The sequence below is a fragment of the Cannabis sativa genome, chromosome 3 (assembly GCF_029168945.1).
Source record: "Cannabis sativa cultivar Pink pepper isolate KNU-18-1 chromosome 3, ASM2916894v1, whole genome shotgun sequence".
Classification (NCBI taxonomy): Eukaryota; Viridiplantae; Streptophyta; class Magnoliopsida; order Rosales; family Cannabaceae; genus Cannabis; species Cannabis sativa.
The window spans coordinates 1,598,753-1,670,841 of record NC_083603.1 but is presented as its reverse complement, the minus strand read 5'-3'; the positions used below and the strand labels follow the sequence as shown (position 1 = coordinate 1,670,841).

General features: G+C 34.3%; 4 protein-coding genes, 1 non-coding gene and 1 pseudogene across 5 annotated transcripts; 4 read left to right on the top strand and 2 right to left on the bottom strand.

The window, feature by feature from the left end:
• Window positions 1-7,660: 7,660 nt before the first annotated feature.
• LOC115703458 (small nucleolar RNA R71) lies at window positions 7,661-7,767 on the bottom strand. The gene has a single exon (XR_004009220.2). It is a non-coding gene; the product is annotated as a small nucleolar RNA R71 (small nucleolar RNA).
• An 18,727-nt stretch (window positions 7,768-26,494) lies between these two features.
• LOC133035532 (uncharacterized) lies at window positions 26,495-28,636 on the top strand. The gene has a single exon (XM_061111374.1). It carries the CDS (start codon window positions 26,495-26,497, stop codon window positions 28,634-28,636), a length of 2,142 nt encoding a protein of 713 aa, XP_060967357.1.
• A 4,575-nt stretch (window positions 28,637-33,211) lies between these two features.
• LOC133035395 (putative disease resistance protein RGA4) lies at window positions 33,212-35,735 on the top strand. Its single transcript, XM_061111269.1, has 3 exons — window positions 33,212-34,745; window positions 34,843-35,245; window positions 35,442-35,735. Exons 1-2 carry the CDS (start codon window positions 33,311-33,313, stop codon window positions 35,220-35,222), a joined length of 1,815 nt encoding a protein of 604 aa, XP_060967252.1. The 5' UTR covers window positions 33,212-33,310; the 3' UTR covers window positions 35,223-35,245; window positions 35,442-35,735.
• Window positions 35,736-36,944: 1,209 nt separating this feature from the next.
• LOC133035567 (guanine nucleotide exchange factor SPIKE 1-like) lies at window positions 36,945-55,212 on the bottom strand (annotated as a pseudogene).
• Window positions 55,213-56,217: 1,005 nt separating this feature from the next.
• Window positions 56,218-58,716, top strand: LOC115708725 (uncharacterized). Its single transcript, XM_030636724.2, has 2 exons — window positions 56,218-56,277; window positions 56,366-58,716. The coding sequence occupies exon 2, from the start codon at window positions 56,384-56,386 to the stop codon at window positions 58,517-58,519; it is 2,136 nt and encodes a 711-aa protein (XP_030492584.2). The 5' UTR covers window positions 56,218-56,277; window positions 56,366-56,383; the 3' UTR covers window positions 58,520-58,716.
• An 8,972-nt stretch (window positions 58,717-67,688) lies between these two features.
• Window positions 67,689-70,910, top strand: LOC133035531 (putative disease resistance protein RGA4). Its single transcript, XM_061111373.1, has 2 exons — window positions 67,689-70,446; window positions 70,531-70,910. The coding sequence occupies exons 1-2, from the start codon at window positions 67,689-67,691 to the stop codon at window positions 70,908-70,910; spliced, it is 3,138 nt and encodes a 1,045-aa protein (XP_060967356.1).
• The last annotated feature ends 1,179 nt before the right edge of the window (window positions 70,911-72,089 follow it).

The window sequence follows — 72,089 nt, the reverse complement described above, 5'->3', positions numbered from 1 at the left end:
GTAAAGTCAACTGTACATGTACATGTACATGTATTATGTAGGGCTGAACATCGGGTGGGTTTATCGGGTTTCGGGTTCGCGGGTTTCGGGTTCACGGGTTTCGGGTTCAAAAAAATAAAACCGAACCCGAACCCGAATAGGGCACGGGTTGGCGAGTTGGCGGGTCACGGGTTGGCGGGTTTCGGGTGGCCGGATTGACCGGGTTGGCAGGTTGACCTGATCAACTCGATCAATTCTTTAAAAAAAATAATTTTTTATTCAAAACTAATAAAAATAAAATTTATATATATTATTAAAAAATTATTATATATTTTCAGAATATAAATTATTTAATATAATATATATAAAATTTTAATAAAAAATTATATATAAAATATATTTAATTTATATTATTTAAGAAAATAAATTTATAAAAAAATTAAAAAAAAAATTGAGAGTTTAAATTTTTAAAAAAGTTTAGGATTTTTTATTTTTCAATTAATAATTTAATATATATATAAATTGTAATAAAAAAATTAAAATATATATAACATATTTAAATTGCGGGTTGGCGGGTTCAACCCAAAACCCGGTATTCCTAAAAACTCAACCCGCGAACCCGCCCGAAGGGTACCGGGTTGAACCCGACCCGCCCGAATATTTTTTCAAAAAAAAAATTTGCGGGTTTACCGGTTCGGGTTCGGGTTGAACTCGCTTGAAATGTTCAGCCCTAGTATTATGTATATGTGTCTGGTGGTGTATATTATATTATAGCAACACTGAAAATGACTGTACATGTGTTTGTGCGTCTTATTAACATGTCCAATAATTGAAAATGACCGAATACCAACATTGATTGATACAATGACTAAAGTCACTTAGTTTGTTGGTTGTAAAGTTAGTTACAAGTTAGCTTAAGATCAAGCTCTTGATCAAACTCTTGTCTATATATACTCAGACTGTTGAACATCAGAATTGAGTTCTTCTTCTCCAATTCTTTCAATCTTTGTCTCCTTCTTTCTCTCTCTTTTTATCTTTTCTTGTCTTCTTTTCTTTTTAGCTTCAAATTTGTCACTTTAACATGGTATCAGAGTAGGACTTTCTGCCATTGATGGCTAATGTTGCTCTAGTGTCCGGCCATGGAATAGCACCAAACTCAAGGAACAATTCAAGTCACCTTTGAACAGATTGAAGAACTTCGATTCTTCAACAACAATCTTTGTGAAAACAACACATCATAACTGCAATTCATGAAAATCGATTGGGAGAAGACTTAACTATTAGAATATTTTATATATGGAAGTTATTTTCTAATTAAGTAAATGATTTTCTATTTAAGGAAATAAATAAATAATTGATTTTCTGATAAATAAATATTTTATATTCATTGAATCTGGACAAAATCAATTATGTAATATTCTATATATGGTCAGATTTCTATATTCATTACCTGATTTGATTTCCTGAATTAATTGTCAAAATATTCTAACAATTAATGTGGCGCAGATACTGATGGAGTATCTCACCTATAAATATAGGGTCTCGGTCCCCGAACTCCTCACTCATTCTGATTTCATTCAGCAAATTCCATCTAAAGAGAGTTGAGAGAGCGAGGAAGCCCGAACTCCAATACCGAAGCTATCGTAGGGATTGAAGCTCAAAGATCAATGGCTGGAGGTACATCGATCCTTTCATTGCATATATTATTGATATGATTAGAGTTTATTTTCCGCATTTCATATCATTTGTATATGCTACATTACATACACTATATATATAGTCTAACAGTTGGTATCAGAGCGGATTTATCTCTGCCTTGATTTTATTTGAGTTTCATATATATATACATACATATACTGTTCATATATATATATATATTTGTTATGTTCGGTTCGTATATATACATATACTCATATTCATATAATCTCAAATATATATATAAAATTCATACGTATACACATATACATATATACATTTATTCATAAATTTATATATATAATACGTTCATGTACAACGTACAGTATGTATATATATTTTTTATTTATTTTTTTTGTATATTTACGTATATGTATATATATTTATATATATATTGTATATTATATATATGTTTTATCACATAATAATAATCATAATATTCATTTTCATTTATTTATGTGATATATACATGCATATATATACGTGCATATATATATAATCACGATCGGTCCATTGTTCTGTTTTTTCCATTTTTCATTTTTTTCGGTGTTCATTTCGAATTCTAAATATATTACTATATTCGTATAGTATTATAGATCGATCTAAGCATTGAAAATCTATTGAAAAAACTTAAGGATGGAAATTTTTTTCGGTTAAAATTTTTTCGGACCCGATTAATTTCGTGATATTAAAGTATATATTTTTTCGTATTTTCGTGCATAAAATCTATGTGGATCTCTTTATTATTTGATTTAGAACATTTTAGATTTGAAAACACGCAATTTGGTCGTCGGAAACGCAATTTCCGATCGGGTTTGGGTCGGTTTCGACGGACCCGCGTGCAGAAAAACGGGTCAAATTCGACCCGGTTTGGCTGGAGAAGACGACGCAAACGACATGTCGTTTGTCAAAAACGACGTGTCGTTTGTCAAAAAACGACGTGTCGTTTGACAAAAACGACGTGTCGTTTGAAAGGCTTCATTTCAGCTGTCGTTTCGTCTTCTGAGGCAGCCTCTTGGTGAATGAAACGACGTGTCGTTTTTGTATGGTTTCTGCTCACTTCAGAATGTAAAAAACGACGTGTCGTTTTTGCCTTTTGCAAAAACGACATATCATTTGGCAAAGGTGGTTTTTTCAAAAAAAAAAAAAAGGGAAAAATTCCGAATTTTTTTTATAAATTTTTATTTATTTGGAATATTAATTATTTTCCTATTTTTTGTGTTAATTTAGTCAATAAATTGCATTTAGTTAATTTTCCATTTTTGTTTAATACATATATATATAGTATAAATTGAAAATGGAAATTTGTTTAAATTTGGTAATTTATTACATGATTTATTTAGGCATGTAAAAATTGTGCTAATTTGTGCATTTAATTATATATTACCAAATTTCTGCAATTTATTGTCTAAATTAATTTTGAAAAATCTGCCATTAATTTCATATTAAGGAATTTGCATTTAATTAATTATCATACATTAATTGTATTATTTTGTATTTATTTGACAAATTTATGTTTAATGCAATTAATTTGGATTTGTATGATTTAAATGCTATACATAAATTCCTTTTATAGTGCTAGATATATTTAGAAATATTCAAACATTAAGATAGGTTAAATATTTTATTTAGCAATTAAGTTTCATAAAATTTCATAAAATTATTCATAAAATATTCATAAAACTTTATAAAATGAATAAAATATGAATAAAACGTAAGTAGTTTTGTGGTTTGACATAAGAAAACATGAACCTGGGACAAATGCTCATATCTAGAACGGTTTTTAATGATCTTCGGACGACCACACTAGGAGCACTAATCTCAGTGATTGTCTATTATGTTAATAACGAAATTACTTTTAGGTAGAGCCCAATACCTAATGTCTAAAGTGAAAATATAATTTTTTATAATTAGGGAGTAGCCACAGCATCTTTAATTATATAAAATTATATATTAATTAAAATTCACCTTAATGGACAAAACTTGTAATTAATTATTTGGATATAATAATTTTACCCCACTGGGATTTTATTATATTTTTATAATTAATTAGGATAATATATTAAGTTAAATTCTCTTAATTTACCCCACAGGGAGTTATGAGGATTTGATTTAATAGTGTTATCACAAATTTTAATTAAAGATAGATTTCATTCCTCCATTAATCTAAATTAAATATTTCATTAAATCTATCATAAAGTTCATATAATTTTATTAGATTTAAAATTTAGCCCACATGCAATTTTAGATTTAATAAAATTTTCATCTTCATCATGTTTCTACATTGGTAAAACATGAATTCATTAAAGCCTCAATTCTTTTAACATCTAAATTTGTAATCCTATTCTTGCAGCTATTTCATCCACCTCTAAATATGCTGAAATCACTAGTGAAATCCCTGAGCTTAGGAGTGACAACTTCAAAATCTGGAAGGAGCGAGTTCTTCTCCACCTAGCTTGCACTGACATGGATTATGCAATAAGGAAAGATGAACCAGCTGCTATCACTGATACTAGCACTGCTGAGATTGCACTACGTGAAAAGTGGGAGCAATCTAATCGTCTTTGCATCATGTTCATTATGTCCAGAATTCCTATGGGAATGCGTGGATCGGTAGAGCCACCTGAGAAGGTGAAAGATTTTATCAAAGTGATGGATGAGCGATTTGACACTTCAGATAAATCTTTGTTCATCAACCTCATCCAAGAGTTCTCGTCCACAAAACTCACCGGTGTTAAAGGAGTTCGAGAACACATTTCTAAAATGAGGGACATCACTGCTCATTTGAAGAAACTCGACGTTATCATTCCTGATACCTTCCTGGTTCATTACATCCTTCACAATCTTCCTCCACAGTATGGGCCTTTCAAAATTTCCTACAACACACATAAAGAAAAATGGACTATCAATGAATTGATGACCATGTGTGTTCAAGAGGAAGCCAGGCTCCTACAGGAGCAAGGAGAAAGTGTTCACCTGACCACTCAACCTAAGAAACGCAAGCCATTCAAGAAGAACAAAGGGAAAAAGCCCATGGCTCCCAAGGCTGCCATAAAGAAAGATTCCATCAAATGTTTCTTTTGTAAACAAAAGAGACATACAAAAAAGGAGTGCAACCAGTTCAAGAAATGGATGGATGACAAAGGTAATCCAATTTCCTTAGTATGTTATGAATCTAATATGGCTAATGTTAATCTTAACACATGGTGGATTGATTCCGATTCAACAATTCACATAACAAATTCCTTGCAGGATATTCAAAATCTAAGGAAGCCAGTGGCAAGTGAGCAAAGCATCTTATCTGGAAACAAGATGGGCTCACATGTGGAAGCTATTGGAACATGCAATTTAGTTTTAAGTAATGGTTTTATTTTAAAGTTAGAAAAGACCTTTTATGTACCAAGTTTCTCTAGAAACTTGATTTCAGTTTCAAGACTTATACCCTTTGGTTTTTCCTTTACATTTTCAGACAAATATTTCAATTTATATTATAAATCTGAATGTGTTGGAAATGGTATTTTGTCTGATGGTCTTTACTGCCTTAATTTACAAAATAATACCACTAATAATGTTATGCATGTTCGCGTTGGCACTAAAAGATGTGTTATGAAAGAGGATTCCTGTACATTGTGGCACCGGAGATTGGGACATATCTCCATTGATAGAATTAAAAGGTTGGTAAAAGATGGGGTACTCAATACCTTAGATTTTACTGACTTTGATACTTGTGTGGATTGCATTAAGGGAAAGCAAACCTCCAAGTCTGTCAAAACTGGTGTCCATAGGAGTTCTGAAATATTAGAAATCATACATACTGATATATGTAGTCCAGATATGGAGTCACATGGTCAGAAATACTTCATCTCATTCATAGATGATTACTCACGCTACATGTATATCTACTTACTTCATAATAAAAGTGAAGCATTAGATGCCTTTAAGATATTTAAAGCTGAAGTAGAGAAACAATGCAACAAGCAAATTAAGATAGTGAGATCAGATAGAGGAGGTGAGTATTATGGTAGATACACAGAAGATGGATGTTAGGTTATAATTAACCTATGTTTCGGGTCTTTAAAATTACATTATCTCGTCTATTGGTGTCTTTTGGAGCAGTTTTACGCTTGATTTTCATTATCTCAGGTTTCCGGGATGTTAAAGTTCGAATTCAGTCAAATGGCGAAAAACTGGGACAAACTTGGAAAAAATTGGAAAAATCGGCTCCAGGCGCATCAGTAGTCGCGACCTCCAGAGAGCCAGGTCGCGACCCTTTTTCCTGGTCGCGACCCTGGTCGCGACTTCGAGAATTTGGCAGAAACTCGGTTTTTCGAGTTTTGCCTGTAGTCGCGACCAGCTTAAATGCTAGTCGCGACTAGGTACGGAAATCGCAGATTTGACCTAATTTTGATTTTTCTCTCAATTGGAGGCACACCACTCATCCCTATATAAGGAATACGACATTGAAGGTCAGAACTAAGCAAAAACAGACCTAATAGTGGAGGCAAGTGGAGAGGAAGCTATCTTGAAGACCCGGAGCGATACCACCTTCTAGTTTCTTTCTTTTACCCTTTTTATTCTTCTTTATGTTTGTTTTTATTTCTGAATTAATCATGGATGTTTTTAGAGTTATTATGAACTAAATTTCCCAATAAGGGAGGATGATGATTGTTGTTTAAGTTTATGCCTAGTTAATAAATAATTGTCATTCCTCCATCTTATGTGTGAATACTATCTTTATTTGTGTTTAATTCCATTTGCAAGCTTGATCACCTTTTACATGTTTAATGACCTCAATTCGAAATCTGAAAAGTGAGAATTGAGAATGCTAAAATTTGGATAGTCTAGGTTCTGATGTAAAACGAAAGTATTTACATAGCCTCAGTGACTAATAGATTATTGCTTAATGCTGATTTTATGTTGATTTAATTAAGAAGTTAATTAGAGAACATAAGATTTAGAACCTAAAAGATCTGAAAAGAGTTAGGTTAATTTATAATCTGTCATTCACATTGAGATAAGGATAGCAATTAGGTATTAACATAGGTAGCTTATCAACAGGATTCACCTCCCTAATCTCTCATCTTGATTAATCGTCGTCTATTTTCTCTTTAATTTTCTGAGTTATTTACTTTTAAATTGCAAACTTATTATTTTATCGAATAGAATCATAAGTATAGTTTAGTAGTACTTAATCCAATTCCATGTGGTTCGACCTCACTTGCGTGAGATACTACTTGATACGTACACTTGCGTAATAAACAGAATTTTCGTAACAAGTTTTTGGCGCCGTTGCCGGGGAATTGTTTAAAGATTAATATTACACAAAATTATACTAACTTCTATTTTGGTATATTTTCTCTTGCTGATTTTTCTAACCTTTTTCTTGCAATATTTTCGTTATCTATTTCAGGAATCATAAGTACTGTATGCGCCGTCAAGGACAAGCTGTGATATTACCAGTTGATCCCGAAATCGAGAAAACTTGTAGGAGAAACCAAAAGAACAAAAGGCAAGAGGGAGTTTCAGCAACTGTTGAAACTTCAGAAATCATGGCTGCCAATGCTGCAAACAATGGAGGCAATAACGGTAATAATGGTGGCGCAGTAGAAGATCAAGCTAATGGCCGTAGCTTGAGAGATTACATTCTCCCTACTCTGACGGGAGTGCAGTCGTGTATCAGGCCACCGGCAGTGGATGCAAATAACTTTGAGATCAAACCTGCCATACTTCAAATGGTGCGCCTTCTTCGGTTGGTGGCCTCCCTTCTGAAGATCCTAACCTGCATCTCTCTAACTTCATGGAACTTTGTGAAACTTTTAAAGTTAATGGAGTTAGTGATGATGCTATTCGACTGAGACTGTTCCCATTCTCTCTTAGAGAACGAGCCAAGAGTTGGCTAAACTCCTTGCCACCCAACTCTATTGCCACCTGGAATGATCTGGCAACGAAATTCTTGTCAAAGTTCTTTCCTCCAGCCAGGTCTGCAAAGCTGAGAGGAGAAATCAATAACTTTTGCCAACAAGATAATGAATCTCTCCATGAGGCTTGGGAGAGGTTTAAAGATCTGATCAGAAAGTGCCCTCATCATGGTATAGAGAAGTGGATGCTGGTCCACAACTTTTACAATGGGTTGGTAGGAAACACTAGAACTTTAATTGATGCAGCAGCTGGAGGAGCCTTTATGAGGAAGAGTGCTAATGAGGCCTATGATCTATTGGAGGAGATGGCTCTAAACAATCAGCAGTGGCCAACTGAAAGGAGTCAATCAAAGAAGGTAGCTGGTGTGTTAGAGGTTGATGCCATCACAAAGTTGACAGCACAGGTGGAGGCATTGACAAAGCTAATTGCAGGGCAAGCTAAACAAGCCCAAGTTGTTTGTGAGCTATGTTGAGGAAGTCATCATTTTTCAGAGTGTCAAGCTGATGTGGATGATTTGCCAATGGATGAAGCTAAAGCCATTGGAAATTATTCACAGAACAACAACAACAACTATGGGTTCAACCAGGGTAATAACCGAAGAAACAGTGGGTTCTATCAAAGAACGAAATCGAACCGAATCGGTAATCAACAGTTTAATCAAGAACAAACCTCGGTGGAAATTCTAGTTTGCAGACGGATTTATCGTCTTCAATTCATGACTGAAACTAGATCTTCAATCAAAGACCTGCAGACACAGATGGCCCAACTAGCAACTCAAGTAGCAACCCGTCCTCAAGGGAATTTGCCTAGCACAACTGAAGTAAACCCCAAGGAAAACTGCAAGGCAATTACCCTGAGAAGCGGTAAAAATTATGATGGTCCTGAAATGCCACAACTAGTGAATGGAGAAAAGGAGAATGAAGAGTAACAATGGACAAGCACCTGGTGCATTTGCGAAGTTTCTTGAAGAAAATGGGATAGTTGCCCATTACACCTTGCCCGGTACACCCGAGCAAAATGGTGTTGCAGAAAGAAGAAACCGAACATTAATGGACATGGTGCGGAGTATGCTTAGTAGCAACTCTAACCTTCCTAAATCCTTGTGGACTGAAGCATTAAAGACATCCGTGTACATATTAAACCGAGTTCCAACAAAGGCACTCCTTTTGAATTATGGAAAGGTTGGAAACCAAGTTTGAATCATGTACGCATTTGGGGATGTCCATCTGAAGTCAGAATACATAATCCACAAGAGAAGAAATTAGACCCAAGGACCATAAGCGGATTCTTTATAGGGTACGCTGAAAAGTCTAAAGGTTACAAGTTTTATTGTCCATCTCATAGCACAAGAATTGTTGAATCAAGGAATGCAAAATTTCTTGAGAATGCCTTGATCAGTGGGAGTGATCAATCAAAGGACTTAGGTCCTGAGAAAGATCCTTCAGAACCTTCCAGTTCAAAAGCAAGATTGATAATGGTTAACACTCCTGTAGTTCAAACGAATGTTGAACAACCATTACCAATCACTGAAGATCCACAAGTTGGTAATGATAATCCAGTAGATCAAGATGTTCAAGAGTTGCCTGCAACTGTTGAACAACCTGCTGAACCTGCTGAACCAGCTGCTGCTCCCCAAGAGCTTGTTGGTGAAGTCTTAAGAAGATCTACTAGACCTATCAAACCAAGGATTTACAAAGACTATGTTGTGTATTTATTAGAACCTGATATTGGAATTGGAAATGATCCAAAAACGTTTTTACAAGCTATGAACAGTAAAGAATCAAAATTGTGGTACAATGCTATGGATGATGAAATGAATTCTATGAGGTGCAACAGAGTCTGGGAACTTGTAAAGTTGCCTAATGGGGCGAGAGCCATTGGCTGTAAATGGGTCTATAAAACTAAGAAAGACTCATTAGGCAACACTGAGAGGTACAAAGCGAGACTTGTTGCTAAAGGATTCACTCAAGAGGAAGGAATTGACTATACAGAGACTTTTTCTCCGTTATCAAAGAAAGATTCCCTCAGAGTCATCTTGGCATTAGTTGCTCATTTTGATTTAGAGCTGGAGCAGATGGATGTAAAAACTGCTTTTCTGAATGGTGATCTAGAGGAGGAGGTATACATGAAACAACCAGAAGGATTCTCCTCTAGTGAAGGTCAGGATTTGGTATGCAAGCTCAAGAAGTCCATCTATGGATTAAAACAAGCATCCCGCCAATGGTATTTAAAATTTCATGATGTCATCTCTTCCTTTGGATTTGAAGAGAATGTCATGGATCAATGCATATACCTGAAGGAAAGTGGGAGTAAGATCTGTTTTCTTGTTTTATATGTGGACGATATTCTTCTTGCATCCAATGATAAAGGGTTGCTACGTGAAGTGAAACAATTTCTTTCAAAGAACTTTGAGATGAAAGACATGGGTGAAGCATCCTATGTCATAGGCATTAAGATTCATAGAGATAGATACCGAGGTATCTTAGGTTTATCTCAAGAAGCCTACATCAACAGAGTTTTAGAAAGATTTCATATGAAAGATTGTTCACCGAGCGTTGCTCCAATTGTGAAGGGTGATAAATTAAATTTGAGCCAGTGCCCAAAGAATGATTTTGAAAGAGAACAAATGAAGAACATTCCTTATGCTTCTGCTGTCGGAAGCCTAATGTATGCTCAGGTGTGCACAATACCCGACATTGCTTATTCTGTCGGAATGTTAGGAAGATTTCAGAGTAACTCGGGGATAGACCACTGGAAAGCTGCAAAGAAAGTAATGAGGTATCTTCAGGGTACTAAGGATTACAAACTGATGTTCAAACGAACTGACAATTTAGAAGTAGTTGGCTACTCAGACTCAGATTTCGCTGGTTGCACTGATTCACGTAAATCTACATCTGGTTACGTGTTTATGTTTGCTGGTGGAGCTGTGTCCTGGAGGAGTAACAAACAAACTTTGACTGCTACTTCTACTATGGAGGCTGAGTTCGTTTCTTGTTTTGAGGCTACATCACTTGGTGTATGGCTAAAGAGTTTCATTTCAGGCCTTAGAGTGGTTGATTCCATTGCAAGGCCGCTAAAGATGTTCTGTGACAATTCAGCTGCTGTTTTCATGGCTAAGAACAACAAAAGTGGAAGTCGAAGCAAGCACATCGACATTAAGTACTTAGCTATTAGAGAACGTGTTAAGGAAAATAAAGTGGTCATTCAACACATTAGCACTGAATTGATGATTGTTGATCCTATGACAAAAGGCTTGCCACCTCATAAATTCAAGGATCATGTAGAGAACATGGGACTTGGTTCCCTTATGTAATTTGTACAAATAAAGTTATTATTAATGAAACTCTTATTTTGATTTTTCTCATATTTATGCGCATCTTAATTTTACATTTGAGAAAAATTTCAGAGGACCTGAATAAACATAAGGTTTAGGGTTTATTCACTTAAGTACATTGCCACATAAAGTACATTGTTATATAATAAATGTATTGTAATACATGGAAGATAATACTCGATTCATAATGAGGACATGTCGCTATGATTCGTATGTTTATTATATAATGAGGAACGTTGGGTTTGAATATTTTAGTTTAAATGCTGACCAAGTGGGAGAATATTAGAATATTTTATATATGGAAGTTATTTTCTAATTAAGGAAATGATTTTCTATTTAAGGAAATAAATAAATAATTGATTTTCTGATAAATGAATATTTTATATTCATTGAATCTGGACAAAATTAATTATGTAATATTCTATATATGGTCAGATTTCTATATTCATTACCTGATTTGATTTCCTGAATTAATTGTCAAAATATTCTGACAATTAATGTGGCGCAGATACTGATAGAGTATCTCACCTATAAATATAGGGTCTCGGTCCCCGAGCTCCTCACTCATTCTGATTTCATTCAGTGTTAGGTTTTATGCCCTAAATAAAACTCCATTTCAATGTAATCTATTTCATTCAACATCAATAAAGAAACAGAAGTATTTTTCATTCATTTGTGTATGTTTTGGCTCACTTTATCAATTGCTTGTCTAATTGATTTATAAATTCATCTTAAACCCTTTTCACATACTTGATCATGTTTATTGTGCTGTCATCACATTGGAAAGTAAACATGACTATGTGAATAAAGTTTCCTAGATTTATCAGACACAGGGTTTTACTGATATGATAATCTACAACAAGAGTTTACTTGTATTTGGAGAAATACTATGTTCTTTCCAGAACATTGGTTAAAGTAAAGCTCAGGTTGGATGCATGGAGTATGCATTGGAAGGGACCGATATTGAACTTTGATTTAGGTTTAATTAAACTTACCGTAAAATCTATTCAAGTCAATATCGCCAAGTTGATCCTAGATCAAATGATCTTAATCCTGTTATGATTAGGCTCAATCTTGAAAGGCTATTCGTGTTCTTTGATTTGTTAGTTAAGCCTACTTTTAGGTTAGGGTGATACGTACATTTTGGGAACACTAGAAGTGCAATTGGAGTTGGGAGCGCTAGCATAAACATGGAATCTATAGCTTCTACCTGGCGAATAGTAAGCAAAGGATGATTTCCTTCGAGCTTGACCAAACGAAAATAAATGGTGGAGATCTCATTTCACATAAGCTGAAATATCATTTATACGGGGTCCAGTGTTTTAAGGATAAAATACATAGTAGGGTGTTACGGTAATCTAATCCCTTTACTGTGTAGATCATTCATATAGAGGATCATTGATCACATTAGGATTATAACAATGGATAACTAATGATGTGTCTATATGGTGGAACATATAGAGCATTCTATATACTGAGAGTGCAATTCTAAGTTCTATGCGTGGATTCAACGAAGAATTAATAAGTAAGTGAATTTTAGTGCTAAATTCTTGATCTACTTATTGGAAGCTCGGTTATATAGACCCATGGTCCCCCCACTAGTTGAGATAATATTGCTTGTAAGACTCATGTAATTGGTTTTGATTAATCAATTATAATTCACGAATTAGACTATGTCTATTTGTGAAATTTTCACTAAGTAAGGGCGAAATTGTAAAGAAAGAGTTAATAGGGACATATTTGTTAATTATGAAACTTTGTATGGTTCAATTAATAAATATGATAAATGACAATATTATTTAATAATTATTTATAGTTATTAAATAGTTAGATTTGGCATTTAAATGATTGAATTTGGAAATTGGTATTTTTGAGAAAATCAGATACAAAAGGTGTCAAAATTGCAAAATTGCAAAAATCAAGGCCCAGTCCAGCTAGCCAGGGCCGGCCACCTATTGTAGCCTTTTAAATTGATTTTTTCATTATTTTAATGCCATATAATTCAAATCTAACCCTAGTGGAATGCTATAAATAGATAGTGAAGGCTTCAGGAAAAACACACTTTCTGAATCAGAAAAACTTGAGCCTCCACTCTCTTCTCTAGCCGCCACTCTCTCTCTCTATTCTTCCTTCATATTTCGAACCTCTCTTAGTGATTAGAGTAGTGCCCACACACATCAAGCAATACCTCAATCATAGTGAGGAAGATCGTGAAGAAAGATCATCAGCAAAGGAGATTCAGCATCAAGGATTCAGAGAAGAAGATCCAGGTTCAGATCTTGATAATACTCTGCTACAGAAAGGAATCAAGGGTTAGAGATCTGAACGGAAGGAGTCATTATATTCCGCTGCACCCAATGTAAGGTTTCTTAAACTTTATATGTGTTTAATTTATCGTTTTAGAAAGTTCATATTTAGGATGTTAATAAACATACTTGTGAGTAGATCTAAGATCCTGGTAAAATAATATCCAACAACTTGCCTCAGAGCCATGGTAATTGATTTACTTGCAAGAAATTTGGACTTTAAAACGATTGTTTGTATGTTCTTTGGATGGTATCATGTTGTATTGAGTGTTATTTGATGATTGATTGATGTTTGTTAAATTTTCGTGAAAAATAATTGCGATTTTATCTCTGGGATTATTTTTATTGGATATTATGGAAAAAATTAAGCAAGTTAGCCTTTTACAGAAATTAATTTGGATTTTATTTGAATTAGTTATGATTTTTTGAAGTTTTTAAAAAATCGGGGCTGTGCTGATATTTTCCTGCGATCGCAGATCTGTCCGTACAGTTTCGAATTTTTTTGTTTTTCTTCAATTTTTCATGCTTTTTCATGGAATTAACTTCCAATTTTTTGTATAGTTTTGTATTTACTAGCAAAAACTACGTGCGAGGCACGTATACTAAATTTTATGCTAGTTTTTTTCTATGTCATTTGAAAGTGATACAATAAAAAATTAAAGAAAAAACATTATTAGTTATTAGGTGAGATTATTTGAATAAAGAACAATAAATAATCACATAAAAAATAAAAAATAATTATTTGAATAAAGAATTCAATATACACATTTATATATATGAATCTCATTAATCAAAAAGAATTATTAAATATATGAACAATAATTTGTCACGCTATATGTTTCCCAATAAAGAAATCCACCTCCTCATAGTCAAAAATAAACAATACATGTAATATAGATCTTTGTAATGAAGTACCTAAAAGAAACAAAACTTCAGTTAGCATAATCGGAAAAGGTTTAAGTGAACTAAATAATGACTAAGAAGATCTAAATTACAAAATGAAAATAACATGTCTATATGAGTATGATTCTATTGCTATATGAGCATAATTGATCTAAGAGAAAATAGATAAACTTATAAACATATAAATATACTTAATATTAATTTTGACAAAGAAACAATTCAATTATAAACAATTCTAAATATCAGCTTGACAATTTCAACACACTAATTACTCATTAAATAACCATAATGTATACATCATGATAACTTTATTTTATTTGATATCAAATGATAGAGATTATTGAGGTTTTCAGCCATGGAAAACACACTATGATCAAAAAGTAATGCTCATTAATTGTATATTTCAAAGAAACCCTAATTTCCATGAATGTCCCTAATAATATATAAACAATAAAGTTGTAAATTAAAAGAAAAAAAGTAGCAAAATTTCATTTAATATAAGAAATAGAACAAATTGAAGATTTATACAATACTGGAATTTGAATTTAGAAACCATTAGCGAAGGGGCGAAACTCGTTAGATCTCCTAGTTGAACACTACCAAAAAAAAAATTAAATGATGTGGAGGTTTTTTTATGTGTTTCTGTTTTGATATGTTCTTTTAAAACACCATAAATTGTAAAACAAGCCTAACAGTTGCTTAATGTTTCCTTAGCTTTAACGTAGCACCCACTTCTTAGATTGGCTTTTTTATCTTGTATATTTATGTATCTTTGAGATTTAACGGAAAAGGCTCTATTGCCTTGAGATTTAAACCACGTTTGATTTTCTTATTATTTACAGGGCCGACATGCTTTGGTCTATGATATAAATACAACAAATGAGACTTGGGAGTGGGTTGACCTTAAGGAGGTAACAATTGTGTTTTAAAATCTTGGTTCTTGAAGAATGTTTCAAGATACAAGTATGATGGGTTTTTTATATTATAGACGATTTGTTCCAAAACATAATAGAACTAACTAATTTAGGTTAATGATCTGGCTTCTGATACGTCCATATTAAAGATGATTGGGGGTGTGCGGTTCTGTAAATGCTATGAAATAATTTTGTAGTTAGTCTGTGAATATTGCAATGAAAGTGTTGGTTTGACCTGGCAATTTTGTGGTTACAACTTACAAGAATTCTTGATAAGGTTGTTGAATAGTAAACCAATATAAAACTTGTTTTACTCTGTTGAATAATATGAAAGATAATTCATTTTTTCACCATGTTTAAAAATAAATACAAATTTGATGAGCATATTACTTTTTTTTTTTTTAATTGAGAGTCTCAGAGTATCAAATTCCGGGTTGTTTTTTTTAATGTGTTGTGATTCTCGAATATTTAGCATCAAATATCAGTACAAATATTAATGGAATTTGTTTTATTATTATTTTATTATATATAAATAATATTTTATTATTTTATTAAATAAAAATTAAAAGTCATCCAAATATCAGTTCAAATATTAATGGGATTTGTTTTATTATTATTTTATTATATATAAATAATATTTTATTATTTTATTAAATAAAAAATAAAAGTCACCCATAAATTTCTCAAAAACCAAGAATTTTAGTTATATAGGCACACTTTATATAGAATAGATACTATTACTATTCCTAATTCAATTCTAATTATCATTTTGAATTAATTTAATATTTTTTAAATTTAATTCACGATATTAGTGTAATTTGAATATGAATAGAATTAGTATCTATCTTCTTGCTTAAATATCTATCTTATTTTTAAATTTGATTATATTTTTTTAAAATTTAAGGTCAGATTTTATAAGATATTTATAAAATCTTTTAGATATTTTAAAATATATTATCTTTTAAGATATTTTTTTTAATAATATCTTATCTTTTAAGATTTTTTTTTAAAATCTTTTTAGATATTTTGACCTTATTTAAATTTAAAAAAAGATATTTATAATCATGTAATTTTAAATAGATTTAAGATAGAAGTAGGTTTAATTTTAAATTTTTTTATTTTTTTTTTTGAAATTTAATTTTAATTTTCGAAATTAATTTTTTTTTAAATTATTTTTCGAATATTAAAATTTTTTTTAATTTAATTATTTATTTATTCGAAATTATTTATTTAAAATTAAATAAATCCTACTTCCAACTATCCAGCTAACCCTGTTGCAGGAGTATGTGGTTTTAACTTGTGTGTAAGTTTTCAAAACCTATTATTACTTGATTGCAAATAGCCATGGTTACCTTTTGCCAGATCTATCGATCTGATGGCTCCCTTGGTCAAGATAATAATTTGTAACAGGTATAATTTACAATCTTCTTTCATCTGTGTATGACCTAGCAACATGATAGGACCCATCCAAAGTGTGCCTGTGTGAGCCTATGTGTTTAATTTTATTATAGATGCATATAGGTTAATGTTGCTAAAATAAATTATCATAGTTCTTGATAGGATTTATTTAGGCCCATTTAGTTTTGGGGCCTATTCAATTAATAACAGTTGTTCTTATTAAGGTTAAATTCCTCTCTTTTGGGCCTTGTGTGAGAGTTGGGAGCCATAGAAGTGGGTACGACATACTGAACCCAGCACCCCCTCACACAAACCACCCCAATTGTGAAGGCTCATTTGTCTGATTTGAATGACTGTACTAGGTTAATTACACTAGTTTAACCTAATTAAAATTGAATTAGCAACATAATTAATTTCATTTATTTTGAAATTAATTTAGAAAATCATAGTTTAAAGAATTTTATATTCTAAGCTAAACTATATGTATTTTCTTGTATTTAATTAAATATAGAATTATAACCATCTAGATTCTTTCTGGAACTTATTTTAAATTTTTTCATTAAATATTCCTATTTAAGTTGATATTTAGTTATCTAAAACTAACCAACTTAAATCTGAATATCTTTTGAATTCAAAATTTCAAAATTAAGTTGAGGAATTTTAGGCATTGGTTATTAAGATTCTTTAGATATTTTTTTTAAGTTAATATTTTTTCAAATATTAACTTAAAATAGAATATTTTAGATATTTTTAGGTTAATATCTTTTTGAATATTAACTTAAAATATCTACAAAATTAAGTGGTTACAACTTAATTTTGAATTTAATTAAATTTGATTTGAAAGATATTTAAGTTGATTTTTTAGATTCTTCTAAAATAATATATTTTCAAATTTGTTCCATTATTATTCAAATTTATTTTTTGAATTTAATTAATAATTGAAAATTAATTAAAATTGATTTTTTTTATTTAAATCAATTTTGATTTGTAATTTTTCATTATTATATTATGGAACTTGTTCGATATTTATTTGAATTTATTTTTCAAATTTAAATAATAATTGAAAATTAATTAAAGTTGATTTTTTAACCAACTTTAGTTTGTAATTTTTCATTATTATAATATCGAATTAAATGATTATACAAAATACATATATTATTTTTAAATAATGAGCTTTTAATCAAGAGACATTCGATCTCCATTGTGGGTTTTACACCGCGTTTGTTTTAGTGAGTAATCCTCCCTAATGGAGGAACGTTCATTAGCAATTTCACACCGTTTAACCTCGCATGATAAGTAGTTTGTAAGTGTTTTGTATGGTATAGATCACCCTAATGGTGGCGACCATACTTGACTTGTAAGTTATGAAACAATGGTGGAAGCTCATAAGATAGAATTGCCTTGACTCTCGCCTAAACGGGACAACGCTGAATTCCAATCTTGATCGAATAAAAGGTTGCTAGAATGGTTATCATTTTAGATGAGCTGACAACTCTATTCAATGGATGATGCTTTGACTCTCGCCTAAACGGGACACTGTATCAGTTTGTTGAAATACCTTGGAAAATAAACTGTGTTAGATTTAGTATTTCTATAACATATGTCATTACTTGTTATTTTCTGAATTGTGTATGAATTTATGAGCCAAAACCTTACTTCTGTTTTATTGATGTGTTGTAGTGTCATTATGAATAACCCACACCCCGATCCTCTCTTAGTTACTATCTTAGCAAAAGAACTCTACAGTGTGAAAATGCATCCTGGTAGTTGCATTAACTCGCACCTGTTGATGATGAATCTGAAGTTCCAAAAGGCAAATCTACTAGGAATTGATTTATCAAGAGAACAATGGGTCCAACTTATCCTTAATAGTCTTCCTCCGGAGTATAATGAATTTGTTATCTCTTACATGATCAACAATTCTAACTCCTCCGACATGGACAAGCTCGAAGCAGAATTACGAGCCCATGAACGGAACTTGATTGCAATGGGTCCCCCTGGGTTTGCAATCAATAATCGAAGGAAAATGACTAGGTATGAAGGATCTAGCAAAACTGCTTCTTCAAGTACAATTATCAGACATAATCTTCTATGTTCGAATTGTAATGGAAAGGGTGATCATCATGAAGAACGATGTCCCAAACTTCTAAACAATTCAAACGAAGGTAATGCTTTTGTCTTTGAATCATGTGTTATAGAGAACGACAAATCCATCTGGATTGTTGATTCTGGGTCTACTAACCATGTATGTTCTTCACTGCAGTTGCTTGAAACTTGGGAAAATCTGCTTCCAGGAGAGTTACAGCTTAAAGTTGGCAATGGCGAATTAGTATCGGTCAAAGCTAGAGGAAAAGCCCGCATCAAGTTTCAACAAAGATTTTTAATTTTAGAAAATGTTTTATTTATTCCAAACTTTAGTAGAAACTTGATTAGTGTCTCATGTTTGCAAACACAATCTTATATATTGAATTTTTCGAGTACAAATTGTTCAATTTCTCGTAATGGATTTCAAATATGTGTTGCTATAATGGAACAAGGGCTTTATGTTTTAAGACCGAGTACTCAAATCTCACTAAATAGTGAACTTTTCAGTGTAGCTAGACCTAGAAACCTAAAAAGAAAAGAGATTGATAATGATGATCAAACTTATCTATGGCATTTACGTTTAGGTCATATAGGCTTTGATAGACTCAATAGGCTCACCAAAGACGGACCATTGAAAAATGTCGTCTTAGGTGAACTGCCAGTATGCGAGTCCTACCTAGAAGGAAAAATGACTAAACGTTCTTTCTCTGCAAAGGGAGAGCGAGCCAAAATCCCTCTAGGGTAAGTGCATTCCGATGTCTGCGGACCTTTGAATGTCAAAGCCCGAGGTGGTTATGAGTATTTTGTCACTTTCATTGATGATTTCTCTAGATATAGTTTTCTTTACCTAATGCAAAAGAAATCTGAAACGTTTGAAAAGTTTCAAGAATTTCATGCTTTGGCCCAAAACCAATTAGGTAAATCATTAAAGATCTTGCGAACTGATAGGGGTGGAGAATATATGGATATGCAGTTCAAAGATCATTTAATTGAACTTGGAATTGAGTCCCAATACACTGCCCCAGCAACTCCACAACAAAATAGAGTTGCAGAAAGAAGAAATCGCACTCTTTTGGAAATGGTTAGGTCTATGCTGAGTTATTCAACTCTGTCTACGTCCTTCTGGGGATATGCTATACAGATGGCAAATGACATTCTAAATGTTGTTCCATCTAAAGCAGTCCCTAAGACACCCGTCGAACTTTGGAATGGTCGAACACCTAGTTTACGCCATTACAGAATTTGGGGGTGCCCTGCTCATGTCTTAAGAAAGAAAGAAGGCAAACTTGAATCACGTATCGAAGTATGCATGTTTGTCGGAAATTCTAAAGAGACTAGGGGTGGACTATTTTATAGTCACAAGGATAATAAAGTGTTTGTTTCTACAAATGCTACTTTCCTTGAAGAGAACTATATTAAAGACTACAAACCGAAAAGTAAAGTTGTTCTAGAGGAATTGCTATCAGATATAAGTCCTTCCAATGTTCCGTCCTCTTCCACTCGTGAAGAAGACGATCCCACTCCCTCAGTTGAACAAACTGAGAAATCTACTACTAAAGTTTCTGTTCAGAAGACAACCGTACCTCGTCGTAGTGGGAGGGTTTCAACAAAACCTGCTCGTTATGGCTTGGATGGTGAAATCAATATGGTCATAGGTGACGGTATTGATGACGATCCATTAACCTATAAACAGGCAATGGCTAGTCCGCAACGGAAACGATGGTCAGCCGGCATGGATTCAGAAATGGATTCCATGAAAAAGAACAAAGTCTGGGAATATGTAGACGCACCTGACGACTATCATCCGATAGGATGCAAGTGGGTTTACAAGAAGAAAAGAGGAGCTGGAGGCGAAGTCGAAACTTTCAAAGCTAGACTTGTAGCCAAGGGTTATACCCAAAGAGAAGGCGTGGACTATGAGGAAACTTTTAGTCCTGTTGCCATGCTCAAATCCATCCGAATTCTTCTCTCCATAGCTGCTGCTTTCGATTATGAAATCTGGCAACTGGATGTCAAGACTGCCTTCCTTAATGGGGTACTTGAAGAAACCATCTATATGGAGCAACCCGAAGGTTATGTTCTTCACCGGCGGGAAAAGAAAGTTTGCAAGTTAAACAGGTCTATCTATGGACTTAAGCAAGCTTCTCGCTCATGGAACAAGAGGTTTGATGAAATCATCAAGACCTACGGCTTTCTTCAGAATGAAGATGAACCTTGTGTTTACCAACTCAAGGAAGACCAAATAGTAGTATTCCTGGTCCTTTATGTTGATGACATTTTGATCATTGGAAACAATGTCAAGAAAATGACTCACATTAAGGAATGGCTCAACACTCAATTCGATATGAAAGATTTGGGTGAAGCAGCCTATGTTCTTGGTATTCAGATTATAAGAAACCGGAAGAACAGATCTCTTGCTCTCTCTCAAACAACCTACATAGACAAAGTCTTAGAGAGATTCTCCATGAGCAACACCAATGGGGCAAACATGCCTTCTAGATATGGTATTCGTCTATCTAAGGAACAGTCTCCCACTGATCCTCAAGAGATAGAGGACATGGCGAAAATTCCCTATGCCTCTGCAGTTGGAAGTCTAATGTATGCAATGTTGTGCACTAGACCTGACATCTGTTATGCTGTTGGAATTGTGAGCAGGTATCAGTCTAATCCAGGACAAGAACATTGGAATGCAGTTAAGTATATTCTGAAATACTTAAAGAGTACAAGGAATCTTGTGTTAGTCTACAAGGGTGGTGCTTTAAATCCCATAGGCTACACTGATTCAGATTTCCAGGCAAGTCTTGAAGACAGGAAATCAACATCTGGGATGGTGTTTACTCTTGGGGGTGGAGCAGTGGTTTGGAGAAGTGCTAAACAAACCGCAATATCGGACTCAACTATGGAAGCTGAATACATAGCAGAAGCCGAAGCTGCTAAAGAACTTGTCTGGCTAAGAAAGTTCTTCACCAGCATAAGAGTTGTTCCTGGAATGGAAAAGCCTCTGGTACTACTCTGTGATAACAATGGAGCAATAGCAAACAACAAAGAACCTCGAAGCCACAAGAGAAGCAAACACATTGAAAGGAAGTATCACATTATCAGAGAATACGTGGCAAGAGGGGATGTACTAGTTGAGAAAGTTGACACAGAGGACAACCTAGCTGATCCATTTACCAAAGTCTTGGTCGTGACAGCCTTTGAAAAGCACCGTCAGAATTTAGGATTAATTGATATGTACTAATTAGTTTTATATTAGTGCAAGTGGGAGTTTGTTAGGTTTTATGCCCTAAATAAAACTTCATTTCAATGTAATCTATTTCATTCAACATCAATAAAGAAACAGAAGTATTTTTCATTCATTTGTGTATGTTTTGGCTCACTTTATCAATTGCTTGTCTAATTGATTTATAAATTCATCTTAAACCCTTTTCACATACTTGATCATGTTTATTGTGCTGTCATCACATTGGAAAGTAAACATGACTATGTGAATAAAGTTTCCTAGATTTATCAGACACAGGGTTTTACTGATATGATAATCTACAACAAGAGTTTACTTGTATTTGGAGAAATACTATGTTCTTTCCAGAACATTGGTTAAAGTAAAGCTCAGGTTGGATGCATGGAGTATGCATTGGAAGGGACCGATATTGAACTTTGATTTAGGTTTAATTAAACTTACCGTAAAATCTATTCAAGTCAATATCGCCAAGTTGATCCTAGATCAAATGATCTTAATCCTGTTATGATTAGGCTCAATCTTGAAAGGCTATTCGTGTTCTTTGATTTGTTAGTTAAGCCTACTTTTAGGTCAGGGTGATACGTACATTTTGGGAACACGGTAGTGCAATTGAGTGGGAGCGCTAGCATAAACATGGAATCTATAGCTTCTACCTGGCGAATAGTAAGCAAAGGATGATTTCCTTCGAGCTTGACTAAACGAAAATAAATGGTGGAGATCTCATTTCACATAAGCTGAAATATCATTTATACGGGGTCAAGTATTTTAAGGATAAAATACATAGTAGGGTGTTACGGTAATCTAATCCATTTATTGTGTAGATCATTCATATAGAGGATCATTGATCACATTAGGATTATAACAATGGATAACTAATGATGTGTCTATATGGTGGAACATATAGAGCATTCTATATACTGAGAGTGCAATTCTAAGTTCTATGCGTGGATTCAACGAAGAATTAATAAGTAAGTGAATTTTAGTGCTAAATTCTTGATTTACTTATTGGAAGCTCGGTTATATAGACCCATGGTCCCCCCACTAGTTGAGATAATATTGCTTGTAAGATTCATGTAATTGGTTTTGATTAATCAATTATAATTCACGAATTAGACTATGTCTATTTGTGAAATTTTCACTAAGTAAGGGCGAAATTGTAAAGAAAGAGTTAATAGGGACATATTTGTTAATTATGATACTTTGTATGGTTCAATTAATAAATATGATAAATGACAATATTATTTAATAATTATTTATAGTTATTAAATAGTTAGATTTGGCATTTAAATGATTGAATTAGGAAATTGGCATTTTTGAGAAAATCAGATACAAAAGGTGTCAAAATTGCAAAATTGCAAAAATCAAGGCCCAAATTCAAATTAGCCGTGGCCGGCCACCTATTGTAGCCTTTTAAATTGATTTTTTCATTATTTTAATGCCATATAATTCAAATCTAACCCTAGTGGAATGCTATAAATAGATAGTGAAGGCTTCAGGAAAAACACACTTTCTGAATCAGAAAAACCTGAGCCTCCACTCTCTTCTCTAGCCGCCACTCTCTCTCTCTATTCTTCCTTCATATTTCGAACCTCTCTTAGTGATTAGAGTAGTGCCCACACACATCAAGCAATACCTCAATCATAGTGAGGAAGATCGTGAAGAAAGATCATCAGCAAAGGAGATTCAGCATCAAGGATTCAGAGAAGAAGATCCAGGTTCAGATCTTGATAATACTCGCTACGTAAAGGAATCAAGGGTTAGAGATCTGAACGGAAGGAGTCATTATATTCCGCTGCACCCAATGTAAGGTTTCTTAAACTTTATATGTGTTTAATTTATCGTTTTAGAAAGTTCATATTTAGGATGTTAATAAACATACTTGTGAGTAGATCTAAGATCCTGGTAAAATAATATCCAACATTCAGCAAATTCCATCTAAAGAGAGTTGAGAGAGCGAGGAAGCCCGAACTCCAATACCGAAGCTATCGTAGGGATTGAAGCTCAAAGATCAATGGCTGGAGGTACATCGATCCTTTCATTGCATATATTATTGATATGATTAGAGTTTATTTTCCGCATTTCATATCATTTGTATATGCTATATTACATACACTATATATATAGTCTAACATTAACGACTAGTCGCGTTCGCCAGAGCCACTAGAGACGACATTTTTAACGCAATAATTTGCAATTATGGTATATACGTCAGTTTTTTCTTTAAATGACACTTAGAAACCGACGTGAATTATACTTTTTGCTGTATCGTGGTGATGGAAAGACTCGTGGATGAGCTTTTGGAGAAAGAAATTACGAATATTGCTTTGTGTTCTGAACCTCGAGTTCTAGGGTTTTATAAACCCATGGGTTTCGTTGCAAATTCGGATGGGATTCGAGGAATAGTGTATTGGAGAAAAAAATAAAAAGACCGAAGGGCGTTTAGCGCGAGCTTCCAAGTAAAAAAGAAGAAGTGTATTTGGCAAGAGGAAGATCATCCAATAAAGTAATAAGTTCGAAGAGTAAACAACATAACTTTCGATCAATATCGAAGTCTAGATAAAAAGAAAGTCGAAAGTGTTACTTCTGTGAAAAGTCTAGACATTTGTAAAGATTTTACAAGAAGTACAAGGAGCAGAAGGAAAGTTGAAAGTGTTACTTTTAATGTCTAACTCTGAAGACTTTCTAATAACAAACGACAGTTCCAACAATTTTTTTGTTATTTTTTTGTATTTGTAAAATAATCTCAAAAATTAATGATGAGAAATAACTTATATTATAGAGTTAACACTAATTTATGAAATAATAATATCATATATAAAATATATACTACCCCTTTAATTATCAATTAATTTTAAAATAAAACTACATCAACCTAAATCTTACAATTCTAACACTACATAGAACCTAATAATATACAATGTCATTTGGCTGAGTAATGATCTTGGAGACTAGTATTCTATATCTTAATCTAATAATTGTTATAAATTAACTGTTAAACAATTTGCATAAAGCACCACTTATACCTAATAATAACAATAATGCTGAAGCTATTACTAAATTGAAAAAATCCAATCAAATTAAAGAAGTGAGAACCCAATAAATATTGTACCTTAAAATATACATTATTTTAACTTTATGACAAGCTTTTGGTAGTATATGTAAAGAAATAGCCATAAAGCTAGGAAACAAAATAAAAGAAAGACTTATTAGTGGTGACAGGTGAGACTGAGATACCTATAGAAATCAAAAGTATTAATTGTCCCCACGTAAGAAATGTAGGAGAATATAGCGCATTAATACTAATTCTCTTTATACACATGCTCTACACACGGTTACTAACTTTTTATACTTCACTATTTTCTTCTTACATGACATTTTTTTCTCTAAACTATTTTTCACATCTTTTTTTTTTCTAGAATAATAGTAAGTACAAAAATTTTACCCCAAATATATTATTAATCTGCAGTACTAAAAATTAATATTAAAAATAATCTCGAAGTTTTTATTTTTCCAAAAAAAAGTTCTCAAATATATTATAAACAATTAAGTAAGAAGATAATATGTGTTCAACACTTGTAGCAAGAAATCACCTTGGTAGGGTGATTCTAATCCACTCGGCTCGGTTGGATTTCTCGAATGCACTCTGTAGAGAGACTGTGGCTTGCTGTTTGGATGTCTCGGTGGCGTTGGAACTAGGATTTAAGTTTGTAATAGTGGAGAGTGACTCGAGGCTAGTTATCAGTGCTGTCAATAGAAAGGAGTTTTATTGGGCTCTTGAGAACTATGTCTCATTTTGTACTAAGTCTTATCCATCTTTTATTAGTTGTAATTTTATTAATGTTAGTAAGTCTTGTAATTTTGTTGCCCATAACGTAGTTAAGTGAACTTTTGCTTACTATTTGTACGATTCTATTTCGATTTCCACCTTCCGGAAAATTTATTTTGTAATGACTGTGAAGTCTAACTCACTCGATTTATATTATTACGCTTTTATTAAAAAAAAATAATAATAATAAAATAATATAATAAATACAAATAATCTTTTAGTTAAACAATAGTATAATTCAATAAAAAAATAAATATCATATTATATTATTGAACTAAAAATTATTTATATTAATAAAGTTAATAATTTTTTTTTTCTAGTGCTCCTTTTTATTTCAAAAGTGTTCTTATTATATATTATCTAAAAAAGTATGAGAAGAACATTTCAAACAAAAAAAAAAGTATACATTAGTGAGGAAATATTAAATCTAATCGAATTAAAATAGACAATTGAAACACTCATTATATACTATTATTAAAAGTGTATTAACTGTCCCCACATCAAAAATGTGGGAGAATATTATACATAAATACACAACTTTCCATAGAAGATGACCTGGCTAAGTCTTATTTTATCTAAACATATGACTAATGAGCCTTTGAATTTCTGACAAATCTCATTAATCTTTTATTATAGAGAAATGTGGTGGTAAGATAAGTGTAATTAATTATCGGGTGTAATATAATTTAATATAATAACTTTTATAAAATATCGCTGATAACTAATTATAAAGTGTCATTATAAAGATGGTAACATTTAAGTTGAGTTAATATTTAACACTATAGCTGCTTTTAATTACTACATGACCAGTGTGTGTTGTGTTGTGTGTTGTGAATATCTATATGTGTATGAAACTAATTCTGTTTTGAGAACACCAACAGACAGATTTGATCAATGTCTTCATTCATCAATTCTAGTGTGCGCAAGTTACTGAAGGTGTCCATGTTGGTAAGCCTCTCAGTACAAACTTCACTCTTATCATTGGCACCTATCAGAAAATGGTCAAGAAGCAACCTCATAGCAAGGTCTGTCTGGGCATTTTACTTGTTAGCAGACTGGATTGCTGCTACAATTATTGGACAAATCATCAAGAGTCTTGGCAAAGGCGACGACACCGAAAACAACCAAGGCGATCATTACTCATTGTGGGCATCTTTTCTTTTGATGCATCTTGGTGGCCCTGATACCATTACTTCTCTGTCTTTGGAGGACAACGAGTTGTGGATCAGACACCTCTTTGGCCTCATTTTGCAAGTTCTCTCAGCTGTTTTTACTCTCTACAAGAGAGGAACAAAAAACAGGCTGTTGTGGCCTAATATCTTAGTTTTCATTGTAGGAGTCATCAAGTTTGGAGAGAGAACTTGGGCTTTGCGTCTTGCAAGCTTGGACCACTTTGGAGAGACCAATTCACCAGATCCAAATCCTGGTCCTGATTACCAAGAAGCAGAACAAGTCTACTCAACAATGAGAACTGTCCATGTCAAACGTACCATAACAGAAATGATGGCATCGGAATCAACCATGTCTAGTGGTGTAAGCAATTATGGCCATACTCAACAAATTTCAGACAATAATGAAGAACAAGCTTCACAAAATTTACAAGAGCTGAAACTACTCAAAGTAGCATATGCCCACTATGAAACTTTCAAGGGACTTGTTGTTGGCTTCCTTCTCAGCTCTAAAGATAGAGAGTCAAGTAGAAGTTATTTTCTACAAAAGAGTGCCATTCAAGCTTTTAGATTGGTTGAGTATGAGCTCAGCTTCATGTACCAAGTTCTCCACACCAAGGCAGTTGTTATTCATGGAAAAATTGGTTACTCCCTTCGCGTCATTACTGTTTGCTTAACGGTTTTAGGCTTCTTGGTTTTTCATTTCACTGGAAAGCATGGCTTTAATAAGATTGATACTGATGTTACTTATGCACTTTTCATTGGAGCCATTGTCCTTGACACTCTTTCTGCTCTTAAGCTTTTCTTCTCAGATTTTGTCCTCATGGGACCTATGGGAAATTTCATCAGTAGATTATTTGTACCAAAAGCTATAATGCAGAGGAAAAGATGGTCTAAAACAGTTTCTCAAAAGGACATTATTAGTCACTGTCTGGCACCAAAGATGGAACTTAAAGACATGTTTAGTTATCTAAACAAGTATGGGGAGTTTGAGGTTATCAAAAGGATTGTCTACAATTTTTCTTACTGGAAACCAGTGGATAATCATCTTAAGAAATTAATTTTTGATGAGCTGAAAGATAAATCCATCAAGGCAATTAATTTGAGAGAAGCAATAGAGGCATGTTCACAAAGAGGAGAAGCTGCTCTGTTACAGAATCCTTCAAGCTATATCAAACTGAAATGGAGCATAGGTGAGTTCCAATATGCTGAGAGCCTTCTTCTTTGGCACTTAGCTACTGAGCTCTGCTACTATGATCAGGCCAATTCAAGAGAAGAAGATCAATCATTCTGGCAACTCTTTGCTGAACGTTGTTGCCGCACATGTGTTTGTCTAGGCCACAAAGATGATGACCAATCAAGTGAAAGTGATTATAAGAATATTTGCAAGCTCATTTCGAATTACATGTTCTATCTTCTAGTCACCAAGCCAGTGATGTTGGCACCAGTTAAGGGAAATTGGAACATGGTTTTTGGAGATACTTGTGCAGATGCCAACAGATTTTTCGAAAAGTACAAGCTTTCGCGCCATGGTAAGGTGTGTGAGAAGATTCTATCTGTGAAACCGAAAATTAAATCGACAGCTGTGAAAGGTAAGAGGAGCAAATCTGTGTTCTTTGATGCATGTATTCTTGCACAACAATTACAGAATGAGAAATCACAATGGAAGATTATGAGTGGAGTTTGGGTGGAAATGTTGGCATATGCTGCCATTAATTGTACGCCATTTGTTCATGCTAAACAGCTTAGTAAAGGAGGAGAGCTCTTGAGTTTCACATGGCTGCTAATGAACCACTTGGGCTTGGGAACTCAATTTGCCGAGCAGGATCACCATGCTGGAACAAAGATCATGAGCAGAGTCATTTGAGAAACTAATTAATTACATAATTCTATCATCAATAATAGTTATATGTTAATTACTTAATTGATGACGATTTGGCTATATTAATCAAATTTGAGTTTTTTTAAGTACGAAGTAATGAATGTTTATTCACCATTTCAAATATATATATATATTATATTTACTTTTTTTCAGTTATAATTTTGTATTTTTTTCAAAAATATTATTAAAAAAATGTATATAATTAAACCGACCACTCAACTTAATTTGTAAGAGATATTGGAGAATATTGTCCCACATGGATTAAATGTGAAAGTATTGAGCCATATATAAGAATATGGGCTACTCCATTCATTGTCAATTGGTTTTGAGATGAAATCCCATGATTTCCAACATGGTATAAGAACATGGGCTATTCAGCTTTTTTTAAGAAATATTGTTAGTCAATGGTGACCAATAATAATATTGAATTATAGTAAGGAACATCTATTATTACTCCTTAACTCGTTGCAATCATCACCATATATTTAATTAGTTTGAGATATGTAATAAACATCCTTAATTAAAGAGTAAAGAAAGAAAATGAGAGTGGGAGAGAAAATTAAATCCAAACAAATTAAAGAAGTGAGAACCGAATATTGATTAGATGCATGTATAAAATATAAAAGATGTACATTTATATTCTTGGATGTCTCCACTCCACCGTACGTAGTTTATATTATAATATACATTACTTTTTCTTTATGACCAACAAAAAGTAGTTTACTATCATTAATATCATGAATTGAAATATCCTTAAATCTACAAAACAAAGATAAAAGAAAGATTAGATGAAATCGAGATGAGGGAAAATCTATTCCACCGAATAAACATTCCATTCTACACCACTATTGATATATGAACATAAACCCACTTAGCTTATATACATATTTAATATAGAGATTTAGATAATAGTAGAGTTTATTATGGTATTAGTACACACACTCCTAATACTAGAGAAGTGTGAACCCAATATTTATTGAAAAATGTTAAAAAATATTAGTGGTGTTTAGTATTTTGTTTATTGTTATATAGTGTAATTAAGAATTAAGTTTCATATAGTTTAAGGAAATACTAAAAGGTACTATTAGTACCTAACATCCTTTTAGGTATTATATTGTTAGTTGTACAATTAAGTATTAGATCTTATATAATTTAATATAATAATTTTAAAGAAATATTACAAACTAATTGTAAGATATCACCTCTAAAAAGTATCGAGTACTACTGATGCTCAATTAATAGCAATGCTAAAAAATTTATTAGTGTGTCACCTATAAAAGTATTAGCCACCACTAGTAGTATCTAATAATAATACTTTTATTTATGTATATTTTCTCGAACATTATTATTGGGTACCAGTATTGTTAAATATTTTTTATAAGAATGTCTTATAATTGATTAGTAATATTCTCTAAAAATTATTATCTTAAATTATATGAGATCTAATACTTACATTAATAATAATAATATGACACTAAAAAATGAGAAATGCTAAAGGGCACCAGTGGTGTCTAGTACCCTCTTATGTGTCAGTATCGCTATTGGTCTAACTAAGTATCAGGTCCCACATAGTTTAATATAATAGCTTTTAAAAAATATCGCTAGTCAATCGTAACGTGATATGTCGAGAAGGTGTTAGGCATTACTAGTGCCTAATAGTAATGCTCCTAAAAAATATATTAGGATTCTCATACTTTCTCCCATGCCACGCGCATAGAAAATGTGAATGTGAAAGAATATAAAAACATAAATACACAACCTTAATTTCAATTTTATTATTCTTCAAATGATGTTGTCATATGCTGTCTTTTTTTAATGCTTAAAAAATAGGTTAAATGGCTACCATGTGATGTCTGTCAATTTTTTTATTTTTATTTTTAAACACTAAATATTTGTTTTATATAAAATGTATATGTAATAAAATTTTTGCTCTAACGATATTTTTTTTACTTTTTAGATTAATTTTAACAAAATATACTATTATTTAACTAAATATTTTTTATTAATTTTATAATATTATTATATATATTTAAAAATAAAATTATATAATTATTTTATATAAAAAATTAAATTAAATGTAAAATAAATATTGCAAATATTTTTAATTATTTGCTACTCATGTAGTGCTACTTTGTTCAAATTACTTAATTCAACTAGGAGTTAAGATATTTTTTGTCAAATAATTAATAATTTTACAATAATTTTCAAATACATTTTAATTTTAAAACACGTGAAAATAAACAATCAATTATTATATTAAATTTCCACTATTATTTATTATTTCTAAAAAGGACTAATTATTTATTATAATTTAAATATTAAATAATATAAAAAAAAAATCACTTGCGTTTTGTATTTTAATTTGTAAAATGTGACATTTTATGTATAAAATTCCGCTAATTCACACAGACAATAGTTCATTACGATATCTCACTTGAGTTTTATTTTACGGTCTTTGGTTCTTACCAAATTCCATTACCAAAACTACTGTCGAACTTCAGTGACCACCACATGCACCCACGACCCTCCCTCTCTCTAGTTCTATTTGTTGTGTGACCGAGACCCACGCGATCCTCCCAATCTATGGTTCTATCTGATGTGCGGTCGATGACCCACGACCACCACCGTCGAACAGACAAATAAATGATATGTGATTTCTTTGTATGTTTTGTCTATTATTTAGTAAAAAATTGAGTTTCGGTGAAACTGTATTTTTTGGATATGGTACGATGGGGTCCGATAGTACGTACAATAATAGTGTAATTTAGAGGTTAGGGATGAAGGTCCAATGGTGCTCCGATGCAGGTCTGATGCCTTTCTGATGTTGAAATAAATAAAAGTTAAAGACGTAAGTCCGATTGTGGCCTAATGCTATCCATTTTCTTATGAACAATAATACCATAAAAAAATAGGTAGTATCAAGTCACTATCAGATTTATGTCTTCAACCTTTACTCATTTTAACAATACAAAAGCACCGGACCTATATCAGACCTGAAACCAACAGAGCAACCCAAATCGTAATCCAAATCCACATTGCAACTCACGTAGCAATAACAATCACCGAAGCAATCAAGACTATAAAAGTAAAATAAAAAAATTAAGAAAAAAAAAAGTTAAAAAGTGGTATAGAAGGTGATTTCTGTTTTTACTAAATATAAAATAGTTTTTGCATCTTCCACTGAAAATGTTCTAATTAAGACTCCTATCAACTGGTTCTAATTCTTTTTTTACTACCTGTACTAAAAGAAAAGAAAAGGAAGAAAGATATTCGAAGCAATTTAGTGTGTGTGATATGGCTGAACGAAACTGGGTAGGAGCTGTTGATAGGATTCTAGGAGTGTTGCGGTGTTCAAGTTTATACGATGCTAAGTATCATCATAAGTTGAGAGCGATGGAGGATGAGTTTCAGATGATCCGAGCTTCATTTGATGATGCAGAGTTGATGAAGACGATCCCACCTTCATTTTATGATGATGGTGATGGTGATGGTGGTGCAGAGTTATTAGACAATGCACTTTATGATGTTGATGATTTGTTGAGAGAAATGTTGGCTGTGGTTTTGAGAAGACGCCATATGTCTTCAACCAAAAACATACTATTCACTACTCTCAACTCATCATCCTCAATCTCAAACCTACTCTCCGAAATTGACAAGATCATGAGTATGAAAATTGTCAAACTAAACAGACAATCATCATTCTCACTTCATGAACTTGGAAGAAGAGATGTTGAAGATGTTGTACCGAGGCTGCCGAGGGAAGCTCACTCTTCTTCTTTTTCATCTGGATTTGACGGAGAAGGAGTTGTTGGGAGGAAAAAGGAACAAGAAGAAGTGAAAGAGTTGTTGTTGCAGAAAGATCTTGAAGAGAATGTATTAGTAATCCCCATTTACGGTAGGGGAGGAGTAGGGAAAACAACACTGGCTAAATCTGTTTACAATGATGAGATGGTTGCAAACCATTTTCATCTAAGAATTTGGGTTTATGATGGTGGTGATGCCTTTGATCAGATATCAGTTATGAAGAAAATCGTTCGATCTTTAACAACTAATAATGATGATGATGATCGAGATTTGTATGTGTTAGAGGAATTGAAAACTCTTATAGTTAAAGAAATTAGACACAGGCGATTTTTACTGGTTCTTGATGATGTGAAGGAAGTGGATGAAGAGAGATGGAAGGTGGTACTTGAGATATTACTGAAGGGTGGAAATGGGAGCAGAGTTATTGTTACAACTCCTCATATAAGTGTTGCAAAGATTACTGGTAGTAATATGAAGAACCGATGCAAATTGGATGTGTTGAATCCAGAAGATTCTCTGAAACTATTGCTGCATTTTGCAGACAATCCTGAATTTGGTGAAATTGGAGAAAAGATTGTTGAAAAGTGTGGTAGAATCCCTTCTGTGATTAGAGCAGTAGGAGGAATATTGTCTTCCAAACATACACGAACAGAGTGGGAAGAATTTGATAAGGAGCTTCCAACAATGCTAAGTCGAAACGTTTTACATTCTTCATTGGAAAATAGAAGTGAATCTGAAGTTGTTGAAGTGCTTTCTTTGAGTTATGATCATTTACCATCTGTTTTGAAAGATTGTTTTGCTTTCTGTGCAATTTTTCCTAAAGATTATGAAATTGATGTAGACACACTCGTATCTATGTGGATGTCTTTGGGGTTTATACAATCAGATGACGATGAGGAGCAATTGGGTTATGGATATTTGAGGGATTTAATTCGAAGATCGCTTTTACAAGAAACTAAGAAAGATGAGTATGGTAAGATTAAGAAATGCAAGGTGCCTAATTCAATGCATAAAGTTGTGAGGCAAGTGACTCAGAAAACTTATGCTACTCTAAGTTTGAAGGAGGATCAACGTGGTCGTAGACATGTATCGTTTGATTTTCATTTGGATTCATCATGGCATGTTTCCATCCCATCATCTGAGTTAAGAAAGATTAGGAGTTTGATTTTGCCTAGACAATATGTAAGGGCAATTGAAGGAAGATCAAGTCAATCAATTTGTGATGTGATTCCGAAATTGAAGTGGATTCGAATGTTGGATTTGCATAATTCTGGCATCAAGAAATTAACAAGTTCTATTGGTGAGTTGAAGCTTTTGAGTTATTTGGATCTTTCTCACAATGTCAATATCAAGAAATTGCCAAATTCTATTTGTGGGCTATATTTGCTGGAGACTCTGAAACTCAACCGTTGCAGTAATCTTCGGAAGCTGCCTAAAGGCATTATCGTGTTGTTCAATCTTAGACATCTTGAAAACAAGTCATGTTATCGTTTGACTCAGATGCCAAGAGGACTAAGTGAACTATCAAATCTTCGAACATTATCAGAATTCGGGCTGAGTAAGGAGCCTACTGATTTTCCCTCAAAGCCAAAGGGCAAGCTCGACGAACTAAGTAGTCTAAACTACTTGAGAGGCGAGCTCAAAATAAAAAATTTGACAAATCCAAAAGATGATAAGACAGCAGCAGCAAACTTGAAAGAGAAAAAAGATCTTTTATCTTTGATTTTGATTTGGGATATTGATGCTTGTGCTAATGAAGCTGATTATGAAGAGGCACTAGAAGATCTTGAGCCACATTCAAACCTGAAAGAGCTGTGTATATCTACTTATGGTGGTAGCAAGTTTTCGAGCTGGCTTCCATTGCTTAAGAATCTTGTGAAATTATCATTATCGAGATGCAACAGATGCCATTGCCTACCGCGGCTGGATAAGTTGATTAATCTTCAAGTATTGGTAGTAGATGAGTTGATAGAGCTTGAATATGTTGTGGAAAAGGCATCAAAGAACCGATGGAGAACATGGTTTTCATCATTGAAAGAGCTGAGACTTAGTAATTTGCCAAAGCTAAAGGGGTGGTGGAAAGATGCTTCAAAAAATGCTACATTTAGTTGTGTTTCTAAATTGGTGGTTGAGGATTGCCCCTTTCTCACTTCCATGCCTTTGTTTCCATGGCTAGAAGAACTACTAGTGCTCAAAAACACAAGTTGGGAGCCATTCAAACGGACTATGGCATTGCCAGCAACACCAACACAAGAAGCCTCATCATCATCATCATCATCATCATCATCAAGTTTGTACTTCTATTTCTCGCAAATCATTTCTTATGTGCTAAGTAATCATTAAATTGTTAATTCCAAACTGAGGATCTTGATTGTGTCATTTCACAGGTTCTCCTCTCTCCAAATTGAGAGAACTACATATCATGGATATGTCCAATTGTGATCCAAATATGTGGCAGTCCCTTCACAGCCTCCGTTCTGTGACATTGGATCATGTTGCTGACATAAATGTTCATCTTCAAAAACTTCAAGAACTGACTAATCTGCAGGGACTCCACATACGGCGGTGTGATAGTTTAAAGGAAATTCCAAGGTGGATCAGCAACTCTGATTCGCTTAGGACAGTTTCAATCAAGCTATGCCCCAACTTGACAATACCGCGGGAGAGACTTAGCCTCATTTCCACTTCAAAAAAGGTGGAGATTGAGGATTGTCCTCGAGTTTCTCACATCGAAACCATGCTTAAAGATCCTCTGTACACTCAATAATTGAAGCTCCTCTGGTGTATCAGGTATTGTTGATTAGTTCTTCCCTATCAGTTATCTGTTGTTCTCTCTTGCTTATTACATTTTCTTTAACAAAGTTGTCTAGCATCAGTTATATAAAAATAGTTGTTTTACGGATGATAAAACATGCCTATAGCTTTCATCATATTATCTTCCTCTAATTTTGATAATTGATTTTCAATTTTTTTTTGTAATATTCAGGAAGAATTGTGTTGCTGTGTTGGGTGGTTGATGTTGTTGCTTCTCAGGCTTGTTAATTTTTCCGGTCTCTCCAAGTTGGTGGTTTCGTTCCTTGTGATTTGGTTGTGTTGTTGAGTTTGTAAATGTCATTGGTATTGTTTGGTTTGTGTTTTTATTTCTGATGTTATGATTTCATAGTTTGATGAATGAAAGTATTAAGTGTGGGATACTGCTTTAGTTTGGGGTTTTTTCAGCATATGATTATCTTATGATGCTTTTTCCCCTTATAAGTAAGTCCACCCTTTTATTACATAATATATTGCAGTTTCTTACTCAGACTAACTCAATGACAATGAGCTGTATTCTGATTGGTTCTACAGTATTCAATCCCCAATTTGTAATTGGTCATCATAATCACTTTAAAAGTTTGTTTCAAGTATTTCATTTATTTAAAAACATTCTTAAAAAACAATAGTATTGTGAGATTAACCAAAAGGAGAGAGACTTAGTCCTCTGTACAGAAATATGTGATGAATATTACCAAAAGACTATACTGATCATTACAAAATGATCACTCAGAATGAGTAAATTATATTTTCATGCATGTCAACTGAGTATGAGAGGAGAACATTCTTCTCTGCTATAATGCAAGAAAGCTGTAACTAAAGTGGGAGTCATTTTTAGTAAGAATGGACAAGCATGGTGTGCATGGAAATGTTCTTTTAATTCTCAAATTTGCAGTTGATTGCCTTGATGTAAATTAGTACATGGTTTGGTTATATGTGATCAAATGTATGTATGTATCTATTTAAGCATTTGATATCCAATTTTCATTTAGAGCCATTTAACTGTCAAGGACTTGTAGTAAAGTCCCCACACCTTCGTCACAGAATGTCTTCTTATATATTTATTTATGGAACAACTCTGACAAATATTGGAAACAGAAAGACCTTCTCACTTCTCAGCTGTCACATATATCAATCGAGTACTTCTGTTTGTGTTATTGCTTCTGTTTGCTCTAATTATACAATATGATTAAATTATGATATACACATACAAAATAATATCAAACATAATAAATACTATTTAAAAATAGGGATATAATTTTGTCCCGTGATGTACTTTCACGGATTGTATTCCGTAGTACATTAGATGGATCTCAGGGTATATTAAATGAGTGTCAGGGTACGTTTCTAATTTTTAACCCTAATTACCCCTAGATCAATCTCAGCCGTCAGATCAAATAACTCCCTTATCTGACGGCTGTCGTACATCACGGATTACAATCAGTGAAAGTACAATAGCGGGACAAAATCATATCCCTATAAAAATATGACATATCATACAAATTAATATTACACTAAACAATACAAATTGTATTGTAATGCGGTACTAAATGAACCCTAAAGTAATTGTTAAAGGGACATTGAGATTTGTTGTCAGCTCATTTCATTCTCATAAAATGAGTATTCATCAATATCAACATTGATGAAGTGGGTGAAAAATTTAATATAAACAAATGGTGATTAGAAGAATTTTGGTTAAAATGTTAATGATCAAACACCAAGGAATGTAGTAGAGTTGAATTTCATCATAGAACTTGAATTACTCATCTAGTTAATTTTCATAACAAGGATGAAAGATAGATATGACCAAACATAACACCAAAAAACATACTTGGAAATATGAAATACAAAAGGTATGAACACATTTCAAGCTGCCATACACTCACACATCACAGCTCTGACAAAATGGTGGGAATTGGTAATGGGACAACTCGGCAGTTAATGATTGAAATCCATTCACAAGCTGTGTGTGGAATTCTTGGTCCTCCTCTCCAATCAATCTAAAATGTATACTGATGGCACGCTCACAAACAGTCTTGAATTCAAGGACCGCAGCACTGAGCTGCTCTAGTTCCTCAGACTGCAGCTTCGTTGTAGGCTCACCGGACAAGAATGCAGTGCATACACTTAATACCCCACTGTTAACCTGTGCATAGACACACACAAACTTATCAACACCATTGTTGGCTAAGAAACTAGATTACATGAATTGAGCGCAACTAACCTGGACAGCCATACTGCCTTGAAGAATTCTCTGAAGGCTTCGCAGACGTGGGAGTCGGTGCTCTTCAGAACCACGAGGCTTGTCGAGTTCATTCCTTAATGCAGCTGTTCGAGTTTCAATCATTCCAATTGCAATTTCTACTGGGGAGAACTCGAGCAACTCTGATTTGGTCACCAAGAGCCTATTAACAAGTGCAGGGAAAGAGCCTTCTGTCTGCAGAACAGTTCGCCTCTTCCACTGGTCTTTCAACCCACCTTGAGTCTTTCCATTTTTGGTAAATGGTGTGTCAAACAAGAAACGATCAAAGACACCATCTCGGACACTTGCTGTAGAAAGAGAGAAGATTCTCTCCCTTCTGCTAGCCAAATCTTCATCCTCCGAAACTGCATCAACAGCAGTTATTTGAAGATAGCAAACTCCAGGCTGCAACTCATTGGCCTTAACTTGCCTAGAATCTGAAATTATATGCAGGGTGTGGTTCCCATCCATCCTAGACTCATAAATACGGCTTAGCTTCTTCATCATGTCACCTAACCGCACATCACGAGGCTCTCTGCATACATATTCCTTTCTGTCCAGCTTCCCAAATCTATCACCATAAAATCCCACCCTATAGTAGGTAGCATCAGCGAATGCAATTGGACTTGATTCCTGCTCGGGAATCGATTTATAGATACTCGCAAGTACATTGAGACAATTGGCAAGCTGACCATACGCCCTCCTGCTTTTATGAAAAGGAATGACCAGTTCCCAAATGCTTGCACTGAAATGAAAGAGCTCAGCTCGAGAGAAAAGCTTACTCGCAAGTTGTAGATATTTCACGGCAGAGTCAACTGTGAGCTTTGAAGTACCATATCCGTCTAACTCAGCTGCAGTGGCCTCGGAAGAGATCTCACTACTAATCATTGGGCATATTTTACAAAGAGCAGTTATATGATCCTTGCTCCACACACCATCATTTCTAGCCACAAGGGCCTAAAAAAATTAAAAGTTGTTTTAGAAATATGATATGACCAAATTAATCAGAAAGCAAGAGATCAATCCCCATTGAAAAGAACAATGATATAGCTCAAAGTTCAAATATCAAACTACTAGGAACGGTAAAAACGATTGGACCATGCCACTACCAAATAGCTAAAAAGTTCTTCCTTTCGTTTTCTCCCTAAGTAACAAAATGTAACAAAATTCAAGTTATTTGTAAAAAATCACCATTAGAGCCTAAGCTAGCAACATACAAGATCTAACATTACAAGATATAATGTGTCCTTACCTCAATTACAACCCCAGCAACAGCCACAGCACATTGGGCAGCTTCAGCCCAAGATTGAATCTCCTGATGTGCATCACATAAACGAAGTAACCACATTATGTGAAGATCAGGAACAGAGGCAAATGCCATAGCAAATTTATAAAAGCTTTCAGCAGCTGCATATCTGTCCATAGTGATCATAGATCCCTGAAAAAGGTTAAAACCAATTTAGTTCTACAGTAATAGTTCATAAAAGGTTTATTCAATGATAGATCATAAAGGGTGGAATAGTACAACTAAATGTAAAGCAAATCCAACTACAAACACATGCCTCAATCAATGCAGACGTCGCTAAGTGTACTTACCAAAAGCGAATGTTCTAAATTACAATCAAGGACAAGAGGAAGACTTTCTGACAGATATTTCACATTTGGCCAGGACCACTTACTCTCTGTCATCTTTTCTGGGAGAGCCAATAGAGCACTCTCAGAAAGACCACACTCCCTCAACAGACCGGGGCTCTTATCTTCATCTGACATTTCTTCCAATGATTTTCTAAGACGCCGAGTTTCACTGCTCTCTTCTAGTGTCCCATCAGGCTTCATCTGAGTCACTTGCACATCAGACATAAGTTCTGACAATGTAATGATAAGCATAACTCTCAACCTGGCTGTTTGCATAGAGTAATAGAAAGAACTCTGCAAAATAAAAAGGTGGCGGAAGTTATTTTTATCCAAAAAGCTGATCATAAGAAGTGCTCCAATGTGAAGAACCTACCCTAACAAGTATTTGGAGCCCAACAACAGCCCTTCTTCTAATGTTGTCATTCAGGAAAACTGCAAGTCGAAGAAGTTGGAAAGCAACTTGTTTTAAGAAACCATCGTTCTCTCTTGCCATCAGAGTCGCACCATGAAGGTTGAATACACTGTTGAAAATAGGTACATAAGCTTTCCAGAAAGCAAGTGGTTGATTTCGAGAGATGAAGCTCATAAATATAGCTGTGACACAATCGAGTTTGTTGTAGTCGGTAGCAACACTATGGGAAGCAGCCATAGTGGAAAATTTCTCAGTAATTTCTAAAACCTGAAGACTAACAGAAGCACTCAAGTTTTCTTCCCAGAGCTCCTGAAAATGGTAAAGTTATTAGCCACCTAAAAGTAATTCATGACTGAACAAATTCAGAACGGCGTTAAAATACTGTGCTACTTACACAATCTGCCATTGCAGCAATCAATTAAAAAAAATATATGATGAAGTAAACATACCAGTTTTTGCCTCAATAATGGGTGCAAGGATTGTCTAAGAGCCTGGGCAGAAGCTTCAATTGGAGAAGATTGTGCCTGAGAGAGATCTTCTCTCAATGGGCTTGGAGAACTTATCTGAGAATTTACTCTTTGCCACAAATATCCATTTTCAGGTGTTCCCTGAGGCTGCATTAGAGAGATTCAACATAAGTGTTATGCATAAAAATGAGTAACTACCAATTGCGTAACAATATTATGATGAACAGATGACCTTAAAACAACAAATAAGTAACTAAGAAAAGCATAATCAAAGACAAAACACTGGAAGCATCAATTTCTTAGATTAAGACCACAATAAACCAACTCACTCTGACTTCTTGTTTTGATGCCTCAGACAGATAATTGTTGATTGCCGGAGAAAGTCTATCAGAGTACTTGGGGGACGCTGCAGGTACATCCCCAACAGGACTACGTGAACTAGAACCCATAAACATGCCATCAGCAGACCTGTGCTGTAAAAATGAATATTACAAAATCAGTGTCACAAGCTATAGTTAAAGAAAGAGTGAGAATCTACAATAAAGAGATTACTGTACATTGCTATCATATTCTTGGAATAATTAACTTCCATTTTAATAATTAATACCACGGTTAAAGGGTATACTTCTGGGAAATCTTCAACGCAATAAATGGCTCCATGGTAACAAATTTTTCCTTTATCATTCCAGCTGAATTATTGATAGGATTCAAAATAAGTAGGGTTGACAGGATTTGAACCTGTGACATTTTGTACCCAAAACAAACGAGCTACCGAGCTGCACTACATCCCTTTCAGTTGGTCTACAGTATCTTATCATTTTTTTCATTTTTAAGCTCATATCATATAATAATAATAGACTTATATGTGTACTAAATAAATATAATATGAAAACCATTGCAAAAAAATAAATATTTCTGGAGAATTCTCAAACAAAAAGGGACGCATTTGTTGCTTTAAGAAAAAACTAATGAATATCTATTAAATCCCCACCACGTATAGTGCATAACAAAAAAAGTTAATTTACAGACAAAGGATGTGCATTTAAAGAATAAGGACAAGCAAATTTTTTTCTTTCCAAGTATGTCAATTTTCATTACCAAGTGGCTTATATTATTACTCATGTCTCAATTAAATAAAATTAAGGCAGAAAAAATTCCGGATGTGGCCTTACAGCATTTGGAGGTCAGAAAGATGATATGTATGCATGGTTTATGTTTATAGAACCTAAACAAGTAAACTAAATGACAGTAACAGTCAATCATATGATCAAGATAAAAGAGAAATATCAATGAACCTCGAAAAGACTTAGGCATTCCTCCATGAGTTTGAAAAATAATCTAGTCCGTGCAATGCTCTGCTGCCACACCTTCACAACTGATGCATCATCAAGATTGCGCACAATTTGCAAAATAACTATGAGAACTTCACGCTTTTCAACAGCACTAAGGTTGTAAAAAACATCCATTCCATCCAAGATCTGCATAGCCCACATCAATAATCAGTGAACTAATTGAACACTGATAATTATATGGTAGTATCATAAATCATTTACTGTTCAATAGAGAAAGTTTAGCTAGATCAGTTAACAGTCCAACAATATTATGCTGAAATAGCTTCAATAGCACTATTTACCTGGCCAATAAGAGGAAAAAACAGTTGCGCAATATACAGTTTATCTTCAGGCTTCTGGTATCGAGCATCAAATTCGTGCTTGCACATAAGGACCACCAAAATTCTAGCAGCCTACACGGACAGAATTATATGATTACAAGTTACAAAATAAACAAAACTGTGTTAGCATACATATTCATCCTCCCACATCATCCAATTAAACGGTCTTTACCTTTGCTCGAAGAGACAAGTCATCATGATCCCAAGTTAGGAAAAGTTCTTGAATTAGGACAGATAAAAGGTACTTCCTAAAACACAAACATTGATATCAAAACATTAAAAATCAATGAATTGCCCAGATATGACTTTGATTACTACATCAAGACCCCAAAATTATATGGAGTTCTGGAGTTTGGTTCAACTGCAAGGTAGTTGAGGAGTATATGAAGTACCTATGTGAAGGGTCTCTCCCAGGCATTTTAACTAAAAGATCGTGACTGCATATTATCTGCAAAAATGAGAGCTTACAATCATGCAGAGGAGGTTGACGAGCTCCAGAAAACTTGTCCAGGTACAACGACACCTGCAGTGATTAGAAAATGTAAAATATCTTAGCACCTCACACATGCAGCAAATAGCATATTATTTTTCTCATTACATTCTCTCTTCCCTTACCCGACTTTCTAGGTTTAATCCAACTCACTCCACACAACAACAGCAGAAATAACAAGCAATAATTTGGTACATCCTATAATGTAATCATGTGGCTCTAATGCGAGAACAAAATGCAGCTTCCATTATAAAAGGAAAAACCCCATACCAATTCAAAAGCCTGGCAAGGTTCAATAATCAATAGAAGATCATAACAGAAGAAGGCCAAACTACTGTTCAAGCGTTTTGCTAAAAGTAACCTCTTCTTACAACCCTCGTGTACTTCTGTCAGCAAGCAATCATACAACTGCATAATGCAGCTGAATAATCTTTCATTAAGTTGCATAGGTGGGATGTGTTCACCTGCATCGTGAAGTTTACATATTGAAGAAATAAGAGACAGAAGAAGGAATTTCCTAAGAAACATATTTTCATTGCAAGTAACTTACCTAATGGAAGACTATGATAGAAAAGACGAGTCTTTTCCAATGCCATGGACTTGACGATAAGCTCAAGAAAAAACCAAGCCATGGCTAAAACATCATCATATACTGGTCCAACACGAAAACCTTTAGCCTGTCGAAAAACGACATCCAACAAATTAGAAGAAAAAACATATGCAATGGTAATATAGTAATATAGTAATTCCTGCACGCATATAGAACTGGTCATCACAACATGCATAAAGAGATGGAAAAATTACATCATAGAATTGGTACTCTGAATCGTATTATTAATTCTGATTTGATATAGGAATGTAGAAAATAGTGATTCGAATTGTATGTATATTTCATAGAATAGTACATATTTATATACAAAGCTAGGAGACTAGGAAATAGGAAACTACCAACAAAATAGGAAACTACTAAATACAAGTTACCCTAATTCTTTTACACCTAATATACAGCTAATATTCTAACACTCCCCCTCAAGCTGGAGCGTAGATGTTAATCATGCCCAGCTTGTTACAAAGATAGTCTATCCGCACCCCATTCAAAGCTTTTGTAAAAATATCTCCTAGTTGTTCTCCGGTTTTCACATATCCTGTGGAGATCAGACCTTGTTGAATTTTCTCACGAACAAAATGACAATCGATCTCAATGTGCTTAGTTCGCTCGTGGAATACGGGATTCGAGGCAATATGAAGAGCAGCTTGATTATCACACCATAATTTTGCTGGAATAGAAGTCTTAAACCCGAATTCAGTCAAAAGCTGATAAATCCATATTACCTCACACACGGACTGGGCCATAGCTCTATATTCGATTCAAAGACTCGGATCTAGATACAACATTTTGTTTCTTACTCTTCCAAGAGACCAGATTGCCCCCAACAAATACACAATATCCTGAAGTGGATCGTCTATCTACCTTGGAGCCTGCCCAATCTGCATCAGAAAAACACTCAATCTGGGTATGTCCATGATCCTTGTAAACTATACCTCGTCCTGGTGCTCCTTTTAAGTAACATAAAATTTGTTCTAATGCTGCCCAATGATGAATTGTTGGGGAAGACATGAACTGACTGATAACACTAACTGGAAATGCAATATCTGGACGAGTCACAGTTAAATAATTCAACTTTCCAACTAACCTGCGATATTTCTCAGGATCTTCAAATGGTTTCCCATCACGTGTAAGATGCACAGCTGGATTCATTGGAGCATTGCAAGGTTTTGATCCCAATTTCCCTGTCTCAGTTAGCAAATCAAGTACATACTTTCTTTGAGACAGAAAAATACCTTGTTTACTCCGAGTAACTTCAATCCCCAAGAAATACTTCGAGTTCCCCTAAATCTTTCGTGTTAAACTGGTGTGAATGAAAGACTTAAGGGATGAGATGCCTTCGCATCATTTCCAAGTAATAACGATGTCATCAACATACACCACTAACAAAATGATACCAACAGTTGATCTTTTATAAAACACGAGAATGATCCGACTTACTTTTCAACAAACCAAACTTCTCAACAAACTGCTAAATTTACCAAACCAAGCACGAGGGCTTTGTTTCAATCCATATAAAGATTTGCGAAGATGACAAACTCGCCCTAACTCCCCCGAGCAACAAACCCGTGAGGTTGCTCCATATATACTTCTTCCTCAAGATCTCCATGAAGAAAAGCATTTTTAATATCAAGCCGATGCAAAGGCCAATGATGAGTAGGCCATGGAAATGAACAATCGAACGGATGTGAGTTTAGCAACAGGAGAAAAAGTATCACAATAGTCCACTCCATAGGTTTGAGCATAACCCTTGGCAACAAGACGGGCCTTTAAGCGAGCAACTCGTGCCATCCGGATTGAATTTAACCGTGAACACACATTTACACCCGATGGCCTGTTTTCCAGAAGGTAAATCAACCAAGACCCAAGTACCATTCGCAACCAAAGCATTCATCTCTTCTATCATTGCAAAGAAGCCAACCAGATGAGACATCGCTTCTCGAACAAGCTTTTAGGAATAGTGATAGAATCAAGAGAAGCAATAAAAGAACAAGAAGAAGAGGAGAGATGATTATAAGACACAAAAGAAGTAATAGGAAAAGTACAATGACGTTTACCTTTACGTAGTGCAATGGGAAGATCATCTGAGATTTCCGGATCTGATGACGAAGATGCAGGTGCAGGACATGAAACAAGGTGGAGGAGGGGGCGCCTGGTGTACACTATAGGAGGCCGAGGGAGTGGTGGAGGTGGTAGAGGTGGTGGAGGTGGTGGAGGTGTAGACATTGTGGGGGTGACGACCGAGGCAGGTGAAGGAACAAGAGACCCGCCAGAACATGGAGCAGGCGCATAGGATGTGACGAATAAACCAACAAATCATCATCCTCCCCCTGACTAGTAGAAGTAGTGGAAGATGAAAAATAAGGTGTATTTTCTACAAAAGTAACATCAATAGACACAAGATATTTGTCGAGATCAGACAATAACACCTATACCCTTTCGAAGACGAGAATAACCAAGAAAGACACACTTTAGTGCCTTAGGGTCTAATTTGGTGACAGATGGACGGACATCGCGAGCAAAACAAACACTACCAAATACTCGCGGAGCAACTGGAAATAATGACTTATTAGGAAAAAGAATTTTAAATGGAATTTCACCATTAAGAACAGAAGAGGGCATGCGATTAATAAGAAAGCATGCCGTGGAAACTGCATCGGCCCAAAAAGGTTTAGGGACTTTCATTTGAAACAAGAGAGCACATGCGCTTCAAGAAGATGTCCGTTTTTACGTTCTGCAACACCATTCTGAGGTGCCGTATCAACACAAGAAGTTTCATGAAGCATGCCATTAGAGGTCATATAAGATTGAAATTGAGCAGACATGTACTCTTTGGCATTATCACTTCTCAAAGTACGAATAGATACATTAAATTGAGTTTGAATCTCAAAGACAAAAAGCACGTAATATAGAAAACAACTCGTAACGATTTTTCATTAAATATAACCAAGTTAAACGAGAATGATCATCCACAAAAGTAACAAAATACCTGAATCCAGGTTGAGACAAAATAGGAGAAGGGACCCCAAACATCAGAATGAACTAACTCAAAAGGAACACTAGCACGTTTATTGACACGTGGACTCAAACTAACACGATGATGTTTGGCAAACTGACATGACTCACATTCTAACGAAGATAAACTACTATATTGGGGACACAGTTTCTTGAGCAAAGGAAGGGATGGATGACCTAAACGACAATGAGCCTCAAAAGCGGAAGCAACACTCGAACAAGCAATAGCGGTTGGCGGAAGTGGGTCAAGAACATACAAGCCACCAGATTCATGTCCTTTACCAATAATCTTCTTCGTCATAAGATCCTGAAACAAACAATGATCAGGAAAGAATGAGATGCAACAATTTAGATTACGAGTGAGTTGACTAACAGAAAGCAAATTAAAGGACAAATCAGGTAAATGTAAGACTGATGATAAAGATAGCATAGGTGTAGGAACAATAGTGCCAGATCCAAGAACAGAAGCTGTTGACCCATCAGCTAAGGTGACAACAGAAGTGGGACTGTGAGACTGAAAAGTGGAAAAGAGACGGGAATTACCTGTCATATGATCTGTGGCACCAGAATCAATGACCCATTTTGAGGATTTGGAAAGAAGGCATCATTAGAGTTACCTGAATCAAGAATCGCAGTGACAGAAGAAGATGAAGACTTAAGTGTTTCCTGATACCTTGAGAACTTGGCAAATTCATCAGCAGAAATAAGGACCGATTTGTCAGATGCATCACTAGTGCTTGCAATATTGGCAGAGTGTTGTTGTCGATTCTTAAATTGTAACTTCCTACACTCAAACTTGGTGTGGCCTGGTTTCTTACAATAGTTGCACATGATGCTCCCAGAATTTGGTGTGCGGTTATCAGGTCCTTGTGAATTACCTCCTTTAAATCCACTTGGAGTAGAGTTTCTTTCCGTGCGTAATTATTACGACTCACATAGGCGCTATTCAGAGGAGTTGAAGAGGTAGTCTCCGTGCGAAGAACACGAGTAAACACATCTTGTAAAGAGGAGACATCGTAACCGGAGAGAACTTGTGACTTTGCAGTCAAATTCGGATGAGAGTCCTGCAAGAAAACTCATAATAGCCATCTGTTCTCGTTGGCGCTGTTGAACTTTTACATCAGGACTAAACGGTAATAGCACATTAAGTTCTTCATATGTTTTCTTGAAAGCCATAAAATAATTCATAAGAGACTTATCTTGTTTCTCCGCGCGATAAAAAGCTTTGCAAACATCATATATGCGAGATATGTTGTCTTTGCCAGAATACAAAAACTCCAAGTAACCCATTAGTTCTTTAACCAATTCACAATGATTAATCAAACTAATTACCTCATTATCGATAGAATTTCGAATTTGAAGGAACAAGCGAGCATCCTCACGGAGCCATATTTTCCTTGAATCGTTTGTTTCTTCAGGAGGATCGTCAGTCAAGTGATCATCTTTGTCAATACTCCTCAAATACAGTCGAATTGTCTTACTCCATTCCAAATAATTCGAACCAATCAACTTATGATCCGTGATTTTAGACATTACGGGAACAACATCAGAAACAACAACTGATTTTGAATCTGATCTTATCTCTGCCATAATCTCAAAAGCAAACACAAAGACAGAGAAAAAGAACAAAAGAACACCAAAGAATGAACACCCAAACACGAAGAAGACAAACAAATACCGAATTACAACCTAGAACAGATGCGAGTGGGCTTAGAAGAACCCAGTGAAGAATCGGCAACAGAATGCCGTCGAAGGCGCCGTCACACGCGCCGGCGCGTGAGCCCCACGCGCAGAAGCTTCAGGCGGCGCGTGAGCCCCACGCGCGAGGAATCCGGCGACCGGACTTCGGGGGTTGGTAGATCGGCGGCTGGGCAGTCCTCCTATGTGGGCGGTGAGAAACAATGTTCACTCCAAATAGGATTTTCGAAAAAACAACCCTAAACTCAAACCCTAATTTTTTTTTTTTTTTTTTTTTTTTTTTTTTTTTTCAGAACCCTAATTTCGAATTTCGAATTTTGAATCACAATGCTCTGATACCATGTAGAAAATAGTGATTCGAATTGTATGTATATTTCATAGAATAGTACATATTTATATACAAAGCTAGGAGACTAGGAAATAGGAAACTACCAACAAAATAGGAAACTACTAAATACAAGTTACCCTAATTCTTTTACACCTAATATACAGCTAATATTCTAACAGGAATATATTTAACTAGGTGGAAGAAATTTATCCATAACTTCTGAAAAAATCTCATGAGCTTTATGGGAATTCTAGTTAACTTTGTGCAATTTGTTGAAGTGATGCTATAGCATTCTGAACAGTTTTAGACATAGGGGGATTTTAGCTCTTCACGTCAAGTTTTCCATTGATAATTCTTTCTTGTCGTCATTTATCTAGCAATTATGGTCACTTTTAAGCATATTTTCATTTTGTTTATTTTATTTTAGTTCACAACCTCCAATCAATTTGTTTCTTATATAATTGGTTTTACACTAAATTTTACTTGAGACATATTCTATACTTATTACTACTTATCACTTTATTGCTTGTTTGAACTGTGTACACTTGCACATTAATTTTCACAACACTTATACTGAAAGATAAATCAGTCAACAGAACCAGTCGAGTAAAGGACCTAAGTTTTTTAAACTAGGATTTGGGCCTACTTGAGCATAGGAGAATACAAAGTACAAAGGAAATATTATCAGTGATAATCAAGAAAAGGACATGCTAAAACCAACTGGCAAATGAAGAACTGGTGTCACCTTAGCTCTAGCCAAACTTCCCCAGACAGCGGATAAACCATGATATACAGGAGGCTGACGACCCCCAAAGTCATCAAACACATAATCAACATAGCTGACCAGAAAATGGTTTCTTTCAGCATCATCAACTGAATCCTGCTGCACCCTACAAAAAATCCTCCATACAAAGTCAAATGAATCTAAAATCAACAAAAATAATTTGAGCATAATACGAACAAGAAAATATAACAATACATGTATGCATATATTTCTCTGCATCTTAACTACATCTGATTGTCAGAAACTTCAATCTGTGTCAGGCAGGTACACCAGTATTTTCCTTGCAGAAGACATTAGTGTGTGTTTATAATGTGTTCGGAGCAATGCAAAGACATAATAAAACCAAATAACACACCTGGTAACAATAATAACCATGGTTCTGAAAGATGCAATCTGAAAAGAGTGGGAAAATTATTATAGCAATCTACAAGTACAACACCCAATATAAATAATTTAAAGAAGAAGAAAAATGTCCTTGTTGAGCTCAATCAAACTTCTAAGTAAATGCTAATGACACCAACGTCATTAAACAACTTTAAAAGCGACCCCCGAAGAGTCGAAGACTTGATATCTTCAGAGATTTTTGGGTAGCACTTAGGCTAAAAGCATTGAAGAGTAAAAATTAACAATTTCGAAGTTCTTAGGCTAGACTAGTTTTTGGTTTGTTTTCCTTCAGATTTGTAGTCTCTTAAAATATTACTAATACACCATTTATTCGTAACTAAAAAAACTGAGTCCTTAGACACCCTGAATTTAGTAGAGCACTGATAAATAACAAACCTGGAGTGTTTCTCCACCAATGACTATAAGATGGAGAAGCATATTCAAAATAGGATGAAGAAATTGAAGCAAAGCAGTCGAATCAACATGCTTTAAAAAGTTCATAGCCTGCAATCAAAATTAACATGTGAGATGAAATCTGCATTAATTAGAACAAGAAAATGGATTCTTAGAAATCGGCATAGTCAACAACTTTTATGGCACTCGAATTACATTGCTGGAGAATACTATAGTGTAAGTCTCTAATTAACAAGACTTATAGTCTATTAACTATAATTAATGTCTTGAGCAGAATATTCACAAGTTTTGAACCTTGGGACCTAGAAGGCTAGAACTGACCTTTGTTCTACAGCAACCAAAATTCTTGAAGACAGATTTTTTTTTCTCAATGCGGTAAATGTTATGAAGATAAAAGAGTAAAGAAAAATGGAAAACTATTATTGATAAAAAAAAAAAAAAAATACCTCAAGGAATTCAGAACCCCATGGTGGGCTTGTTCGAAGAGTATAGCCATCATACTCAAGAAAAAAATCTCTAATGCGTTCATTGATGGGATATAATGATGAACAAAGTCTTAAGCGCAAACTAAAGACATTCCTTCCATCCTCCAAATAATGAAGTCTCTCCTACAATGGAGAAAATGGGTAATAAAATAAACCATTCCAGAAACTCATTAACTAAAAACATAAAAGGTGTAATACATCAGAAGCTCAAACAGTATCTCAAGCATACCCTGCCAGTATCCTGGAGATAATATGGAACCAACTCTTCCATAATTGGCAAAGAAATCTCAGATCGCAACCTGACCAAAGCCATAAACATTATAGTACTATTGAGAGATCATAAAACAGAGAAAGAGAGAGTCAAACACACTAATTATTTAATCGATAGGATCCCATGCAGATTTCAACAGCTATGATCATGCCCTGGTGAGTTTCCAGTTTCAAACATGTATAAACTAAAGCACATCTGACTGAAGTAACCAAAGTGGCCACTTAAAGCTATACCCACCACATTGCAAACACTCACCACCCGTAATGATCTAGGTTGACTCTTAACAATGATAACTATCTTTGACGCAAAATGTATGATAGTCAATGTTAACTCAATGATAGAAGAGGGAAGAAAGTGCATCGTAAACATAAGTTTATTTTCATGTTCCAGTGTTCGGAAGGAAAGAATGAAGAACAAGAAATAAAATCAACAAGGTATAGACATACTGAGCGTGTGTGGATAATGGTAGCGCTGCATATCCAATTACTACCTGGAAAATGCATGGGAAACATAACCATTTAAATGAAACTGAAACAAAGTTAACTGTAGAAGAAGGAAGATGAAATAACACATAGCTACAAAAAATTATGTAATGCTATAGATGTTGAATCTTACAGGCTTTGGTGCTTCCAATTTTGTTTGAAGGTCCACATGGAAAAAAGTGAACAAAAGATGATGAGTTGGTGTCCAGGTAGCTGGGAGGGACAGTTTAATCTCATCGTGGAAACTAGCCACCCTAGCACTAACAGCAACTTGAGTATGAGTGCACCTCTGAAGTGTTGCCCCGTGCTCCTTTGGATACATCGCCTACTCACATGTGTTGTAAAACTAAGTTAAATGTTGTTGAAAGGAAAACTGATTTTTGTAAAAACAAGTCATTATATTTACCTCTAATGGTTGTCTACGAATGTCAGCGTCATCCGCTCTAAGTTCAACCCGCACAAACAAATTCCTCTTCCAACTTAAACTAACAGTCAAGGGATATACATAGAGAAAATGAAAAGGCTGCAAAAAAGGCTCGTTTCTTGTTGTAGTACAAAAGTCGAAAGCTTGGAACTGTAAGCCAACCGATACAATCATTTAGTTTCATGGGAATAGAAAAACAGTACATAAAATGTAATGGAGACCTAAAATGGCATTCATCATAATAGATGTAGACACAAAGTGTTATAATCATACATAGGATGCAAATAATAGTAATAAGATTGAGAATCAAAAATAAATAAGCAGATAGTAGATACACAGAGATCTGTCTTATAGCAAGTGATGGTTTCAGTTCAAGGGGTAAAAAAACAGAGCAACAGCTTCATACTTACATCATCAGCACCAAATTCCTGATTTCTTTGAGCATTTGATCCATTTCCAGAAATTTCTTTAGCTTCAAAAGAATTCCTCTTAGAGTTGCTACAATGAAGCCCGTCTGAACCATTACTGCTATGCTTTCCATATGCAGAATCAGCAATGCGATCAACAGGATCATCTGTGGTTAGACTACCAGTTTCTGATATGATTTCTAAGTCAGCATGATCAATGTGGTGCTTCTCGACCTCCAGTCTCAAAACACCTTTTACAGGTTTGTGTATTTTGCGTTTAGGATCCTACACATCAAAGGAAAACCATACAAAATAATGAATATTATACATTAATACATGGGCGAAGCCACATAGAGCCCAAGTAAGGTGGTCGCCCATCTGAAATTCGACTCAATTCTAAATATTTTTGGGCCTTTATACAAATACCAATCTGCTCAAATAGTACTTAATATTATTGTTTGGTGTAGTGGTAAAGGTATATTTAAAGGTCAAAGGATGTCACAATTGTGTATTATTTTATACTTTAAATTTTAGTCACATAATATAAAAATAAGTATTGCTATTAAGTACCATGACGTTTAGCACTACTATGAGTCTATGAGGTGGCGTCCTATAAATAATTATTGGTTTTCTATAATCATTATTAAAATTAAAATAAGTGAGATTCAATATTAAAATGCACCAATAGCTTATGATACTTCATAGAGGGCGTTAGGCACCATAGATGCCCTTAAGCATTTCACCATAAAACTAGATAATAGCTTCATTTAAATTTTATTTGCCCAAGCTAATAAGAACTAGGATTAAACATTACACTAATAAGAAAATAAAACTACATGAGTTGATGCCTGCTGTACCTGGAGTGAGTCCTCAGTGTAGCTCTCTTTGACTTTATTAAAGTTTGATATCTCCACTATAACAGAGCTTCCAGTTGAATAACCCAGCTTCCCATCTAGTGTGACCTTTGCACTAGGCTCAAAAACACCTGCATGAGAACTTGATCCAGACACACTTGGAGCAAGTTGGCTGCTTGGAGAGGCAGACCCACCAGAAGCTGCGGTAATGTTGTTATCAAATAATGGAACAATAGCCCAGGCAAAGGACTCTTTGTAAGGCATTATTTGGGACCACACCTGCAATTTTTGCTTCTCTCTCTTAGTCATGTGAACCTCTTGGGGTGGAGTTAAGATGTTATTTATATAAATGAAACCAAATTAGAACATGGATGCGATACATGAGCTGACCCCACCCAAATAAAATATAGCATAATTGTCTATTTCAACTGAAAATGAAAGAGAGTTAGTTTTAGTTGTGTCATACATTGTCTGTCTTCACTCTCCACAATTTACTATAGATTCCGATCACTCAATTTTTTGTGATAGATAGCCTATCAACATTGTTAGACAAATGAATGATACAACAAAGCTTTCTTTCTTCCTTAGTATAATTAGAGAAGTTTCCTGATATTGGATAACAACTCAACATTATAAATGATATTTTCAAGTCTTAATGACCATTCAAGCTTTGAAGATAAAAATTGCAGCAACATGTCTTATGGCGTCAAATTCCTTTTTATTGGAAAGAAAACCTTAACATGTGCATAGCCAAATGCCATGCACTGAGACTCGTAGGGTAATAAAAAACTAAAAGTAAAAGTACATGGACATTCACATACTGGCTCTTTGCGAGAATAGACTGAAGGCATAACCCCATCATCTTCAGAAGCATGCCTCTCTAACTGAATAAGCAGACAGGCTGATGCTGATGGAACATCTAAATGAAAGATTCCACGAGACTCAGATGAAGCACTTGCCTGGAAAATACCACATCTTGATTATTAAGATGTTGCAGAAATGACAAAAATAAATAGACGCGGGTGAGGAGAGGGAATAAGAATAAAAGTTTTTACAACGCCCTTACAACTTACATCTTGCATTTCACTAGGTAGGACAAGAAAATGAAAGTCTTCAGACAACTTATCTCTTCTATCCCAATTGTATAAGCAAATTGTACCGGAAAATGGCTCTATAAAAAGAGAGAAACAGAGATCAGAATTTACCGCATGCAACTTAAAACAATATAGAGCCAGTACATGAGTAAACTGCTTACCGACTAGTCCAGCTTGGAATGATAAAGATAGAACTTTCACAGAAATCTTCAATCCACTGAAACAACATAAAGAGTGGTTTGATGAAACAGATCAGTATGGAAAAAAGTATAAAAGAACCAAAATTTCTATTAAGCAACAATAATTTAGTAATTCCATACTGAGATACAGGAGTTTTTGGAATCCTTTCACCAAATATCAGTGATCTTTCATTTTCCCAGTCAAAAGCCGGTTCGTAAGCTGGTAGTGGGGATTGACCAAAATGCTGCAAATATATTTTTTTTTGTTTAACAACTAATCAATCCTGAAGTACACTAGAATGAAGCTAGACTTATGATGATTGCTACAATGATCCAGTAGAAACAAGATCTGAGCCAGCAAAACCTTTAAAGTATTTGATAGTGATGGGTCAGAAGTAGTAGCCTCAGCAAACTGCAGTCCTGAGCTACTTGGCACATCATCATCAGTGGCGTCTTCAATCTTGGTTCGTCTTGCATTAGCGAGACACATTTCTGTAAAGGGGTTGAAAATAATTTGTATAAAAATCGGAAGTTAGAAAATTGATTCAACACAGTGGCAGAAAAACCATTATATTTAAGTTACTCCATGAGTTCTGCAGCAGTAGCACTTACTATACATACACCATCATTATTTAATTTTGCATTAGCAAAAGTAAAACTTCTAAAAGGTACCAATAAATTAAACAAATCCTAATACCATTTTTGTAAAAAATGCTTATGGTGTGTTTCTATTTGTATTCATTACTAATTTAGAACTCTAGAATAAAACCATCAACTGTATAAACTCATGGAGCAGAAACTATCCACTCTACCTTACAGCTTATCAAGTGTACTGTTAATCACATGTTCCACTAGAACACTAGTGATAGTCAAGATTCTTACAATTTCATCTAAACGAATGAATGTTAATTCTTTATTCCTTACTTACTTTAACAACAAGCTAACTGTAGTAATTTAGTAGCGAGTCAAAGAAGGAATCTTTTTACCTGTCTCATTATCAGTATCAGGGCCTTCATAAATCTGGTTCTGAAACGACACAGGAGCAACACTCTCATAGTGACCATACTTATTCTCATCCTTAACCCAATCAGCACTATAACACTTAACCAACTCCTTAATATGCGGCCACTGCTCTAAATTCTCCTCAAACTACCAAAAATAAAATAAAATAAAATACCACAAACACAAACATTGCCAAATTTAAACTCAATAACCAAAAGAAAACCAAATGGCATTTCTTGATGATTAAGAAAAAAGGCTTATCGGAGGAAAACCCAATCAATTACCTTGTTCTGCCATTTAGTGGTGGCAGAAGTGGAACCCCAGCGAGGGCGGAGGTGCAACATTGCAGGTCTAGGGTTTATTTCTTGGAAAACCATAATGGGGTAAAATTTTCTGCGTTGTTATCAAACTTTGATTTTTATAAAGGTGAGCGTTTTTCCATTTTCTTTTTTCTTTTTGATAAAGTATAAAGGTAAGCTTTTTTATATATATAATATATAAAGGAGGAAGGGGAATCGAAGTTGAACCACTATAAAGATAAACTCCTCCAATGAAGAAGAAACCCATTTGGAAAGAGAGAGAAGGGAATAAGCTCAAAGCTTTAAGCTTCAGACTCAGACTCACACCAAAGTGAGGTAGGAATGATCAGAAGAGCACAGGGCACTAGTCAAAGTATAGTCCAAATAAAAGGGAAAAAAATGTGAAATTTGCAAAACTAACTAGCTATGTGGAATACTAATAAAACAATAATAATTTATTTTCTTTTGTACGAAAAAAAATAGAGAATTGCTAAAGGACACTAGATTCATATAATTTAATATAATAGTTTTTAGAGAGTATTGCTAATTAATTACAATGCAACATGTCAAAAAGGTACTAGGCACCACTGATAACAAATAGCAATGCTCAAAAAAATAATACAACAACAAAAAGTGACTAATCTAATATAATTAATTGAAAATGACTTGATGCTAGTTTAAATGGTTATAGAAAACTGCGTGTATATTGAAAGTCTTAAATTCGAATTCCAAATTATATATTGTAATAAATAAAAACTTAATTTAAAAAAATATATATAATTAATTCAATCTGCACTTTTATAAATTAGATTCGATTAAATTTAAATTATTGTGCGAACTAGATTGGATCTAAAATATGAAATCCGCACTTAATGTAAATTGAATGCACTATAACAAATAGTGCGAATCGACCCTAGCATCCGTCTAGACCTTGGCTTTGGTCCTAGCCCCAGATCCCGAACATTAGTTCAATCCGAATTATTTATTATGTATTAAATAATTCATATTGTATTAATGTAATACAAAATTCTATCAAAGTCCAAACATTGTTCTAAAGAATACGACCTTTAATACAGCATACCAAACCTACCCTAAAAATATTGATAATTATTGTCCCCTACATACTGTTGGAGAATATAAAATATAAATACACAACTCAAAGTGTACAGCAGCAATAATATATTATGTATTATTATACTAATGATTTCTCCACCTAATCCTATAGCTAACAAATAAAACAAACACGCTCTTAATTTATATAAAACTTGCCATAGACATATTCAACATAGATAATATAATAGTAGTTTCTATCAATATACTACATTAGAAATTGGAACGAAATTGGATCGAAGCTAAAATCTGTCTGGTAAGTTGAACACTAGTACTGGTTTAATTAGTTAATTGACCATTTTAATTTGCTATATAATTATGTGCTAATTCTGTTTTGACAAAAGCAACACAAGGTTTGATCAATGTCTTCAGTCATCAATTCTACTGTGGAGAAGTTACTGAAGGTGACCATGTTGGTAAGCCTCTCACTGCAAGCTTTCTTGTTAGTTTTGGCACCTGTTAGAAAATGGTCAAGAAGCAACCTCATAGCAAGGTTTGTCTGGGCATTTTACTTGGTAGCAGACTGGATTGCTGCCACAATTATAGGACAAATCATCAAGAGCATTGTCAAAGGCGACGACACCAAAGACAACCAAGACGATCATTACTCGTTGTGGGCATCGTTTCTATTGATGCATCTTGGTGGCCCTGATACCATTACTTCATTGTCTTTAGAAGACAACGAGCTGTGGATCAGACACCTCTTTGGCCTCATTTTGCAAGTTATCTCAGCTGTTTTCACTCTCTACAGGAGAGGAACAAAAAACAGGCTGTTGTGGCCTAATATCTTAGTTTTCATTGTAGGAGTCATCAAGTTTGGGGAGAGAACTTGGGCTTTGCGCTTGGCAAGCCTGAAAAAATTTGGAGAGACCAATTTGCCTGATCCAAATCCTGGTCCTGATTACCAAGAAGCTCAACAAGTCTACTCAACAATGAGAACTGTCCATGTCAAAAGTACCATAACAGAGATGATGGCATCAACCATGTCTGGTGGTGTAAGCAATTATGGCCATACTCAACACATTTCAGACAATAACCAACAATCTTCACAAAATTTACAAGAGTTGAAACTACTCAAAGTAGCATATGCCCACTATGAAACTTTCAAGGGGCTTATTGTTGGCTTCCTTCTCAGCTCCAAAGACAGAGAATCGAGTCGAAGTTATTTTCTCCATGAAAACGCTGCTCGCGCATTTAGACTGGTTGAGTACGAGCTCAGCTTCATGTACCAAGTTCTACACACCAAGGCAGTTGTTATACATGGAATAATCGGTTACTCCCTTCGCTTCATTACTATTTGCTTCACGGTTTTAGGCTTCTTGGTTTTTCGTTTCATAGGAAAGCATGGCTTTAATAAGTTAGATACTGATGTTACTTATGTACTATTCATTGGAGCCATTGTCCTTGACACTCTTTCTGCTCTTAAGCTTTTTTTCTCAGATTTTGTCCTCATGGGACCTATGGGTAATTTCATCAGTAGATTATTTATTCCAAAAGCTATAATGCAGAGAAAAAGATGGTCCAAATCAGTTAATCAAAAGGACATAATTAGTCATTGTTTGGCACCTAAGATGGAATTCAAAGACATGTTTGTTTATCTAAACAAGTATGGGGAGTTTGAGGTCATGAAAAGGATTCTGTACAACTTTTCTTACTGGAAACCAGTGGATAATCATCTTAAGAAATTAATTTTTGAAGAGCTGAAAGATAAATCCAAGAAGGCAATTAATTTGAGAGAAGCAATGGAGGCATGTTCACAAAGAGGAGAGGCTGCTCTGTTACAGAATCCTTCAAGCTATATCAAACTGAAATGGAGCATAGGTGAGTTCCAATATGCTGAGAGCCTTCTTCTTTGGCACTTAGCTACTGAGCTTTGCTACAATGATCAGGCCAATTCAAGTACTTCAGAAGGAGATAAGTCATGTTGGAAACTCTTTGCTGAACGTTGTTGTCGCACATGCGTTTGTCAAGGCCACCAAGATGATCACCAATCAAGTGTAAGTGATCATAGAAATATTTGCAAGCTCATTTCGAATTACATGTTCTATCTTCTAGTAAACAAATCAGTGATGTTGGCACCAATTATGGGCAACTGGAACATAGTGTTTGGAGATACTTGTGCAGATGCCAATAGATTTTTCGAAAAGCATAAGCTTTCGCGTCATGGTAAGGTGTGTGAGAAGATTCTATCTGTGAAACCGAAGATTAAATCGACAGCTATGAAAGGCGAGAGAAGCAAATCTGTGTTCTTTGATGCTTGTATTCTTGCGCAACAATTACAAAATGAGGAATCACAGTGGAAGATTATGAGTCAAGTTTGGGTGGAAATGTTGTCATATGCTGCCATTAATTGCACGCCATTCGTTCATGCTAAACAGCTTAGTAAAGGAGGAGAGCTCTTGACATTCACATGGCTGCTAATGAACCATTTGGGTTTGGGAACCCAATTTGTCGAGCAAGAACACCATGCTGGAACAAAGATGGTCACAGTCATTTGAGGAAGAACCCATGTCACCTCATTATTAGTATTTGTAAACCAATGAAATATTGGTTAGGTAGTTAGTTATATTGTTTAGTTAGAAAACTGTTTTTGTATTCTGTTATGTTAGTTAACTTTGTAACTGAATTGTATTGAACATTGTGCTTATAAATAAGGTCTCAAGCTAACCGAATAGGATAAGCTTTTCTTTGACAATTCATTTCCAAAGCTTTGCTAATATGCTATGCATTTCTCTTCTTTTCTCTTCTTCTTTCTCTTCCAAACTTTACCGCCATTGATAAGCTCTTACATGGTATCAATCGCCACTGACCACTGTCTTGCCTGATTCTGGTGATGACATGCTTTGGTTTGCTGACACAAGGGCCACAAACCATATCACCAATAACCTGGAAACACTTGACACTGCAATTGCCTATGCTGGTCTAGAAACCTTAGCCATTGCAGATGGTAAGAAAATTTGTATCTCTCATGTTGGTACCTGCACATTTACCTTGTCAAAACATCTGTTCTTTGCAATTAAATTTTGTCCTTCAAATTCCATCCATACAAAAGAATTAGTTAGTGTTTCCAAACTAACTGAATATAACAATATTTTTTCTTGAATTTCATCAACACTGCTGCTTTGTCAAGGACAAAGGAACTGGACAGATCCTACTCAAAGGGAAAGTTAAAGATGGATTGTACCAGTTGGGAGATGGTTCCTCCTCCACCACTTTAGAGTGTAGTCTTGTGTCTTTCCCTTGTACTGATAGGCTAGTTTTAGGTACATTTTATGAAGTGTTTTAAAGGTGTGTTTCAGTTGATTATATTCATCTTGTGCAGAATTATGCTTGTATCCTACTTATTTCAGGTTTAAATAGTAAAATTCATAATATGAATTGAAAATGAGAAGAAACATACTAAAGTATATGAATATGATGAATTCATCGTGGAATTTTGAGTTTTAAGATATAATGGTGTGAAAGATTCTAAGTTTTTGATGCTCAACACGCTCCGTTTTATGATCAAAAATCAAGTCTAAAACTTCAAGCCAATATCAATAAAACATCAACTCTTTTTTATTATTCCATTTGTGCAGCTGAACTATACAATTCTAGTATGAGTAACGATGTGAACTCTCTTGGCACTGCAAACTTTGCCACCTTGCCTTTAACACTCTTAGCAAACTCTTACCTCAATTATCTCACATTGGATCTGTTAAAGATTGTTGTAAATTTTTTTAGCACGCAAGTATACGTGATCAAAGTAAGTAATAGACTCACAAGAGTGAAGTTGATCCCACAAAGATTGTAGTTAATTACTAAACAATTAAATTCTTGAATTCTTTTTGGCGACAATAATAAGAAAAGATTTTTAAATTCTATTGACGAAGAAAACAAATATATTAAAGTGGAATTAAAAATTAGTAAAGCTTAGGGTGATTAATTTCAATTGAATCTACTTTATCTGGTTTAACATAACTTAACTCCCAATTTTCAATTTCCAATTTCCATATGACAGCAGATTTATTAAAAAAACTTATATTCGAGCTAAGACATATAAATATCAACCTATATGTAAATTTTTTACTCTTGTGATAAATTTAAATACATAGGAGGCATTAAACATGAAAATCCTAATTGCTACACAAACTATATAGGTACTCTCGTCCTATATCGAAATCTTTGCTTATTTCACTATAGCAAAATCAATACTCACTTCTCAAATTTTGTATTGATATCATAAACAGATAATTGATGGCTGGATAATTAAAAAAAATTAGTACGAATGAAATAGATACACAATAAAATTGGAGAAGAATTAAATCACATTAAGCCAAAAATAAAGTGTCAAACAATCTCCATTAATAACAATAATTAAAAACCTAGTTACTCATGTTCATTGTAAATAACTGACAACAATTAATTAAGAATATAAGAGAAGAGTTAAAGAAGATAACTCATCGAAAAATATTGATAAAATTCTTTAAAGCCGCTTTCTGCTTCCAATTTTTGTCCCTAAAGATTGTTGCTTTGAAAAGTGTTAAAGGGTCTTTATATAGTTTTTCATTAGGGTTAAAACCCTAATTTTTGCCAGATTATGCAAGCGGGCCGCGACACTACGAAAGCATGTTGTGACCCGTGTCTTTTTAACTAGGGATGTACATAAATTTTTATAAACTGCCCAATTCAAATAACCCGCCCAAACCAAACCGAGATACCCCACGAAAAATACAAACCGAAAAACCCAACCAAAATATAACCCGCCTAATCTTTATAATAGGCGGGATTGGGCGGGTTGAAAATAATACCAACCTGCCCAATCCACCCGAACTAACCTGATCAACCCACTTAAAGAGGGTTTTTTTTTTATATATATTTATATATTTTTATGATACATATTTACATATCATATAATTTATATGACTATTTAAAAAATATAAAGTTGAACTAATATATTTTTTGTGGTGGCTGATTTGAACTTTAAATTCAATCTATATATATTTGTCTCATTATTACAATTAACTAAAATATAACAATTGTTGTAAAAATAAAAAAAAATAAAAATATTAGTGGTTGGTCTGGACAGGTTAATCCGACCAAATCGACTAATTTCATTGGGCGGGTTACTATTTTTATTTTTTTAGGTTGCACTTAGATTTTTGTAACCCGATCTTTACATTGAGTTGAATAAAATATAGCATAAACCGACCAACGTACACCCTTATTTTTAACACGGCTAGGGTTTTCCAAACACAAGAGGCGAGCCACGACACTGCAAGGGCATGTCGCAAGCTCCAATTTTTGAGGGCCTTCTGCCTCAACATTGAATCCCAATGTTGAGGCCTGCCTATAGACTTCCAAATCACGACAATTGTGCCAAATTTTTACCTTTTAGCACCCTGACATTAGATTTCCATGTCGAGGTGCTACTTTACATTTTCCAATTCTTTAACATTAAAAGCTTCAATCGCACCGAATCTATTGAAGTTTTTTTTTTTTTTTGAATTCATCTCATTATGCTTTAGTGACAAGACTTTATTTAATTCATCATTTCTTTAACAATTTTCCTCAAATTTGTTCTCTTCTTTTTCACTACTAAACCTAAAAAATATTAACAACCACAAGTGTAAAATTGCACAAAATACAACTAAAACATACTAAAAAACTTTAAAAATCTACTTAAAAATAATACTAATTAAGTCCTAACAAAGACCTCCAATTTTGTACTTCATGTCAACAAGGAAAGAGTCACTCGCTTCCCTTTCCAACATCCAATACATGTGCCACTCAACCTTTGGTCCTTATTCACACTGATTTATGGGAACCTTCCCATGTTCAATCAAAACAAGGCTACAAGTATCCTTGTCACTTTTTGGATGATTACAGCAGGTACAACTTGATCTATCTACTTATCTACTTGTGTATGTAGATGATATTCTAATAATAAGTCCAAATTTATCCTTGGTCAATCAGGATTTCATAATGAGTATATTACAAGATTTGAGACCAGTTCATTATTTCCTAGGAGTGGAGACATACAAAGACGCAAATGGGATGTACTTGAGTCAAATCAAGTACATAATTGACTTACTTCTAAGATTGCATATGGAAGGTGCAAAGAGTTGTTCAAACCCAACAAGTTCTATCTCTAAACTGAGCTTACTTGATGGTGATCCTTTTGAAGATAACACACTAGGGGTACTTCAGTATCTAAGCCTCACAAGACCTGATGTTGCTTTCATCACTAACAAGCTCACTTAGTTTCTGCGTGCTCCAATTGTCAAATATTGGGAAGCATGCAAGATGTTACTCAGATATCTCAAAGGCACATTAATAGAATACTTATGGCTTAAACCAACTACTGATTTAAGTCTTCAGGGATAGAGTGATGCAGACTGAGCCAGCTGTATCGATAATAGAAGATCAACAAGAGGATACCTTATGTTTTTAGGACAAAACTTAGTATCTTGGCCAGCAAAGAAGTAATAAGTTGTTGCTCGATATAGTATTGAGAGTGAATTTAGGGCACTTGCTAATAGGTTCTCTAGACCCATCTGCCGCCCTGGAGAAGGGGCGCGGTGTTGAAATTGTTGAACCAGAAATGAGTTGGAAAGGAGTGGAACGAAAGCATGAATTACAAGTCCCTATCTCTCACACTCCAATGCTTTGGGTTGACAATCAAAGTGTCACTGCACTTGCTGCTAATCTTTATTTCATGCACGGTGCAAGCACATCAAAATTAATCTTCATTTTGCTCGAGACCAAATTCTTGCACAACAGCTTTCGGTTCGATTTGTCCCATCCTTAGACCAAGTTGTTGATACTCTAACAAAACAATTAACTACAGATCATTTCCATTATCTGAAGAGCAAACTCTAAATGGCTTCTTTGCCATTTTGTTTGAGAGAGGATGTAAACTAATGAAATATTGGTTCGGTAGTTAGTTATATTGTTTAGTTAGAAAAATATTTTTGTCATCTGTTATGTTAGTTAATTTTGTAAATGAATTGTATTGAACATTGTGCTTATAAATAAGGTCTCAAGCTAACTGAATAGTTTAAGCTTTTCTTTGACAATTTATTTCTGAGGAGTACTAATTACAACCTCTTAGTCAACCTTCACTTCTGAAATTACATGCCGAAATATTTTTTTTCAAATATTTTTTCATAACGGTATTCGTTATAGTTACAGTATCATCCCTATAAATTTTTGAAAAATTCCGAATAGTTTACAGTACCGAAAATAGAGTTCTTGATATTTCAGTTTACCACACGAGTTCAAAAAACTTTAAACGTATTTTCAGCACTGTAAACTATTCGAAATTTTTCAAAAATTTACAAGGATGATGTTGTAAGCATAACGAACACTCTCGAAAAAAATCTGAAAAGAAATATTCCGACATATATTTTCGGGCATCGAGATTGACTAAGAAGTTGTAACAGGAGGTTGACGGTAGCAATCCTCTTTATTTCTAAAGCTCTACTAATATGCTCTGCATTTCTCATCTCCTCTCTTCTTCATTCTCTTCCAAACTTTACTTTACTTCCATTAATAAGCTCTTACAGAATTTATACTCATTAATTAATGCTAAAATGTCCTACTATTATTTTTATGTAATTTTCAATTCATTTACTGGAATACAATACTAGTTGAGGCACTTTTTTCTTAACACACTCACGCAAGAGCATGTATTGAACACCCACATCCTCTCACACACGTCCCTCTAGGCTCTGAAATTTAGTAGGCCATAGGAGAAAAAAATATTTTTGGGCCCTCAATTAGAAAAAAAAATGGTATTTTTTAAAATTAATAAAAGGAATGTAAAATTTTAAAAGGAGATAAATTTTTTTTGGGCCCCTAAACTAGGTGGGCCCTAGGCACAAACCTAGTCCGCCTATACTCAGAGCCGGCCCTGATCTTCCTCCGTTAGTAATTATTGATGTTATTATAGTTGAGTGGTTGGTTACTTTCAAATTTCAATTTTTTTCTTTATTATAGTTGATGTTATTTTTGTCCTATCATATGTTTGTACTTAGCCAACATATATATATCAAATAATTAAAAAAGACCAAATTTTTTATGCTTATACAAAGACCAAAATGTTCTCGTACTTATTAAATTAGTGAAACAATTCATCAATTATTATTATTATTTAATTGTCATTTTAGGTCACTTTGTCCTAACTAATTGTACATGTGTTTGGTAGTATAGTGTTGTTTTTTTAATAATAGAACATGTCCAATAGTTGAAAATGACTAGATACCAACATTGATCCTAAGCTACATATATAAATATATATATACTAGCAAAAAAGCTACGTGCGAGGCACGTGTACTAAATTTTATGCAATTTTTTTCTATGTTATTTGAAAGTGATATAATTAAAAATTAAAGAAAAAATATTATTAGTTATTAAGTGAGATTATTATTATGTGTATCTAAATATTATAGTTTATAATGTTGTCAATTAAAAGTGAATACCGAATGTAATATATTAGTGTTTAAGAAAGCTTGATGAATTAAATATGTTCTTAAGTTAATCCAAAAATAAATTAAAAATTGATGTTCCAATACTTAAAGAAACATTACTCAAATGAGTGTAAGATAAAAAGAAAATTAAAAATCAATCTCTAAATTGTTGATAATTGAAGATAGCATTTGTCTAAAAAATGTAGATAAGAAAACTAATGATAGTCATCGGTGGATTTCAATCTTCATTTGTTTCGATAGAGACAATAGTGTAATTTTTGTATTTTGCACTTTTCATTCTAGTCGGGTCCGCATATATCTAGATTGTCTATTTTGTTGTTGATAAATTGAATATGGTAGTGTCGACAAAAAAGTGAAAACCATGTTTAACAAAAAGTGATAGTATTCTATAACAAAATACTATTAAATTATTTTAAAATACTATATTTTATTAAAATAAAACTCTATACGATTAAAATTTCATATTTATCTTTATTCAAAAAGAAAAAAAAAATTGATAAAAAAAATGAAAAGTTTCTATTATTATCTCTACTGCCTTTCTAGATGTGAATAATCGTCTCTTCTTTTTTCCATATTCTTCTTTATTTTTTGTATATTGTGTTTGCAACATATATGTAAATTATTACGTAACTTTTAAAACTTTGCTCTTGGAAACTAATGCATATGCCAAGCACTTACCATCATTTGTTAGTTGTAAACTTTGTTGGGTTTTTTTCGCCATTGATGCTTAGTTTTGTGAACTTTGATAAAAGTCACGCTTTTTTTTTTTAATTATTATTACTCATATATTTTGTTATTAAGTTGTGAAGAAGAAAAAAAGAGAAGTGTGGATTGGAATATTATGTGTGATCCCATGGGAATAGGAAAAGGAATACAATAAATAATTAAAGAAAACCCAATCGTAGATGTACAACAGCAAAAACTCAATCGTATTTTTTTTATTTAATAGGATTTATTTTATTTATTTTATTATATATAAATAAAAAGTGATCTATAAATTTCTCATAAACCATTTTATTTTTATTAATAAACTATTTTATTTTTAATATAAATAAAAAGTCACCCATGAATTTCTCATAAACCAAAAATTCTGTTATATAGGCACACTTTATATAGAATATATATATATATATTTAAGGGAATTTTGATTTTTTATGCATATATTAGGGGATTTTTTTTTCCCTAAACCTAAAATACTTAATATTGGTAACATATGTCAACAAATCCAATATCTTTAAATTACCCTCCTCATTCAAAATCAGCCCTCTCTCTTTTCCTCTCACATCTCTCTTGCTCTCTCTCGGCCGCCCACACCCTAACCGCCCACTAGTGCTTAACATATTGATCGGGTTTGACCCGGACCTGGCCAACCCACCCAGACCCAACCCTGTCAACCCAAAAAATTAAAAAAAAATGTTTGTTCGGGCGGGTTGGGTTCAACTCGGTACACTTTCGGACGGGTTCACAGGTTGGTTTTTATGGTCACCGGGTTTCGGGTTGAACCTGAACCCACCCGCCAACCCGGTCACTTTTTATTTTTATTTTTTATTTTAATTTTTATTACATATATAATATATTAAAAGTAAAAAAAACCTAAAATCTAATCATTTTATTTTTATTACATAGATAATATATGAAAAATAACAATATGTAATATATTATATATACTTTGGAACTTAACTTTTGTATTTTAGATTTGAAATTAATGAATTTTTTATTTTATGTCATCAAGCAATTCTCAATCATCCTCGTCACCAACTGGCATAATTGTACCGTTATATGTGCTCCTCCAATATTCTATTGTGTAATATGACGAGCATAGTGCGTACATGCTAATACTTCATTGCTGAGCTGCAGCACATGCATGAGGACAAGGAAACTTCATGCAATGGAACAAGCCGCAAGTGCAAGTCTGTTCCTGCAAGTCCACTACGCCACCGGTCTCAAATGTTTCTCCAGGGTGAACCTGCAACATGTAAGGTCCACATGTGTCAATGTTCAAATATCGAGATTTTTCAAATTGCAATGTCAAGTCCTCCTCCATTTCTGGTGCTAGGGTCTTCGTCCACTTGTCAACTTTTTCTTTTCGTTCAACAAACCATTGTTGGACTTTGGACCTCAGGAATGCTACAACAGCAGTGATCGGGAAGCCTCTTGCGTCCTTAGTTGTGTTGTTGAAGCTCCCAGCTCAGTTGTTCGTCATTACATTGTAACGTACCCCTAGAAAGTACGACTGAACCCATTTTTCAAATCCAATTTCCTCAAGATATTGTGCAACCGCAACATTCATTGCCCGAATGTTCTCAAATTCTCTGTGAAACTCTGATTTTGAATACGTGTAGGCACACGTGTAAATGTGATTCGTGAAGACGTCAGTCTTGAACTTGTGGTTGACGTTCATAATAATGTGGTGGTAGCATGCACCGTAGTGTGCATCAGGGAACATGATCTCCAAAGCATGAACAATGCTTTGATGCCTATCCGACACAAAGGCTAAGTTTTCAACATCACCAATCGTTTCTTTCAATTTTCTCATAAAATAGGTCCAAGAATTGTGGTTTTCACTGTCAACTATAGCGAAAGCTATCGGAAAGATATGACTCCCTGCAACCAGTGCCACTGCACATAACATTTTTCCACCATACCTAGTCTTCAAAAGAAAGACCCATCAACGCATACAACAGGTCTGCAAAACCTAAACCTCCGGATATAAGGATCCAGAGAAAAGAAACAATACTTGAAGTGACCATCCTTTACCACAAAATTCGTGATAATACATAGATTTCTCAACTTTAGCATGTGCAAATAACTAGGAAATTTCGAGTATAAATCTTCAGGTGTACCCCGAGCTAGGTGTAGTGCCTTCTCTCTGCACCTCTATATATACCTTTTCATAATTTATTTGGATCCCGTAATCCTTGTGCATATTTTTCCTTATATCAGAGGCCAAATGATCCGATCATTTGGATCCCGTAATCCTTTAGCATGTGAAAATTGCATATTTTTCCTTATATCATTTGGAATATACCTAACATTTACCCTCCAATTTTCATTCCCACCACTAGAGTTTAATTTATTAGATACAACAGCTCTCTCATAAGTTGGTAGTCCACCTTCATTGTTTTTTATTTCCTTATTTGGTTTCAGTTGGTTTTAGTATTTTTGATATTGTTGGTTGGTTCCTCTGTCTGATCTGATGGCTGGACGAAACTCGGTGGGCGTTGTTCATAGGATTCAAGTACTGTTGCGGTCTTCAGGTTTTGAAGAGGTTGCAGCTACAGCTACAATATTCAAGCTCAGGAGCTTTCGCCGTAAGTTGTGGTGGATAAAGGAAGCGTTTCAGATGGTCCAAAATTTATTTGATAGAGCTGATTTGATGAAGCAGGTTGCTGATAGTGATGAGTTAGACATGGCACTTCGTGTTGTTGATGATTTACTGAGAGAAATGTTGGTAGCGAGTTTGAGAAGACGCCATATGTCTGTAACCCAAAAGCTATTCAGTTTCCGTACTTTTTTCTACATGGCCTCCAAAATGGACCAAGTCATTGATATGGTGAAACTACTGACTTCAGGTTCATTATTATTACCATCACTTCATGATCTTCCAATTACGAGTGTCGGAAGAGATATCGGAGATGCAGTTAGGATGGGAAGTAGCTCTTATGTATTTGATGAAATTGTTGTGGGGAGGGTTCATGAAAAACAAAAGGTGAAAGAGTTGTTGTTGAAGGAAGATGTTGGAAATAATGTATTGGTAATTTCGATTTTGGGCTTGGGAGGAATAGGGAAAACAACACTTGCTCAAATCATTTACAAGGATGAGATGGTTGCAGATCATTTTCATCTGAGAATCTGGGTGTACGTGGGTGAGGTGTTTGATGTGATAACAATTATGCAAACGATTGTTGGATCTATAAAAAACTCAGGAGCAAACTCTTACCGAGATGTCTACCAACTTGAGGAATTGCGAAATCTTATTTTTCAAGAAATAAGAGACAAGCGATTTCTCCTCATTCTTGATGATGTGTGGAATCAGGATTATAACAAATGGGATGAGTTAAGAAGCATATTATTTCTTGGTGGAAAGGGGAGCAGAGTTATTGTAACTACTCGTAATAGAAGTGTTGCATTGATTACAGGTGAAAAACACCAAATTTTTGAGTTGGGGGAGCTAGAGTACATGGATTCTTCTTTACTATTCCTCAAAGTGACTGAGGGAGTAGAAAGAAATTATGTAACTGACCCCGAAATGATTAAACTTCGAGAAGGGATTGTGAAACGCTGCAGTGGAAACCCTCTTTTCATAAAAGTAGTAGGAAGCTTGTTGCGTTTAAAAAGTACAAAAGAGTGGCAGTCATTCTATGATAAGGAGTTTTCAGATAATATAGAAATTGAAGATCCTGTTTTAGCAGCGGTTCGGGTGAGTTATGATCACTTGTCATTTGCTTTGAAAGATTGTTTTGCTTATTGTGCTCTTTTCCCAAAAGATTACGAATTTGACGTAGACACACTCGTAAGTTTGTGGATGTCGCAGGGGTTTATTATAGGGTTAGATGACAAGGAACAATATCTTGAGAAGTTAGGCTATGAGTATGTGGTGGAATTACTTGAAAGATCTTTCTTTCATGAAATTCAGAGAAATGAGTTGGGTTATATAACAAAATGCAAAGTGCACAATTTAATGCATGATCTTGCCAAAAACATAGCTGGGAAAGCTTATGCTACTTTAAGCTTAAACCAAGCCCAATTTGAAGGAGAACCTCTTCATGTATCAGTGGATTTTCATTTTGATTCATCATGGCAGATTTCAATCCCATCATCCAATTTGAGAGGGATTCGGAGTCTGATTTTGCACAGGCAATACCCACAGGCAATAGAAAGCAGATCAAGTCAGTCAATTTGTGATGTAATTCCGAAATTCAAGTGGATTGGAATGTTGGATTTGCATAACACAGGGATTAAGATACTACCAAAATCTATTGGTGAGTTGAAGTTTCTGTCTTATTTGGATCTGTCTCAAAATGTGAATATGAAGGCATTACCAAACTCTATTAGCAGGCTACAACTTCTGCAGACTCTGAAACTCAACCATTGCAGTAATCTCCAAACACTGCCCAGAGGCATTACGAAGTTAACCAGTCTGAGAAATCTCCAAAACAAGTCATGTTATTGTTTGACTCAGATGCCAAGAGGACTACATCAACTATCAAATCTTCGAACTTTATCAGAATTCGGGCTGTGTAAGGAGCCTACTGATTTTCCCTTGAAGCCAAATGGCAAGCTCGAGGAACTAAGTAGCCTAAACTACCTGAGAGGCGAGCTCAAAATAAAAAATTTGACAAATCCAAAAGATGATAAGACAGCGGCAGCAAACTTGAAAGAGAAAAAAGATCTTTTATCTTTGATTTTGATCTGGGATATTGAGGCTTCATCAGTTCATCAACATGATGATTATGAAAAGGCACTAGAAGATCTTGAGCCACATCCAAACCTGAAGAGGCTGTCTATATCTACCTATGGTGGTCGCAAGTTTTCGAGTTGGCTTCCATTGCTTAAAAATCTTGTGAAATTATCACTGTCGAGATGCAACAGATGCCATTGCCTACCACCACTGGACCAGTTGACTAATCTTCAAGTATTGGTAGTAGATGAGTTGGTAGAGCTTGAATATATTATGGATGAACCATCAAAAACAAGATGGTTTTCATCCTTGAAAGAGCTGAGACTTACTAATTTGCCACAACTAGAAGGATGGTTCAAAGATGATTCATGTGAAAATGCTACATTTAGTGGTCTTTCTAAATTGGTTGTTGAAGATTGCCCCTCTCTCACTTCCATGCCTCTGTTTCTATGTTTAGAAGAATTACTGGTGCTCAAAAACACAAGTTGGAAGCCACTCCAACAGACAATGGCATTGCCAGCAACACAAATAGCATCATCATCATCATCATTAAGTTTGTACTTATTTTCTCTCATTCTTTTTTATGTGCTAAGTGATCAAATTTCAGACTGAGGATTTTGATTGTGTTCTTTCACAGGTTCTCCTCTCTCCAAATTGAGTGAATTGCATATCATGGATATGTCCAATGGGGATCCAAATATGTGGCAGTCCCTTCACAGACTCCATTCTGTGACGTTGGATCATGTTACTGACATAAATGATCAGCTCGAAGGACTTAGACAAGTGAGGAGCCTGCAACAACTCCATATACGGCACTGTGATAGCTTAGAGGAAATTCCGAACTGGATCACCAACTCTGATTCGCTTAGGACAATCTCGATCAAGCTATGCCCCAAGTTGACAATACCGCGTGAGAGACTTAGCTTCATTACAACTTCAAAAAAGGTGGAGATTGAGGATTGTCCTCGAGTTTCTCACATTGCAACCATGCTTAAAGATCCTCTCTACACTCAATAATTTACTCAAGCTCCCCTGTTGTTTGAGGTATTGTTGATTGGTTCTTGGCAACTAGTACACTCAATAAATAATAGCTTCATCATATTATCTTCCCCTGGTTTTGATTATTAATGTTCAATTTTTTCTTTGCTTTGTGTGGTTGATGTTTGGTTTGTTTATTTATCTCTGATGACGTTATTGTATTATGATTTCATAGTTTGATATGAATGTGTATGAAATTGGATAGTGCCTTGGGGTTTTTTTCAGCACATGATTATTATGTAATGAATAATGATGCTTTTTCCCCATTGGTAACTAACTCTAGACTAACCCAATGAGCTCACTGATCCTTACATGCTTGGATCCCCAATTTGTGATTGGTGACAATCATTTCAGTAACAAATGATCATCACCATTTTTATTTACCCCAAATTCATAAACCAAACAAACATCACTAATTTCCACTGTGCAGTCATGAATTATCAAAAAATTTGGTCGAGTTTGGTTGGAGGTAATGAAATGAAATAGAATAGAAAGGAAATAATTTTCGTTATATTTCTTTGTTTGGTTGTATTTTAAAATATTGAAATATTCTTCCAATGGAATATCTTTTGTATTATTTTGGTGGAATGACTATTTCATTTTAAAATAAAATGAAACATAAGAAAAAATGTAATGATCAAGACTTTTAACATTGTTTGTGTACTCTATTTTATGTTTGTGTACTCTATTTTAATTACCAACCAATTGTCTTGAAAAAAGGTTTATTGAATTGAAAAGGCGTACAAAGGTAGCAGGGCCGGCCCTGAAAATATATGGGCCCAAGACAAATTAAATTTTGGGGCCCTCAAAAATATATAAAAAAAAATTAAAAGAAGAGTGTTATGGGATTTGAACCCTACGACTTATCTTACGCCATCCACCTCAACAAACTAAGCTATAAATATTTATTGTTTATAATATACTTAAATTTTACTTAAATAAAAGTCTAATATATATATTTTTTTTTTATTTTTAGCCCCCCGAAAGTGTGGGCCCTAGGCACGGGCCTAGCCCGCCTATGCCTAGGGCCGGCCCTGAAAGGTAGGTTACGGTGGTTTTGAATAAAATATTTAACAAAAATTAATTCAGAATTAAACAACTGGTTTAGAAAAAGAAAAAATATATATCGACTCAAAGTCAACCTTTTATGTGACAATA

What these genes read in the sequence shown, in the direction of transcription:
- LOC133035531 (XM_061111373.1), top strand. Translation starts at nt 67,689, where the DNA reads ATGGCTGGACGAAACTCGGTGGGCGTTGTTCATAGGATTCAAGTACTG. An exon ending in ATCATCATCATCATCATTAA is followed by an intron (nt 70,447 to 70,530) that starts GTTTGTACTTAT and finishes GTTCTTTCACAG; the next exon opens with GTTCTCCTCTCTCCAAATTG.
- LOC133035532 (XM_061111374.1), top strand. Translation starts at nt 26,495, where the DNA reads ATGTCTTCATTCATCAATTCTAGTGTGCGCAAGTTACTGAAGGTGTCC.
- LOC115708725 (XM_030636724.2), top strand. Translation starts at nt 56,384, where the DNA reads ATGTCTTCAGTCATCAATTCTACTGTGGAGAAGTTACTGAAGGTGACC.
- LOC133035395 (XM_061111269.1), top strand. Translation starts at nt 33,311, where the DNA reads ATGTGGATGTCTTTGGGGTTTATACAATCAGATGACGATGAGGAGCAA. An exon ending in ATCATCATCATCATCATCAA is followed by an intron (nt 34,746 to 34,842) that starts GTTTGTACTTCT and finishes GTCATTTCACAG; the next exon opens with GTTCTCCTCTCTCCAAATTG.